The sequence below is a fragment of the Chanodichthys erythropterus genome, chromosome 7, assembly GCF_024489055.1.
Source record: "Chanodichthys erythropterus isolate Z2021 chromosome 7, ASM2448905v1, whole genome shotgun sequence".
NCBI lineage: Eukaryota > Metazoa > Chordata > Actinopteri > Cypriniformes > Xenocyprididae > Chanodichthys > Chanodichthys erythropterus.
In genome coordinates, this window is record NC_090227.1 from 2,777,656 (window position 1) to 2,835,202 (window position 57,547).

Consider the following 57,547-nt stretch of genomic DNA (forward strand, 5'->3'; position numbering starts at 1 on the left):
CTTTTTGTGCACCAAAAAGATAGATAGATAAATAAATAATGATTTTATTCAACAATTTCAAAAGATTTCAAAACACTGCTTCATGAAGCTTCGAAGCTGTACGAATCTTTTGTTTCAAATCAGTGGTTCAGAGTGTGTATCAAACCGCTAAATTCGCGTGATTTCAGTAAATGGGGCTTCATTACATCATAAGTGGTTCACATGACTTTAACTCAGTTTAATTCAATCCGAACCGTTAATGTGTATTCTCGTTTCTTCATAACGTTAAGGTTGAACCACTGTAGTCACATGAACTGTTTTAAATGTCTTTAGTAGCTTTCTGGGCATCTGAACATGTTTTTTTTTATTATCTTGCTGTCAATGGAGGCCTCACTAAGCCTTTGGATTTCATCAAAAATATCTTAATTTGTGTTCTGAAGATGAACAAAGGTCTTACGGGTGTGGAACAACATGTGAGTAATTAATGAATGACAGAATTTTTGTTTTTGGGTGAACCTTTAATAGTGAGAATTAGACCCTCATCCAAAGTGTATATATAAATATATACACACATATATATATATATATATATATATATATATATATATATATATATATATATATATATATATATAAGTCACAGATGTCTATTCAATGATAAACTCATCTATACAGTAAATCATCATTTAAACACACACATTGCATCCTGCATCATTGTTTTTTTTGGGCAGTTTAGTGTATTCCCCATGTACAAACAACAACAAAACCAGTATTCACTTATAAGTTTCTTTATTTATTTTATTTATGTAAATTGCCTGCATATAATATTATTCAGTGAAAATGACTTGTCATTGGTGAGATCCCTCTAAACGGCAAATGAACTCTCAGCAGGGGGTGAAGTCGTCTTTAAAATCCTGCACCATTGTCTCTGCTGTAAGTGGAGCTCTCCTCTCACCTTAATCCATAATTTAGTTGTACAATTTTTGTAGAAAGCTTTTGTGTTTTTCAAGTCTGCATGCCTTATAGAAAATACCCTGTTTAGAAAGTGTATAGAACTTGCTTTAGGGTTCATGCTTTGAAACAGTTCTTCTGACCGCTTGGAAATAGGACTGACAGTCTTACGCGTGTGGCCTCGAACTTGCACACAAATCAAATGTGATAAAGACAAAATATGAGTCCAGGAGTGCGGACAGGGCAAGACTGAACTCAGCAGGTCAACAGATCCTTCACAGAGACAACGCATGTGCAATATTTCCATTCGTTGCTGTTATTTTAGTGCGCTGCAGGTTTACATACTGTGCGTCTGCCACTGCAGCGGTTGTGCTTTTGATTGGTGCATCAGCAAACATTTCCCAGCCTCCATCTTGCCTCAAATTCAAGCCGTAACACATGCAATAATGCACTTCAATAAGAGTTAACGCCCGTTCACACCAAAGACGATAACTATTACAGAACTATAACGCTAATGTCACAGAAGAACACTATCGTTGGAGTATTTTTTTTTTTCTTTTCCCAGCTGATGATTGATACAAACATTGAGTTCATCCACTTGAGTTTAAATCAGCAAACAACAGAACAGAACATGGTGTGGATGCTAATATAGTTATCATTATAGTTATTTTTCTCGGTGTGAACGGGCCTTTAGGGGAAATTGATCATTATAATGCAGAATTATAATGCAGATAAAAACATACAATAGAATAGCTTAAAGAAACCAACACCGCTGGCCTTCGACCGTGGATAAATACGCAAGCGTCGTGTTTGGCTCCAGAAGAGTCTTTGCATCGGGATTCTATTAAAGCTGCTTTGCTATGATTAGATTAAGGAGTTTGACCTCTGGGTCATTCATTTGCGGTGGGACTGATGTGTACAATATATGGCTACTATTTCGTCCTTGAGGTACAGGGCGTTGATTGATACCATGAAAATCTGCACGACAAAGTTCATAAAGCTAAAATAGAGTATGCGTAGGCGCCAGTAACGTTATAAATATACGGATTTCTCATCTGTTTGTGCGTCTAACCTTGATCTACACGTCAGCTCGGCTCTCTAGAGGGATCGGGGGTCTTATTGCATGGATATTGCAAGGATATCTCTCCATGCAACGGGAAAGAAGCTTGCCAGTCACTACAAAGTCCTTGAGTCTGTTCGGAGCAGGGTTTCCCTCAAGGGTTCTCCTCCAAACGGTTGGCAGAGCCATTGTTTGTGTCTGCAGCCTTCTCAGCGTCCTTCTCCGTCTCTTCCCGTGTGGTTTGGGTGGAGAAGGGGTCTGTGTGCTGCCTGAGGTCGGGGCTGAGGAGCGGCAGGTGAGGGAGGAGCGGGCTCTCTTTTAATCGAGCGGACAGTTCTTTAGCGCTACAGGTGGGGGTGTTGGTCTCGTATATGTCGTGGAAGTTGTTGTAGTCGACTTCGTAGAAGCCCTTTTCCAGAGAAAGCACCGGGGTGAAGCGGTAGCCCCACAGCACTTCCGAGTCCAGGTAGGAGCTGCGCGCCTGACACGTCATGCCTGGATACGTGGAGAAAAATATGGGCGCAGACACGCACACATGCAGGTACGCACAAGAACACATGGTTATGTACACACACACACACACACACACACACACGCAAAGAGAAAAGGAGAAGGGGAGAGAGGGAGAGAAAGAAATTATTTATGAGACAGGCTCACAATGTTGACAGTGGCTGTACAGGTCAGATGATATTGGAGTTACAAGCTTTTGCGGTGAAATATGGGCCGTTCAGTTCCTGAGCTGACCTCTGAATTACAGTATGCTCCCATTTTAGATATGTTTCTCCAGCTCAGAAGGTCCGTAATGTCTATCACATCACAATACTGCTTTTGTTTTCTGTCTCTCAATCATTTTTATTCCAATGACACAATGTTTTGCTCTTTGTGTAATGAGATGCTGATAAAATGACATTCTGTGGATGTCAAATTCCATCAATGTATTCGCATGGGGGTAAGATGTGCCACATTTTACTTGGTTTATGTTGTCTTCTGGGCAAGAGGAAATGACATGGTGGTAAGATTAATTTAATTTAATTAATCTCAATTATATTTCAGGACATTTTAAAGGGTTAGTTCATCCAAAAATGAAAATCCTGTCATTAATTACTCACCCTCATGTTGTTCCACACCTGTAAGACCTTCGTTCATCTTCAGAACACAAATTAAGATATTTTTGATAAAAATCTGATGGCTCAGTGAGGCCTGGCCTTTCAGATGCCCAGAAAGACATGTTTAAATCAGTTCATGTGAGTACAGTGGTTCAACCTTAATGTTATGAAACGATGAATCGAATACTTTTTGTGCGCCAAAATAAACAAAATAACGACTTTATTCAACAATATCTAGTGATGGGCGATTTTAAAACACTGTTTCATGAAGCTTCGAAGCTTTACAAATCTTTTGTTTCAGTGGCTTGGAGCGTGTATCAAACTGCCAGAGTCACGTGATTTCAGTAAACGAGGCTTCGTTACATGATAAGTGTTTCAAAATTTTAATGATTCACCAATGGGGGCGTGACTTTGGCAGTTTGATACACGTCCCGAACCACTGATTCAAAACAAAAGATTCATCGCCCATCGCTAGATATTGTTGAATAAAGTCGTTATTTTATTTTATTTATTTATTTATTTATTTTTTGGCACACAAAAAGTATTCTCGCCGCTTCATAACATTAAGATTTAAATATGTATTTCGTAGCTTTCTGAACTTGTAAATTATCTTGCTGTCAATGCAGGCCTCACTGAGCCTTTGGATTTCTTCAAAAATATCTTAATTTGTAATTTGAAGATGAATGAAGGTCTTACGGGTGTGGAACGGCATGAGGGTGATGACAGAATTTTCATTTTTGGGTGAACTAACCCTTTAACTTAATTTGTATTACTTTATTTTAATAACAGGCATCCAGAAAATAAAATGCAGCAAAATAAGACTGGGGAAGTGGATTGTTAATTTTAACATTGTTTTTTCTCAAATTTTTTAATTTATGTATAATAAACAAAAAAGAAGGACATTCCACTGCGAAATAAAACAAAATTTAATAAATAGTAAATGAGTCAGTTTTGCACACCGCTGCTACGATTTTGTGAGTTTGTGCCAAAGGGAGAAGAAGTTTGTTTGTAAGGCTGGTTGTTTTACATTTCCTTTCCTCAACAGTTTTGGGTGTGACATAATGTAGCATGAGCTGAAAAGCCAAAGGCATTACAATGATCAAACGGCATGTTTCATTTACTATTTGGTGCAGTGTGTGTCTTCAGTTACAGTTATTCGAAACCTGCTTGCCACAGAATTGTTGCCACGTATCTCCAAGCTGTCATGTAAACCTGAGATAATGTGCTGTGCTTCCCACCTCCATATCCATCACGTCCATTTTTCATACACAGAAGACAGGATGCAAAAAAAAAAAAAACCCAAAAAACAACTCAAGATAATCATTATCTTCTCATGTGACCAAATGATGATACACATTCTCTAAAACAGCTAAAGGGTAAAAGGAACTTCCCTAAATTTGTATGCATGTCTCGTGTCTACATCAGTACAGCAATTAATGTTTTTATTATAGTGTAGACCTGTAATTACGGAAAAAGTCCTAGTTGTTAATCACTGCATTTATGTTTTAGCAAAACATAGGAACAATACCAGACTAAAACCTCATGCTTATAGGTATAATACTCACTGATGTCATATAACATAGATAAAACTGTAATTACAGATTATAGAGAATTAAACCACACCAGCAAATAAAGCCAAAAGCGTCACAATCTACGTCAGTGGTTCTCAACCCTGCGTCACTACCCAAAAACGGGGCGCAGTGAAAGGGTGAAAGGGTCAGTGAATGTTAATTGCAAAAAGTAATCAGCAATTAGTTATATAATTATGCACTAGTAGCAAAATAAATTGCTTAAAAGGTACTTCAAAAGATAGCAAAGAACCCCAAACAGATCTTTTAATGTTGATTGTCCAATTATGCTATTTTGGTGCAAATTTATCTGTATATATATATACACCAGTCAACAGTTTGCAAACATTATTATTTTTAATGTTTTTGAACGAAGTCTCTTATACTCATTAAGGCTGCATTTATTTCATAATAAATACAAAAAACAACAAAAAAAAACAACAATAATAATATTGTGTAATATTATTACAATCTAAAATTATGGTTTTCTATTTTAATATACTTTAAAATATAATTTATTTCTGTGATCAAAGCTGAATTTTCAGCATCATTACTCCAGTTTTCAGTGCCACATGATCCTTCAGAAATCATTCTGATATGATGATTTATTTTCAATGTTGGAAACTGCTTAATATTATTTTATAACCTGTGATACTTTTTCAGGATTCTTTGATGAAAAAAAAGTTAAATAGCAACATTTATTTAAAATAGAAATCTTGGACCCACTTTATATTAAGGGGCCTTAACTACTATGTACTTACATTTAAATTAATCATTTGATACAATGCACTTATTGTGTACATACATGTTTTTACATTGTACTTATATTTTAAAAACACCTGCATGTAATTACATCTGTAATTAATTTCTGTAATTACATTTATAATTACACTGTTGACTCATCCCTTACACCTTACCTCTACCTTTAAACCTACCCATACCACCAAACCTGTCCCTACCTGTACCCCACCTCAACAGCAGCAGAAGTGTTTCACAATGCAATATGAACCCAATAAGTACATTGTACTTATTTTTTGATGTAAGTACATAGTAGTTAAGGCCACTTAATATAAAGTGGGACCAAAATCTTTTGCAACAATATACACTACCGTTCAAAAGTTTGGGGTCAGTAATTTTTTTTCTTTCTTTATTTTGAAAGAAATTAATACTTTTATTCAGCACAGATGTGTTAAATTGGTAAAAAGTTATAGTAAAGATTTATATTGTTTAAAAATATTTATATTTTTGAATTTTCTTTTTAAACTTTTATGCATTAATGAATCCTGAAAAAAGTATCACAGGTTCCAAAGAAATATTAAGCAGCACAACTGTGTCCAACATTGATAATAACTGAGTATCAAGGATGATTTCTGAAGGATCATGTGACACTGAAGACTGGAGTAATGATGCTGAAAATTCAGCTTTGATCACAGAAATAAATGATATTTTAAAGTATATTAAAATAGAAAACAATAATTTTGAATTGTAATAATATTTCACAATATTATTGTTTTTTCTGTATTTATTATGAAATAAATGCAGCCTTAATGAGCAGAAGAGACTTCAAAAACATTAAAAATAGCAATGTTTCCAAACTTTTGACCGGTAGTGTATATATATAAATATATTTATTTATATACAAAAGTAAAAAAAAAAAATATATTTTTGACTACAATGCTTTTTTTTTTTTTGCTTACTTTTGTATAAACAACTTAGTACTTTGTTGAGTCACCACTTGATGTAAAATCTGGGTCGTGAAGCGAAACCAATTGAAAACCACTGATCTACATTATAGCATTGATTGAAACTGAAATGAACTCAACGCTCTGAGAGTCTTCCCCTGCTTTTACTTCACAGCAAGAGTGTGTGGGAGTGGGTGTAACACATTTAGATTTGTATTTTACTCTCTTTTTTCTTTGTGCGTGTGTGTTTGAGTGAATGAGAAAGACATGGAGAGGGTCGATCACCTAGCAAAGGCCGGTTTCATGCAAGGCTGCTTTTCAAATCTATAAATAAGGGCACAGCACCTCAAGGCCAGGGGTTCCTGAGTCTATTTGTGGAGAACAACGGTGACACTGAAAGCTACTGACACATATGAGTACTATCATTTCTCCTCTGATAAGAAGCACCAATATAGGAACTGCTGTTGTCATTGACATTTTCATCATTTAGCTTTAACATACTACATTCTGCATTATATTATAAGTCTTTGTGTGCATGGATTAGTGCACTTAATATCAAATTAAATGCTTGGGTAATTAAAGCTGTAAAAAAATAAATCTAGCACTTATGGTTCACGAGTGGCAAAGACATGAGAAGTGAAAATCACCGCCTTCAGAGGACGCCAGAATTCTCCACAGGTTTGTCTGAGCTTTAAATGAAAACCCAGCACTAATATTCAGTGTTAAAATTTAAACTGTTCAAGCACACATCAATAACCTTCAAACTGCCTCCACAGTTCCTCCCTTAATCAACACACCGCCTCATAAAGTCAGCCTTTAAAAATCTATATTAGTTATAGAACATTAATTCAAAGCAAGTTCTTATCTGTTTGAGACTCATTAATAGCAAAATGAATGGAAAGTTAATGGGTGCTACTTAAAACATAGACGGGCTTATCTTAATGCCACCGGACATATTTAGTAGATGCCTTTGGTTATGAGCACTCAATGGGCTGCTGTGTTTTAGGCATTTATCATGTTGACGAGAAGACAAGCATTCAATGCCAGGTTATTTTTCTCTAATAGGGGTGCAGATCTTTGATCACTAGACACAATTGATTTTAAATCCATATTGTTAGACGTTAGTGACCTGCTTCTAAATTATGCACTGCATAATAGCCAGTTCAGAAGCAATACCAATGACCAATTTTGAATGCTCCATGTAGACAGCAAGTCTGTGCATCATATACATTGGTCAAGGACCGACTGACAGTTTATTTAAAAAGAGTGTTGCTAACATTGCACATGCAAATATGTGGTAGAACATTTGCATCTTGCTAATCAAAATTTCATTGCAATGCTTTTGTCTTCTCAGCAAATAATGTATGCAATGCTTCTAAAAGAAGGCATCTTAAAAGGTAGCACAATCAAAGTGGCTTTGCTTCAGCAACATGTCTGTGATGCTTTAAACTGCTACCTATGTAGTCAAGCACACAAGGTTTTGGAACAGAGTGTCTCAAATACGTTTGCATGTCTTGTTCTGCAGTGTGATGAAGCTTTCATTAGGGAAAAGCTGCTGTTCCTGATCATATCATTCAGGATCAAGCACATTTCTAAAATGAAAACTGCTTATGTTGCAACAATTATACGATGCAAATTACATCTGACTAACCATCATTACAGTCTCATCACGTTCATGCAAATTACAAGCAGTACTCAAGAGACTCACTGTGGAACTCCTGACCCTCACTACTGGAAAAATAATAGACTGGACCACAGCGGCTATCCATCATCTCTGACACATGCCAGGGCTAAATTAAAGCATTGCTAAATTTGTCAAATCAGACACCAGGTTGTTTGTGACCTTATTGCACTCACCAGGTCATTAGCTCTCTGTACTGCACATCAAAAGAAAGCCATCATCCCTCATTAGCAAGTGGGAGTAGACTTCGATCTGGCCAGCGAGGCTATTTGTATAGGTTTATCCTGGCCAATAGCACCCTGATCTATACCTGGTGATCTGTCAAAGGCGTAATTTACACAGACTTCAGTAGATCAATGGCATCATAGCCCAGCTATTGGCATACGCTTACGTAGGCACATCTCTACAGTGGAAAGTGGAAAACATTTCAAAGTGACAGGAAGGTTGAGGAGACATATGTCATATGGCATCTAGGGCCCAGAGCAAGGTTAGTGTAAGATTAAATCCTTCCTATTAGGTCCTTGGATAATCCAGTCAATAAGAATTGCATGTTTGTGGTATAAAAACCTTCACACATTTTTGCATTATGAATGCACAAAATCATACATTGCTTGCTTTTCACCTTTTCTTTGTTGAATCCTCATTGGTATTCACTGCAAAACAAGCAAAAAATGGATGCTTTCACAGGAAAGCATGTATAATGAATTGGATTTAGATTAGCAGTGTAAGTTCTCTTTGGACAAACGCCCAATAAGTAATTTGAATTGCAAACATTCACCTGAGATATCTGATAAACCATGGGAAATGTTTCAGTCTGGGAATGAATCTGCAATTAGTGTAGACACGTTAGACAAGAGAAGCATCTTTATTCCCCAAACAGCCTCGAGAATAAGGAGATCTTCTCAGATCAATATTGCACACAGTTTTCTGCAAGGTCAACCAAAGAGTAGCCGAGAATGAGATCTCTAGATAATTCCATCCACATTCGTATATTCAGATTGCATATGTTTACTGCTAAAGCCCAGGTATTAAACAGGCATTGGTACACACTGTGCCTAAATTGATTACATTAAGTGGACTATGACTCATTTTTAAGGTAATGGACTGCTACAGTACCTCCCCATCAATAACATTATTAATAATCTGAATGCCACGAAATCCTGGGCTCTTTGTTGTGTTATGTATTGTGTATTAGTCTGATTTCGTAAGGTATAATACTGAACTGTGCTCTCAAAGACATTTTGAAAGCAGTTTCCTCATTGAACTGCCTGACCGTTATTGAGTTTCACTGACCTAAGAACTGGAACGATGCTAATTCAAATGAAGAGTGGAAAAAGAAACTTTTTTGCTCCAATAAACTTTCCAAAGGATCCCCTCCAGCAGAATGGAACAAACCCGGAGTACTTTCATCACCTTTCACCTCTTTCCACAACTCCAGCCTGGACAGGTTTGCAAGGACATGGCTAGCCAGACAGACCCACCCCAACTCATGTGTAGGAAATACAGCATCAATATTGAAACATTTATCTTCTTGTCAGTTCTTGAATGTTATTTCGTGTAGTCAGCATGCTTAGGGAAGGGATGACTCAGCACTGTCAGCAAATGAATAATGCCAGTGCAGTTTTGTGTATTTAAATGACTGACCTTTAAGTTTCTCACTTACCACAAAAAAAAAACAAAAAAAACATGGAAAATTAATTGAGGTCAACTGCTTGGCAGTTAATGCACAACTTGCTCCTTGAAGCCATTTCGAAAGACTGATACTATATAGGGTTAATGCAAAGCTTTATTTCTGTCATTTCTTATTCATGGAGACTATGACACTTTCAGGTCAAGAGTTGAGTTGCTTGATGTCAAGGACATACCTGTAGCTTCGACCATGCCCTCCAAGATGACGACTATCTCAAACTCTTCCTTCTCCATCTGTGCCCGGGACATCTCCCAGAAAGGACTCTTCTCATTGATCTCGTGTGAGATAATGAGAGGCGATACCAGGAAGAGGCGATCGTCTCCTGTGTCAAAGCCAATGTTGATATCCGTCTGGTTGAGCGGAATGAACTCGCCCTCCTTCGTCTGCTGTGAACGAATGAGTTTGGCACGGATTGACGCTTCCACAATGTGGGAATTCCGCAGGTCACCAACTCGGAACATCAGGCACATCTTGTTGTCCCTCACCGAGATCACAGCCTTGTGGGAGAACATCAACGTCTCTGCTCGGTTCTTGGGTTGCGAGATCTTTACGAACATGCAGCCCACCATCATGGCGTTGACAATGGACCCCAAGATGGCCTGCACAAGTAGAAGTATGATCCCTTCCGGGCACTTCTCCGTGATGACACGGTAGCCGTAGCCAATGGTGGTCTCAGTTTCAATGGAAAAGAGGAAAGCCGAGACAAAGCTGTTGAGGTTTTCCACACAAGGGGTCCAGCCCTCCTCATCGCCGTGTAGGAGATCTCCTCGTATGAGCGCAATAAGCCACCACAAAAACCCAAAGAACAGCCAGTTGACCACATAGACCAAGGTGAAAATGAAGAAACTGAGGCGCCAACGTAAGTCAACCAGTGTTGTGAAGAGGTCGCTGAGATAACGATATGTCTCTTGAACGTTTCCATGATGAACGTTGCACTTGCCGTCTTTCTGTACATAGCGCTGGCGGGGTTTCTTAACAGGATCGGAGATGAGGTGGGTGCGATCTGTAGGGATTTGTGATTCCCTCAGGTGCTTGGGGAGTTTCTTCACCTGCTGTAAGGAGGTAGAGAGAGAAAAGTAACAAATTCATTCTTGGGCAACAGGATTAATGACCCTGTTTCCACCTGCTATTAGGATGTGTTTTGGTTAATCAGATCACAAGTGGACGAGGGAGACACATACCCGTTTACACCTGGCGTTTTAATCTGTCTCTTTTGTCCACTTGCAACCACTTCTGTCCTGATTTATTCGAAGAGAGGGTCGGGTAAATGTATGTATTTTTTTTTCTTCCAGATCTATAATAAGCTAACGCAATTTACATATGACGGAAAAACACATGGAGAGCAGCAGCTTTGTTTCTGCTCTGACAGCTGGAAGACCACGCTGAATGTGGTGAGTGTGTGTTAGAAATCAAGAATGGTGAGAGAACATTGTGCTTGGTACATTTTTCATCTCCAAACCAAACTTGGGTCTTCAGCCGACAAAGTTTAAATCCCATCTGGCTAGTGCACTTTCCATAATGTTTACGTGTTAGGTCAGTAGGTGGAGAGCAGGTGTGCTGTTCGAACGCATAAGCGTTTCCACAATGAAAGCAATCCGGTCTAATGCGTTTTAGACTACTTCTGGAAGTGGTCGAAAGTGGACAAGCTCAAAACGTTTAACAACCCATTTTTACACCTGTACTGAGCGTTGTCCACTTGTGATCCAATTGACTAAAACACATCTTAAAACCAGGTGGAAACAGGGCCAATGTGACATAGGCTATGTTAAAGGGATAGTTCACCCAAAAATGAAAATTTGATGTTTATCTGCTTACCCCCAGTGCATCCAAGATGTAGGTGACTTTTTTTCTTCAGTCGAACGCAAATTATGATTTTTAACTGCAACCGCTGCCGTCTGTCAGTCAAATAATAGCAGTGGATGGGAACTTCAACTATAACAGTAAATAAAACTTGCTTAGACAAATCAAAATTAAAACCCGCGGCTCGTGACGACACATTCGTGTCCTAAGACACGAAACAATCAGTTTGTGCGAGAAACCGAACATTATTTATATAATTTTTACCTATAATACACCACTATGTCCAACTTCGTTGAGCTTCCTGTTAGTGAGGTCAAAAAATGCGTTGTGATGACGGAAGTGATGTCTCGCCCATATACTTCAATGAGCGCGAGACAGTACTTCCGTTGTCAGAGCGCGATCAGACCTCACTAGCCGGAAGCTGAACGAAGTTGGACATAGTGGTGTATTAGAGGTAAAAAATGATATAAATACTGTTCGGTTTCTCGCACAAACCAATCGTTTCGTGTCTTAGGACATCAATGTGTCGTCACGAGCCGCAGGGTTTAATTTGGATTTGTCTATGGAAGTTTTTTCGACTCTTATTGTTCAAGTTCCCAATCACTGCTATTATTTGACTGACAGACGGCAGCAGTTAAAAATCATAATTTGCCTTCGACTGAAGAAAAAAAGTCATCTACATCTTGGATGCACTGGGGGTAAGCAGATAAACATCAAATTTTCATTTTTGGGTGAACTATCCCTTTAAGACTGCAGGTAAATGTGGCCCAAATCTGATTTTTCTTTTGTTGTTGTTCAGTTGCGACTCTGTTTTTCTCATGACAGTGTGAACAGTACAAACCACGTGGAATCTGATCTTTTCAACTCCGATTTGTGCCACTTCCATATGTGGTCCTTAATCCGATACAGGTCTGATGTTTTTCAGTCATATCAGAATTCTTTTGAATTTTACATCACTCTAGAGCAAAATTCACCACAACTTTGAGATCATGGGAGTCACTTCAAAGATTTTACATACCTGGCATTATCAAGACAGTTGCGAAAGGAAGTCAGTAGAAGAACAGCATTTTCTAACTTTCTAACTCATAACTTATATGTATTACAGTGACAGCACTATAAACAAGAAAATTGTGAGGGCTCAAATCATAAATGTTTAAAAACTCTGCTCTCTTTTTCACATCCTCCTCTTTGTTTTTTTATACTGCCTGTACTTAAATTCGCTGGCTTCCGCGGCAGATGATGCTATAAATAAATGCGTAATCATTTAATTTAATATTTTCTTTGTTTAATTCCTGGTGCATGATGTCTTTTTATCGTTCTTTTGCGCATGCGAGTCATGTTCTGTTCACACTGGAATCTACTGGCCACATTTAAACAACAATGTGAAAATCAAATCTGAGCAATAAATCGGAATTGAGCACTAAGGCTTGCAGTGTGAACTTAGCCATAGAAATCTTTGCTGAGCTTTTTCTTCTGGAGTAAGGAACATATTCAAAATAATGACAATGTTAAAACGGGCAACAGTATCATCAAGTCTGAACCTGTAGTCCTATATTAAGCATCACTATTAGGGGGAGTTCCGCATGTATCTATAATACATGCAGGATGTGATGCTTCCTCCACATCCTATGGTGTTGCAATCTAGTCCCATCAGAATCATATAGCATATTTTACAAGCCAGGTCTTCAGTGAGCTGCTATAAACCAGGCAATGACAGTCGTGGATGACATTGTTGCCAACATCAAGCAGCGGTAGGTTCCCGCTGTTCCTTCCTAACAATGTAAGTGCTTTGATATCTTTGCTTCTGTCATGACATTGTCACAGTACGTCTCTGCACGTACAGCACATGCAGATTACTGCAACATAAAAGTACTGGTGGCTTTTTCCTTTTTTTATTGCTGCTCTTTTCTTTCCCTTGACTCTCTTTCGCTCTATCCTGGGCTATCTTGGCCCTAGTCCATTTCTGATTTCTTGTTCTACACCAGCTCCATGGGACACTTCCCCCATTACCTTCCTCTTCCCTATGGGACACTGGCAAGCCCAGATAAGAATCTTTGCCCCCTCCCAAGTCTACAACACAGTGTCCTCCACATGAGACAAGGATGCTTTGGCACATTGTCTCTCCATTTGTGGAAGATTGTGCTTGGTTGTTAATTGAAACGTGGTATCAAGTTAAGGTGGTGGCAGTCAATTATAGGCAAGCCTTAAAAAACTGGCACAAACAGAGACCTCCTGCTGCACACACACCTGCGGCCCTCTATTTTTTGTCAGATAAAGCCAGATCTTGGGCAAAAAACAAAACAAAAAAACAGACACTTTTTTAATCATTGCAAATCAAATATCTACAACAAGAGCCAATTTTCAGTATTTGGTGTGCCTCCAAATTTGTACTTCAAGATAGATATTATATTTAGTATTAAATTTAAAGTCATAAATGAAATATGCATTAAGTATATATTAAGTATATTTAAAACAATAATTTAAATTCATAACACATGAAATATTCACACAGCATATGAATATGAATGAAGTTTATGAATATATAATTTATATTCATATTTAGATGATTACACAGCTCTCTGAAATATATGATTGAGCATTGTGTATTATGTAGGTGTTTTATTTATTAACTATAACATCATATAATTACCAATATACAATGACCTGTCAACAAGAATGTAAGAACAGCACACACACACAAAAAAATTATTGCCTGAATTTTATAGTTAAAAACCCCACTGTTTTATTCTTGGCGTCTAACCTCCCACATTAATAATTGAAACAATTATTTATTTGAAGGCCATGGTAGTGAAATGCTATTTTGTTGTTGTATTATTGATTAAAATGAATGATATTGTTGAAATATTAATGATTAAAAGTTACTGAAAACATAAACAAATAAAATCCCTCTTATTTTTATTGTATAGTCTGCATAGTTGTGTTGTTTGCGTGCAAATGCTAAAGGATGGGTGATCTATTTCAGATGAACGTGATTTCACCAAATAGAACATGTTTGTTTGGAACAATATTCCAATCAACCAATCAGATTTGAGGGATAGGTCAAGTTTAGACTTACGAGTTAGGGGCTTCTACATCACAAATTCCCTTCTTCTACAAAATTCCCTCTGATTTTAGGGATAAGTTATGGGTAGGGTTAGGTTTAGGGGTAGGGATAGGGTAGGCCTATGCTTTTGGACAGGAATGTTGTTCGAGGATCAACAAAACATGTTGATCCAGGAACATGTCTTACTTGGCAAAATCACGGTGAGCTCTATTCCATGTTTACAGTAGAGGTTCATTCAACATAACTACTGAAGCTGAAAATGATATTGTGGACAGCTGACCTCTCTTGGAGTCACTCCTATCTCCATGTCGTGGTCCATGTGGACGCGAGAATCTCCTGCCATCCTCAGCTTCGACTGCAAACCTGGAACAAAGAGAAATAACTCAAAAGAATAAAACAACATAATTGCCCTTGCTCATTGTTTAGAAAATAACCATGCACACTATGTTTTAAATATGTTTTCTTATGTGTAAAACTTTTGGTAACACTTTAGTGCAACGTTACTTATAGCAAAGTCCCTTTAAGACAAGTCATTTCACTCGGCGGCCATCTTTGAAACGCCTCTTGGGCATCCTGGGCATCATGCAATCTCTTTGAATGGGGAAACATCAAATTCTCCAAAACGCCAACCTTACGATTAAATTTCATATTTAAAATCACCAAAGAAATCTATCAACAACCGGCTCATAAATTTAGTTTCTAAATGCTCGAATCATGACAAAAAACTGTATTTTTCAGGCTGGATCAAGCTAATGCGCATGCGCAGACTTAAATGCGCGTCTCTTTGGAGGCGTGCGTCTGACTGTTTCTATAGAAACCGGTGATTCTAACGGCCACTGAAGTGACGCGATGACTTTACCAGTCGATGTATGGGTAACATATGTATATATATATATATTTTTACCAACACCTAATGTTTTAAACACTATTATTTTATTATTTTTTTTAACTCTACGTTTGTGCAGTAAAATTATCTTTTAAGAAGATCTACATTTCTCATTTTCATTCATGGAGATAACATGGAAAATGTGCCATGCTTTAGTTGAGGATTTCTGTCACCTGGTGGAAAACAAACACTTTTAACATGAAAATGACATGAAATTACCAATATAACCAGCAGATGGCTGCAGAGGACCATTCATTAGCTCATTTGATATTTCCACTACTGTTTATATTTCTTTTCAAGTGTTTTGCTTTTGGATATATTATAAAATCAATATTATATATTTTTTTAGCAAAGTTAAAGCCTTTTAGATGAAAGGTATTGCATAAAATAATGGATAGGAAATTGTCTTGAATTGCTTCCGCATTATATCATGTAAACTGCATTTATGACTCAGAACTACACAAATGCAGATATCATAATTTATCAATAAATGCACACATGTTGTCCTCTGCTGTTGGCGCTGAACTGCTACGGATTGAAGAACATGCTGAATAACGCAGACTACAATACAGGTAGGAGCCGAAGCGTGCCGCCGGTTTCATATGAGTTTTAAAGGGGACTAATCATGAATTAGTGTACATATTAACACCCTCCTAAAATGGGCCTAGTGACGCCCCTGCTTATAGTCAACAGAATGTGTAATAGAGACCATCAAAATAAAGTGTAGCCAGACTTTTAATTAGAGGGAAAAATACTGAGTGCACCTTTAATGAAAGCTCAGTCAATGAACCTTGGGATTTACCAGTCTCAGCAAGGCTAAGCCTTGATACATTACCATTATCTCTTTTGGACGGACAAATGTCATTACACAGATTTATTGTGTCCTATAGGAATATTGAATGGTTAGTTTTAGGATTACCACTGTTTACAGATTCACATGAGCAAACAAGGCGCATTCAAAATCAGGGTTCATCTGATCAGCTAATGTCTCACTCACTGTCTCAATTAGGTGAGTAAACATATTTATCATGTCAAACACCATGGGAAAAGCTGTTCAACCATGGCTGTCTGACTCTCTAATGGGCAAACAGAAAAACTTAACCTGACTGCTTAGGTTCTCACATTAAATAGAGTGTCTTTTGAGATGTGACATGACATGACTGTGAGATGAACAAGACGCATGCACACGGAGACCTTTGGGGGAACATCTTCGATGGTTACTTGAAGGATTAAATCAAAGCTCACAAGGGAGATACATGTACTTTCTGAGTGTGCGGATTGAGTTTAATTTGTGCCTAAAACAGGCTGGCAGTCTCAGCTGTTCCATGCTCCCTAAAGACTAAATGCATCAGCACCGTCAAGCCATGAAAGCTGCTGCTGTCTCCATCATCCAGTCAAGCTCTCCCTCATACACACAGAAGTAACGCCAACCTGGGTGAGCACCTCTGCGTACTCCTCGCTCCCTCTGGCAGCTCGCTATCTCCATTCTGACACATTTAGTGTTCACCTGTCAAATCTATGGAGCTGTGCTCTGAGCAGATAGGGCCTGTACAGAAAGTACTGCTGTAGTGCAGGACAAAAAGATGATAGGTATAAAGGCTCCGTTTCAAAACCTAGCGAGTCTTCAGCATCCTAACTGAAATGTAACCGATTTAGAAAGCTCTTTTTAGCACAGCAACTCTGTGTGTCAAACAAATAGTCTCGACTAATAATTTCAACACAGTCTGCTTTTAGCATGTTGCTAAGCTAACAACATAATGCTACAAGCATAAACATAGACACAAAAATACTGAAACAGTGAGCTATTTTATTGATGTTTTTCTGCAGATAGAGATCTCGGGTCCATGCTAGTAGTTGAACAAACTCAAGGTTACATGATTAGTTGACAAAACAAACCAATGCAATCAGGCTTGATTGGTACCATGAGGCTGATCATCAACTTTCTCTGTCAACGCATGTTTTGAACCTGAGCTCATGGAGCATGTGTACATGAAAGTGTGATGTCAGTAGCGAACAGCCAATCACATGCCTCATGAGAGAACCGACAATATTTTCTCTCTTCTGCCAAAGATTAGGAGAGTGAAGAATATGAAGTACATAAATGCATTACAGCAAGAAGAAAATATCTTGTTATATCAGTGCAAGTGAAAGTTGGGAAGTTAGTTGATACTGTATAGTTAATGTACAGTATATGTATAGGTATATAGCTCAAGTGTAGTCATTTTTAAAGTTTTATCTACCGATTCCAAATCTTATTTTTATTACATAATATCTGTATATATTTATGTTCATTTAAACTAAATGTTCAATAATAATTGTTAAACTAAAATTGCTCATGTGAGAGTCTAATAATTATATGAATGAGATATAAATCATATAAAACAATTATAATAAATAATCATTGCTAAAAGCTATGCAGACAGCTTTCTAAAGTAATATTTTATGTAGTGAGTGACCTTTAATTCTGAGCAAGAGAAACTGGGGTAGTGACTTTATTGCGTCAGAGACGTGTCAACTTTGCTCATAGCTGACTGGTCCAATTTTGGTTTGAGATCTCTTAGCTAGAACATCCCCCGGAGCGGGTTAGCCACACAAGTGGCAGTGTGAATTATCAAAGACGCGATCTGAGAGAATCGATGTGTCACCCACACCCGTGAGATATATGGCATGCTAAATATCTGGACTTGTCTGCGATTCAAAATCCTGCTGTGTGAAATGTGTTCTGACTGAAAATGGTCATTGGCGATGACCTACAGCCAATGAGAAAGCAAGATACAGGGCAGCGGGAAGTTCAGGGAGGAGATATAGACCCATGTCTCTGCAAACATTTCCTACTCCATAATCTTTTTTTTTTTCTCCTTTTTGCTGCAAATAAGCACACAGACAATTTGGATCGCAAGCTTCTTGCGGGCTAACATTTTTAATAACAATTCCAGTCTTACGCAACAATGTGAAACCCCCTGTCGCCGATCCATCGTGCAATGTGCAAACAGAAGTGACCGATTGCTACCCCAGATACTCATGCAGTGTGAAAAGAACAGTGATCTGACGACTTTGAAAACCGTGCAGATTGAACTCGGCATTACTATGGCGATGAACACCGCTAAAAGCCGAGCCACTTACATGGTTGAACCCAGGGATGCGCAAACTAAACTGAAACATATCTGGCTATCCACCTAAACCAGCTTCATCGTATAGGCCCCTGGACATAATGAATAATAATAAAAATAAATAAATAAATAAAATAAAAACAATTAAGCAAAAGGAATTTCCAAGATGCCTAAACGGTCACCATGACCAAGTACGAAATGGTCCTGGATCAACATTTGAGTCCAAAAATTTAGTCCTAGTCCTATCCCTAACCCTAAACATAACCCTACACATAACTAAAACAAAAGGGAAATGATAGGTGAATAACACTGATGTAGAAGCATCTAATCCTGGCATAGACTGTAAACTTGTCCCTGCAAACTGATTGGTCGATTGGAATGTTGTTCCAGGAACATGTTGTACTTTGTAAAAATCACAGGGGTGTCCAGTCCTGTTCCTGGAGGCCCACTGTCCTGCAAAGTTCAGCTCCAAACCCAATTAAACACACCTAAACCAGCTAATCAAGGTCTTACTAGAAACGTCCAGGCAGGTGTGTTGAGACAAGTTGGAGCCCTCCAGGACCGAGTTTGGACACCCCTGCCTTAACAGGTTCTCTACGTTTACAAGGTTTTGGAGCAGAGCTTTAAGTTACATCTTACTGTACCTATGTTTTGTTTCCATTAACGGGTCTTTGTTATGGAAAACTGGATTTTGGTTAGTTTAACTTTCAGATGTTATGACAGGGTGCATTAAGCAATCATTCAGCTCCAGATCCTGGTCACTCCCATACTGCACCTGTGCTCCCATCGGTAATGTCATGCAGCTTTGTCTATGCTAATCGGTTACATAAGGTGCCTAATGACTGCAAAAAATTCCCATGATCCCCGACAGCCCATCTGCAAGTCATGCTAGCCATGATCACTCACTAAGTTTTCTGAAAGCTGCATATGTATATATATTTCCCCTGAAATATAGTGTAAAAAAGGAAGCGAGTGAGAACCAGAGGGAGAAAATACAGCCTCTATTTAGGGGGATATTTACAAATCCCCCATTGCTTTTTTCAAAAAAAGACCTTAAAATAGGTATTGATCAACTTGGAGAGTAAATCAATGTTGAGTAATCAGGTGAACCGATGAACCCCGGGAGCAAATTACCACAAATGCTGGTGCATATTTTTCTTCCGTGCCTTGTTATGGCCACACGCATTTCAAAGAAAATAACCCTCACGGTCGGGAATGAGATAATCAGCACTGCATAGAGCTAAACACATAGTGCTGTACTGGACAACAGCTGATCTCTGACTAATAAGTGCACCCTAGATAGAAAAGAGCTAAATTCAATTTGTACTTTTACACACAGTTTGTAATTTTACAGGAATTTGAAGGCAGGCCTCACTGGAGATTCACGTCCTTTGTTTGACCCTTGTTCTTATTTGTCTAATTCCACTCCACTGCAGTTACATCACTCATCCCTATTTGCACGGCCCTGCTTGCACGCAGATGGCACGTCAGAGCTGCCATCCACTCAGGAATACAGTGTTGACTGACAGGTCTGCAGTGAAAGGGCACACTGACGTGACCCGCATCCGAGATGCACATGGAGAATACATCACAGACAGACGGCAGGCCTCCGCAACATTCTCTCCTCTGCCATTTCCACATTTTATGACAAAATGGTCCCTGTGCAACTCCATGTGACTTTGATGGTTGCACGTCGGTGAAGAGAGCCAGGGCAGAGTCTGTTCCCTCCTGCTTATCTTGCTGTTCCGAGGAGGTAACAAACTCCTTATCAAGCTTTTAGAGTAGCATGCTTTTTGTGATTTTGGAATCTGGTTGCAAGCCAGATGGGGAACGCAGCAGAGAATGAGAGAGAGAGAAAAAGGCACAAGCTTATGTTCAATGGTTCTGATTCCATAGCCGTTCCATTACTGATTCTTTCAATACTTTCAAGAAATAAATATTTGAAGAAAAAAAAAAAAAAGGCATGATCACATAATTTCAACAATAAATGAATGCAAAACTGTTTTATACAGGATGGAATTAGAAACATACGTTCAGGAATAGGACTACACTGGTTGTGCTGTGTGTTTTTGAATAATTAAAATTAACCAAATGAACCATTTGTTCAAGAATCATACTTTTTCATGCTTTTTTTCTTTTTTTTTCTTTCATGCTTCTATACACATGTGAGAACTGTTAATGGAAACTTATTTTTGAGTGATATTTTAATGGTTGAGAATACAAGCTTCTTAAAAAAAATGTCAGCTCTTGTATGCTATATTACTTTCTGACCAGTGTTGAATTAGTTGACAAATAATTTTTGTCATGATTTTCGTCAACAACATTTTTCCACTGATGAAAAGGAGAAAATTACTAAATAAAAACAAGTTTTAAATGACAAAAACTGTGATGAAAATCCATTGATATTTTCACCAACGACTAAAAACAAGATGAAAATGTAAGAGAGGGAAGATTTTGGGAAGAGATCAAGCCAGATCTGATGTCCTGTGCAGTAGATGCGCACATTTGAATTGTAACATGCTGATCTACCTGGCAGGACATAAGCTGGCATACACTTGCTGCATGTCTTATAAAATGTTCAAAATTGTAAACATCTGGGAGAAAGAGAAGAGCAGACATATGGATAAATCTGAAAAAGTGTGACGACGCAAAAAAGAGCTCAATTCAGTCAGGTTTTCTCTGTCCACACAGAAAGCCGCATCTCAGACAGCGCACGCATAGTCTATTTGTCTGTTCAAGTATGAAAAGATGCGAAAGAGAGTTCAGTTCAACACAAAATTGTCAAAATGTCCCTTTTGGCAAGTATTCATGTAAACACAGTTGGTTATGTCTTAAGTGAACGTAAACAGATGGGAGAATATCGGATGTGTATCAGTGTATTGGATCAGTGCATTTGGCCTTAATGTGACAGCAGCCTAATAAACCTGCTGCTGTCAGTCTGAATCATTTCTTGACTGAATAACTCAAATATATAACATATGGATTAATCTACAGTCAAACCAGAATTTATTCAGACATCTTGAACATTTCATTCATTAATACAGTTTATTCACTATAGTTAAAAAAAAAAAAAAAAAAATATATATATATATATATATATATATATATATATATATATATATATATATATATATATATATATATATATATATATATATATATATGACAAGATCACAGAATTAAATTGTGTCAGAAAAAAATAATCTTAATTATGTCAGATAACACTTAAGCAAAAACATGGTCAATTTAAAGTGTCTGAATAATTATCAATTTTACTAGTAGTCCACTGTATGAATCATTTTTGTGTATAATATGTCACAGTTTACTTTATTTTGCTTACACAAATGAACTATAGTGTCCTGCACCCACTAGGAAAAATATATCAAACATTTTTGGTTTGACTGTGTATATAAATATATACAGTATGTGAGCTTGAAAGAATGAAGAATGTTGTATGCAAGTTGTTATAAAGAATGCATATCATTAATTAAAAAGACTATGTTCTTGTTTATTTATGAGAAGTGTTTTTATTTCATTTTAAGATAAATAAAGGCATGTTATATGTTACACATTAATATAATTCATATTAACAGGTTAATCGATGTTTTCTCCAGGAGTATATGAGTTTGAAAATTTGCTGTCAAAATCAACACTGTTTCTGACCGGCATCGATATCTCTAAGTGGCTTAAATTATGTTTGTACAGAAACAATTTTGGCTGTCAGACTGCTTTAATTGCACTGGAAAAATGCTGCTACATTATTAGTCTACATCAGCTTCTTTTAACACTGAAAGGTGATCTCTTTCCCGTGAGTAAGACACTCCAGGCGTGCACTTGTATCAATACTAATTAGTGTTTCAATGGTACGGTTTAGTGGAAGGATTCAGCTGCTGTCGGAGTTTTTCACACATGCTCTCACCCCTACATCATTGCCTCTTAGAGCAGATCAGCGCGGCACGCAGGGAGACACCTCATTCGCTAGGCCTGCAGATTTGTCATCTGCAGGGCTGTTAAAACACCCCTAAACAAATAGGACCTGCTGGTTTATCGCAACGAAATACTTTTCCTGCAACGTCTGGGGAATGACCCACATGTTTTGTTAACAACACACTGCGGTACCAGTGATGTCCAACAACCCGATCTACTCGAACACATGGGAGAGCAATGACTGCTGGGGGAGGAACCGAGCTCACGCTGCAGCAGTGCATTTTACAACTCAGATACGAGTCCATTCATCCATGTCCTGCAGTCAGGGTTTGCGGTTTTTGCTCTCTTCTCTTTTTCTTTTGCAGGAGTAAGCAATTCTGAGGAGTCATCAAAACAAACAGAACAAGCCAGACTTTTGATTGGTGGAGACATCATAGATCTTCCTCTTCAGACTTTCAACATAGCATTTCTGTAGCTGTTTTCCAATTCACACAGTCTCTATGCAATTTCACTGCTGCCTACACACTTAATAAGGACTTCTGTAGAAACTGAAGATTGAAAATTCATTGGAATGCCCTGCAACATCATAGTGAATTTATAATATGTACTGTATGTTTCTTTTGTATGCGTCTTTCTGGCTTATTCATTTCATTTTTGGTGTGAAAGCACCTTTATATTTGCTAAAAATAGAACTTTTGATACTTTTTACACCAGCCCAGATGAGAAAAAGTAATGCAAAAATAACCTAATGCATTACTTTCCATAAAAAAGTAGCTAAGTAACACAAGTAATTACTTAATTAGTTTTAGGGACTAATGCAATATTGTAATGCATTACTTTTAAAAGTAACTTTTCCCAATCTGAAGCTGTCAAGTTTAAAGGGGAGCTATAAAAATATTATAAAAGTTGTACATCTGATTTCTGTATTCCAAGTTTTCAGAAGCCAAATGATAGCTGTATATGGAAAAGATAGATTTTTCAGACCTCCAACTTCAAACCAAAGGGCTATTAGAAATTTTCCTGCATACACCGGCTACAGCGGCAACATGGCTGCCCAAGTGAAGAAGAAGACCCATAAATATAAGTATTTTTAGATTTTAATGACAAATAATCGTTTGTTTTATGTTATATTCAATATTATCTTCATCTTTTCTTCAAAGAAAAGCTATATAGTCCACAATAGTCCCACAACATATTTTCATGTCTGATACCAGTGACCTGACAGCATACCATGAAATAAAAGTCCAGCGGCAGGGAATTTGCTTATTTTTTACTTCACGTCTGGTATCAACTCATTGGTTTCTTGTGGTTACGTCCACGACTACAGGAATATGTAAACAAACAGTGTTTACAGTTTTGTGCTTATTGCCACAGGATCCACCAGTCTTGTATGTTCTTTATCAACCATGCCTGAGGAAACCCGAAGGCTGTAACCAAGCAATGTTTTCTGAAGTGTAAATGCAGTTGATGATGGCATCTTGGAAGATTGTGTTTAAATCGGTGCATCCCCTTTGACGATCATACAACGTATGACAACATTTAACAGTCTAATAGTAGTGTCTCATTTCGTAGGGGAATATTTTCACCCCTACTCCTTGCCACTCTGTTTCAAGGGGCAAGGAGTGGGGTTAGGGGTAAGGCGAAGGAGTATAAAATAGAATTGGGATTGGGCTCAAGTCATTATTGAAAAATGGGTAACGCTTTACAATAAGGTTCATTAGTTTAACATTAGTATTGATTAACATTAACCATGAGAAATACATTTGTTACTGTATCTACTAATCTTTGTTAATGTTAGTTAATGAAATACAGTTGTTCATTGTTAGTTCACAGTGCATTAACTAATGTTAACAAGATTTTAATAATGTATTAGTAAATGTTGAAATTAACATGAACAAAGATTAAAAAATGCTGTTCATTATTAGTTAATTTGAAGTAATGTATTTAACTAATGTTAACTAATGAATCTAATTGTAACGTACTTTATCACGTTTACAGTTAGTGCTGAATGCTGCAGCCAGACTACTGACACGAACACGAAGTTATTTAATCATATTACACCTGTTTTAGCTTCCTTACATTGGTTACCTGTTTATTTAAGAATTGATTTTAAGATTTTATTGCTGACATATAAAGCATTAAATTGGCACCTATATATTTAACTGAACTTCTGAGACCTTATGAAACAGGGAGATGTCTTAGATCTTCTTTTAAAAAACTGCTGGCTATGAAGAAAACGAGAAAGGAGATAGAGCATTTGCAGTGAGGGCTCTGTTGATATCAGATCTTCTGAATGTGTGTCTGTTTTTAAATGACGTTTAAAAACGTACTTGTATAGACGTGCTTTTAGTATTTTGTGATGTTTTTTTTGTGCTTTTGTGTTTGTGGAGGAAGGGGGTTGATATTTTATATTATATTTTGTTTTTTATATATTGTGTATAGCTCTTTATTATTGTATATCAATGATTGTGTTTTTATATTGTGTAAAGTACTTTGTGCTATATATATAAAATTTTACTTGCTAAAGTGTTACCGAAAAATGCAAGTATAGTACACATCATGGACAACTTTTATAATACTTTCTTTTTTGACGCCGATCAGCTCTAGTCCTCTTGCATTGAAATTGCATTAAAAAGACTCACAGAAGTGACATGAGGGTGAGTAAATAATGATAAAAAGTGGATTTTGGATGAACCATTCCTCTAAGATTAGGATTTCCCAAATGGAGGGAACTTCAGGGGGTTGGTAATAACTAAAACATAAAATATACATTTGAAATAGTTTAAATCAAAATAAAACACTTAGAAAAAAAAAAAAAAAAGTTTATTATTTGTTAACCTACAAGTAATGTTACCATTAACTGGCATCTGAGAACCATAAGCATGCAAAAGTGTTTTGAACATAACTGAAATAATTGAAATACTAAATACTTCATGTCAAAGGGGCCTAAAAACGAAGTCTAGTTTATAAGAGATTGGAACACACCCTGCGTTTGGACACTTCATCAATATCACCGTTACAGCATTGTCTTTGGTGTAAGTGCGAATGCGTGTGTGTACGTGCATGCATGCACAGCGGACGATGGCTCGGCTGTCTATATCTGAAACTGTTATGGCACTTTGAGGTTAGTCGGGGCAAATGAGTTAAAATGCCCCTGGAACGAACAGCATCCAGCGCGGCTCGCTGCCAGCTCTGCATTCACTTGCATGCGTGTGTGTTCAGCCGTGCAAGTGTGTATTAGCGTCCCTATCGCTCTGAATGACACCAAGCCTTCAAGCAGACATCCTGTCCACACTAAGGACAATTAGCCTAATGAAAGGAGTGCGTCTCGGAGAGAGTGTCCTATCAGTGACAGGAATAGCAGTGGCTGAAACTAAACCGGCCGCTCTCTTTGGAGCACTGGCGCCATGACAGCGACCTTCCTCGCAGTCCCACACCAACACAAGAGATGCTTCAGGAAGTTCACATAGGTGGCCAAATCACACCCACTCGAAAAGGCTTTATAGGGTGTGCATGAATGCATACATCCCCGGTCCAATGACACTCACTCAAGAGTGCTAACAAGGCCGTGCACTCTAGGCGGTGCTTACTGATGTGTATGTGTGTGTTTGTTGGGGGTGGGTTGTGTTAAGTAGAGAGCAGGCTCTTTAACACTCTCTCCTGTGTTTATCAGATGGCCTGTCAGCTCCCTGAAGTGATTTGCAGCATCAGGTCTGCCAAAACGAGCGCCGTGTCGAACTAGCCCTAATTAGCATTCCACAATCACTGAATCACTGCCTCAACGTGACCGCTTAAAACACCTTAAGTCGGACTCTGTCAATAAAGTGGTGCGCGAACAGAAAATGCTAAATCCTTTTCTGTTGGGAACACTTAAAATCCATGTGATAATGGACTTGGATCTCTGGGGAATCTCAGGGAAATGATCAAAATGTCAGAACACGGGAAATGATTGGTGTGGCGCATTCACTTACAGGCAGATCCTCCTGAAGGCAGACCATCTGTTCTGCACAAACACACTGTAAATCAGAGTTCACTCTACTGAAAATGAAAGCTCTTCTTCTCTATAATGAGCGAGGAGGATACCTATACGACGCGATATGTTTGCATTTCCATTCTCGGTTCGATACCAGATAAGTACGGAAGCTTGTTCCCGCCATGGAATAAAGAAAATGTAAAAGATAATTGTGACTTTTTATCTCTCGATTCAGACTTTTTTTCTAACAATTGTGAGATATAAACTCGCAATATTGTGAGTTATAAAGTCAGAATTGACTTGCAATTGTGTTTTTATCTCTTAATTCTGACTTTTCTTTATAAAGTCAGAATTACGATGCATAAACTCGCAATTGTGAGAAAAAAGACAGAATTGTAAAATATAAACTTGCAATTGTGAGTTATAAATTCTAATTTTGAGAAAAAATGACTTGAGTTCTCACAATTCTGACTTTATAACTTGCAAATGTGTTTTTATCTCTTAATTCTGACTTTTCTGTATAAAGTCAGAATTACGATGCATAAACTCGCAATTGTGAGAAAAAAGTCAGAATTGTAAAATATAAACTCGCGATTGCGAGTTATAAATTCTAATTTTGAGAAAAAAACGATGAGTTCTCACAATTCTGACTTTATAACTTGCAAATGTGTTAAATTCAGAATTGCAAGATTTTAACTCGCAATTCTGAGAAAAAGGAAGAATTGAAAGTTTTTGTTGCATATATGACAACACACAATTGCGACTTTATATCATGCAATTCTGACTATAACTTCAAATTGTAAGTTTATATCACACAATTGTGAGAAAAAAAGTCAGAATTGTGAGATGAAATGTTGCAATTACCGTTTTATTTTTTATTCAGTAGCGGAAATAAACACCTTGTAAAAAAAAAAAAAGTGATGTTTTAAAGCCAAAATTATTATTATTTTTTTTTTTGGGGGGGGTAAACCGGGTCACTTAACTATATATAACAAAAATGAATTATTGCTATTTTTTTCATTCATCAGTATCTTTACTAACATCTTTTAAAAAAAAAAAAAAAAAAAAAAAAAAAGGTGGTTTTTACACGCACCATGATTTTTAAAAAAATTTTTTTTTTGGGGGGGGGGGGGGGGAAAATCCAGTAATTTAACTAGGAATCCACATGATTGTAAATTTCAGGTGAAGGAAACTGAAAAAGGCCTGAATCTCTTCTGTCTTTGAAAGCATCACAGAACAAAAGTCTGACATTTCTAGTGTTGCAACAATGCCCTGACTATAAGGTGCTTCATCAATTTGACATTGATCACCTTCTTGACTTCTGAATGACTGATACAAACTCGTGCACTCACACACACACGAGCGTGCACACACACACACAGATGTTTGTATGACGTGAGGACATTGATCCTTGTGAGGACATTCATTAATATAATGCAATCCCTAACCCTTAACCCAACTGTAACCTTAAAGGATTAGTTCACTTTCAAATGAAAATTACCCCAAGCTTTACTCACCCTCAAGCCATCCTAGGTGAATATGACTTTTTCATTCTGATGAACACAATCTGAGTTATATTAATAAATATCCTGATGCATCCGAGCTTTATAATAGCAGTGAATGGGACCAACGAGTATAAAGCTCAAGAAAGTGCTTCCATCCATCATAAACGTACTCCACACGGCTCCGGGGGGATAATGAAGGCCTTCTGAAGCGATGCATTTGTGTAAGAAAAATATCCATATTTAACAAGTTATAATGTAAAATATGTAGCTTCTGCCAGACCACCTTCTGTATTCAATGTACGAAGAAAGTGTAAAACTCTTGCAGTTCAAAATGCTTACATCCAACACCTTCCCTCTTAAACTTATGGAAAAAGTGTAACTGATGCAACGTCAGTTGCGCTTTCTTCGTAAGTTGAATATGGAAGGCTGTCTGGCGGAAGCTAAATATTTTACTTCATAACTTGTTAAATATGTATATTTTTCTTACACAAACGCATTGCTTTGCTTCAGGAGAGCTTTATTAACCCTCTGGAGCCGTGTGGAGTACGTTTATGATGGATGGAGACACTTTCTTCAGCTCATCCTCGTTGGTCACGTTCACTGCCATTGTAAAGGTCGGATGCTTCATGATATTTATTAATATAATTCCCATTGTGTTCATCAGAAAGACGAAGGTCAAATAGATCTAGGATAGCTTGAGGGTGAGTAAATCTTGGAGTAATTTTCATTTCAAAGTGAACTAATCCTTTAAATCCTTAAACCAAGTCTTAACCCTCAAACAGCCCCTTAAAGGGGTGCCAGAAATTGTGAACCTAAAACTCAAACTGGTCCTCAAAGATAACTATACATACACACTGCAGTCTTTCACACTTCTTCGTGTCTCTTTGCTTCACAGTCAAAGATGTCCTATTTATTGCAGTGATGCAGCTAAAATAATGCGTCTGGAAAACTTTTGATTGTGTTTGTTGTAATATCTCTCCAAGCACATCTTTTCATGCTTATAAATCAATACCTGCTATTTTTAGCCAAGGCTTGAGCTTGTTTTCTTTCAGATAAACATCAGATGTTGTGATACATCTCTGATTTGTTTGCGTAAGTTTGCCGGTAGCATCATGTGCATGCATCTCAGTGCCTGAACGTAACTATAAATCTGCCATGTAGCCACGCCTTCTGTTCCTTCATCTTGCCTTTTCATTATCTATGTCATGTCGTTTTTTTATTGCACGCTTTCAGTTTCACACAGGCACACACAACCCGTAAGGCCTGCCGTGTTTATGAGGCAGAAGGTGAAGGAATGATTCTCTGTTACAGCATGGATTGTTTTACGAGTGCTGGTTTAAAGGATGTGGCCGTATTACTTCCCACTGTATTGCTGGTGTCAGCTCTATATGTCACAGAACTGGAGAAGATCTACATTCAAATGTGAGACTGCATCCACGTATTTCAGAATTACCATAACTCAGGGATTCTACGCTGAGCTGTTCGCATCCTCAGACTCAGAAATGATTTGTTTCTATGGCAACACTCGTAACACCGAAAGAGCTTCCAAATACTTAATCACTCAATTAATTCTCTGTAAATCATACCTTTATATTCTCTTGCAAACAAAAGTAAAAGTGGTTATAATACCTTTTAAATGTTGGAGTTGTTACATGAGGAAGCTTTCATACAAATCCAACTCGATATGTCTGACATGGATGTGAACTAAACTTGTAATTTTAGTAATTATCATTTGAATTAGGCAAAGTTACTTGCACAGTTTTATTTTGTTATGTCTTACAAGTCTAGTTCCTGTCTTTTATTTCCTTGTGTATCAAGTCTTTCATTGGTTTATTTATCTTTATAAGACTTGTTAGCTCATTATTCTCTGTGTATTAATTACAATTATGTATTTTCAAGAGAGTTTTTTATCATTCCCATAGAAACCTGAGACTCGTGCTTAGGTCTGTACATGCGCATTGGCCCATCTAGCCTGAATAATACATTTTTTTATCGCTATTTGAGAAGAAGAAACAACATTTATGGGACAGTTCATGTCAGATTTTTTTTGCTGATTCGAAATATGTTATTTAATTGTGAGCAGTTTTTGAGATTCGAATAGATAGGACTTGGTCTTGGATGCCCGAAATAGCTGCCTGGAGGTGTCGCAAATATGGCCGCCGAGTGAACAGACTTTCCTTAAAGAGGACTTTGTTATTTTGCTTAGAGTGTATGTCGCCATTTTTGCTGTGTGCTGAAATTCTTAGCAATATGTTATATGCAAAATACCATTTTGACAATATTGTTGGTATAATATGAAAGTATGTTTGTTATAAATGTAAAGGATATTTTGTCTTCAATATCAATTTCCATCCTTACCAAATATTATTTCCTCAATGTCATCATCTTTCAGGAAGTGACATCAGTTGATGGGAAAACAACAGCACAAACAAACATCAGTAAATGCAATGGATTAAATAAATTCTGTGACATTCCATGGAAAAACTGCAAAACATACTATTTTGCTTGATTAACAGAAATCAGTATGATCAAATCTATTACCGTTAACTTTAACTCTTTCTGTTTGACATCCTATTCATTTTCTCGCCATTCTTTAAATAATTAAGCTATAAAGTTTAATTACCTTGGTGAAGTTGAAAAAGTACAGCATGACACGAATGACCCAACATAAGATTTAATTTATAGACCTGTCCTTTAAACCTCTAGACATGTATAGGACTTTCAAAGCATACGGATCAATGCAGCAGGAAATAGAATTCCTCTCAAACTGCAGCTGACATGACAATATGCTTTATCTAATTATGAACAAGCAGATGGATTACGCTTGAGGACTTTTCTGCCCGGATCTTACCTAACACGATACAAATGGACCATGCACTTTGGGTACACAACTTACTTCTATTTGATGCACATCCACACAAACACAAAAATCAGTTCCTTTCAAGGTAACCCAGTATCAATGGGGATTTCCACAAATGTGTAAGATCACTCTGACTTTTCAAGAACAATTAGCCTGACCATGACTTCAGAGAAGCCTATTTCTGCTGCATGGCCAGGATTGCATATGTTTTCTGTGCTCACTGTGCTATAAAAAAAAACCCAGTACAAAAGGAATAGTTCACCCAAACATTTAAATTCTGTCATTATGTTCTCATCCTCATGCTATTCCAAATCTATACGACTTACTGTAATAAAGTCTGTACTGGTTGTTCTTGCCCATGCATTCATATATATATATATATATATATATGATGTTTGAAGCTTGAAACACACATATATATGTGTGTGTGTTTATATACACATTCTGTCAGCATATACTCATCCCATTCCAAATATGTAGGCTACAACATTGTTTTTATGGAAGTGCAACATTTTAAAAACTACAGGTTGCTGAGGCTTTCAAATTTCAAAAAGAACTGCATTATAAGTAACAGTCGATATGACGCACTATGCCATAAAATATTTGTGTGAAGAACAGAATGAAATGTCATTGCACATTAATTGAAAACAGAGACCAGTCTTTTGAATTTCTCCTTTTGCAATTCACAGACAAATCACGTCATTTGTATTTTGGCTCCCTTTAGTAATTCACACCGCTTTGTCATTTCTATTGCTCTGTGTGATAAAATTGGCAGGGTATAATTGAGTAAGGCCTTTGGTGTGACGCAGCTGTTTTGCTCAGAGTTAAGGGAATTCTCGTGAAGTTAAAGGGTCAAAGGTCACTCTATCAGAATCAACTGTGCCTTGGCGACCAGAGACTTTAACGATGCGCGTACTCTGGCAAACACTGACAATTCTGCAAATGGATTAGGCACTCTGTGTTTGCCTGCATTGAAGGTGTGTGTGTGGGTCAGGCTTTGTCTTGTAGGGAACAAATATCTCCACAGCCAACAATCGCCATGAGGAAAACAGCGTAATAAACATACTAAATAATGTCTTAAGGAAAATCTGAAAGAGTGACAGTTAAGTTTAAACATAAGGTTAGAGGATACAAAATATCATTAGGTCAGTATAGTGAATGCATTCGCATAATGTTTGTGTTTTAGTTACAACTTCATGTATATTTAAACACAACATGAGTGTAGGTAACGTCAAACCTTACAGCACAATATTCACATTTGCTATTATGTATGCAAGCTGCAAGCAAACTATATGAAAGATTTACAATCTCACACTCATTTCCCTCTCCATGAAACCAAGCTGGCTTTTATAATCTTCCCCCCTTTATCGAGCAGCCCCGCTTGTTCCCTGCTTTTCTACTGAGTTATCAGGAGACTCAAAGTGTGACAGGACCAGAGAGGCTAGATGGAGGAAAATCTCTCAGTTTGCCGTCGCAGCCCTAGGCAGGAGGACTAATACCTCTGTAACGAAGAATCAGAGAGAATCGATAAGACTCCCGGCGACAGGGATTTCACTAGGTGCTCCTCTCTGAAAGTGCAACCGATACAATTCTATCGCCGCAACACATTCGCACGTGAACGCACACGCAAGCGCACACGTGCATGCACTCACATGCAAGTTCTCCTGCAATGCAACTGGCAGGCTTGCGAAACTCCTGCAATGCACTAAAACATGTGCTCACTCTCTAACCCGGGAAGGCTGGCAAACACAGCACCTCGCATGCTGGAAGGCATTTTAGATCCATGGCAGCATTGTGGATAAGGAGCAGACGCTCGGCGTCTCAATGGGACAGGGGTCGCCGATGGGGTAATCCCGCGATCCCCGCCGGCTCTCTGTTCCTCTCAGCATGCACGCTCCTTCTCAAGAGGCACCGTGATATTAAGACACAATCGCACTCTTCTATCACTCATTCCCTCATTCCTCCCTCTCTTCAGACTTACCTTCATTCGAGCGCAGAGGTAGCTGTGCAGTGTCAGGGGAAGCATGTTAGGGCAGCTGCGCTCTGTTCTGACTCCAGCTCTGATGTGCTCATCTCAACTGCCTCACTGACTCGGTACACACACCACCTCCTTACCTCGCTCTCCTGGAGGATGCGAGCGAGCGAGAGAGAGGGAGGGATGTGAAAGTGAGCATGAGAGGATGTTTCCTCCCCCACAACCCCCCGCTCCTCCATCTCCCCTCGCAGGATTTGTCCTTTCATACTTGCGTGTGTGTGGAAGCATCCTAGTGCGTGATGAGTTGGATTCTGCAGGCTGAGGTTTACGCAACTGCGTGAAAACGAGACGAGGGAGAGGAGTCGTGCTAGATGTGCCGGATAATCAGTTTCTCTCATTTTTTAGCTTAAGAACAGCCTGGGGGTGAGATACACCACAGTGCTGTATGTACAGAAGCGGAGAGAAGGCACAGCGGGACTGATTGAGAGTGTGTTGCGAGTGATAAAGTTGGACATTTACTCTGCAAGGTCATCGGAATGGTGAGCAGATGTTTCGGGATGGCAAAGAGCACTACAGCAAGGTTAAACGTGAGGCCGTCTCCCCATAGACTTCCAACATGCGAACGGACTCTGATTTATGACTCTGCAGTCTCCTCACACGCAAACACACGACGTAATACACTTCATGTCCTGTCTCCGCCCAACGGCAGAAGATTCTGCAGCTTCTATTGGAAGTAAAATTGCACAATTAACCACAGTGTAATGTCAGGAATGGGCCCACGCACCAGCTGGATGCCCTTTACGCAACTGGCCACCATGATCCAATACTGGACTCTTTGGTTTTACATTCCCAGCCAACATTTCATGGTGGAGGCAATGTAGGCACGATATGGGCTTGAGGTTTGCGCCCCTAATGGGACTTCATGTTAATTCAGAATGAGCCAACATTGAACCTGTGAACAAGCCCATTTGGAGCCCAAACCTAAAGCCTAAATTGTACCTACAATTGTTCACCATCAGTGTATATATCGTTGATGAATAATTTTCATCTGAGACATTTTTTTCACTGACGAAAACAAGACGATAACTAAATAACTGTGATGAAAATCTATTGACATTTTCGTCAATGAATAAAAACGAGACTAAAATGTTAGGGAGTGATTATGTGGGAAGTGATCCAGTCAGAACTGATGTCCTGCGTGGTAGATGAGCACATTTGAATTGTAACATGCTTATCTACCCAGCAGGACATAAGTTGGCATACACCGTTTGCACGTCTCATAAAACGTTCAAAAATGTAAAAGTCTGGGAGAAAGAGAAGAGCAGACATATGGATAGATGTGAATTCACGAGTTCACACTTACAAATAATCAGATAGTAAATAGTATGCGTAGTATGCGTATTTGGCGTGCTGTCCGAGGAGAGGGCTCCGAGCTCTGTATTTTGGCCCGAACCCATGTAACCCCCCCCCCCCCCCTCTGGTTAGTATTCTGGAAAGTAACCAGTGCAAGTGTGAGGAGACAGGGTGGTGGAGGGATGCTGTCAAACTGTCGAGGAATATAGATGAGTTGACCATGTCTTATATATATGCTTCACTCGTGCTGATTGGGTAGATATGTTGATTACTGATTGCTGACAGTTGGCCGAGATGACGTGATGATTAGTCAGATTATTTATATATAGAACGTTGCTCCTCCCGAATTTTGTTAATAAAACATCATAAAGCGCAAAAACGCGAAGGATAGTTCAATTCAGTGTGGTTTTCTGTGCGCACACAGAAAGCTGCCTCTCAGACAGCGCATGAGTACTGAACTGTCCTATCTTTCATGTTTTTCACGCTTGAACAGACAAATACACAGATAATTGTCAAAATATCCATTTTGGCGAGTATTCACGTAAACACATTCGGTTATGTCTTAAGTGAACGTAAACAGAATCTTTGTATGTGACAGCAGCCTAATAAACCTACCGCTACTGTCAATTTAGTAGACTTTAGTAGACTACTGCTCACCATAAAATGCTACCTGGGAATATAACACCAATGCATTTCATGGTTTCCATATCGGGTTCCTTGTTGGCCCCAGTCCAGATAGATCCCACAAGGAACCCTTGGACAAACTCATTTGGGGCATCAAGCCCATATCATGCCTACATTGCCCCCACCATAAAATGTTGGCTGGGAATATAAAACCAATCAATCCAATTTTGGGTCACGGTGGCCATTGGTGTAAAGGGCATCCCATTGGTGCAGGGTGGGCCCATTTCTAACGCAATTTTACTTTGCATAGAAGCAGCAAATATTGTTTTCACACTTCTAAAACTAATGCTGCACAAGGTCTCATAAATGCATTTACACAGGAATCCAATTGCAGGAAACAATATATCATGTGCTCGAATGTTGTTTATTGATTTGTGTGCACAGCGGAACGAGTATACAATGTGCACCGATTGACATGACTGAGTGGCAGTATAAAAGAGCCTGTGATGTGAAGGAACATTTGTAATGTCCCTTGTGAAAAAGAAGCACACTTTAAAAAGAGTACATATTTTGGAAAAAATATATACTTTAAAAGAATATATACACAATTGCAAACTGAATGTCATGTTTTTGGACACAGTGTTTTTTTATTTTTTATTTTTTATTTATATATATATATAGTAAGCTGTTGAGATATCAAGTTCTGGTCCCACTATATTAAGGGGCCTTAACTACTATATACTTACATTTAAATTAATAATTTGATACAATGCACTTATTGTGTACATACATGTTTTTACATTGTTCTTATATTTTAAAAACACCTACATGTAATTACATTTATAATTACACTTGCCTCACCCTTAAACCTACCCATACCACCAAACCTGTCACTAACCTTACCCGTATCCACATCAATAGCAGCAAAAGTGTTTTGCAATTCAATATGAACCCAATAAGTACATTGTAACTTTTTTTTTTTTTATGTAAATACACAGTAGATAAGGCCACTTAATTTAAAGTGGGAGCCAAGTTCTTAAGTAAGCACACCTGCAATATATTGTGTCTGAGTCTTTAAGAGATTTCTAAACTCAAAAGTTTACTGTTTTGATCAGTAGTTATGCTTTGAGAACAAACTGTGAATGTGTGCTTCATTTACTCTCTATATGTCTCTTTTTAATGTGTGATAAAGCATTGTGTGATGCTGCATCAGTCAGCCAACCCTGTAATTGCAAAATCAATAAACATTTTCAATGGGTTATCAATCCTCTAAGTGTAATCAAGGGCTTGGTCCTTTATTACTCCAAGATTGTTATTTATTTTTTTATTTTTTTCCACTGAATCACTCGAGTGTTGAGAGGAAGGTTATATGGATGTGAGACCAGTGGAAGGAAAGGAAAGATAGTATGTCAATACAGTATGTCTTAAATCTTTCATTTTTAATTTAATCTGTTTAGATGAGGCCAGTTTTAATCAATGCAGGCTGTATCAGTGTGTAAATTATGTTTTAAAAAAGTTAAACCATTCCATAATATGTAGAACTGAAACTATTTAGCTGCTGTAATTTTCAAGACTGTACCAGCATTTACTTTATTTCACATTCTTACCTGTTTCTGAATGAATTGAAACTGCCAGTGCAGATCTGATGTGTTTGAACTGAAATATTGTGACCTGGAATGTATTGACAAAACAATAGGAGAGATAATACAATAAAAAGGTAAAGCATTCCAAGGGAAGCAAGAACAATCAGGACAGGATGATAGAGAGAATGAAAAGGAAGATGAAAAAGCCGTGTCTTGTAGCATTCTGTCGGAAATTTGTTTTGCTCCGATCAATGATTGAGAAAAAAATTGCCTATGAACATTTGTTTTCAGAGGATATCTTTATTTAGCACAACTTTTGCATTTTATATTCATACATTTAAAACTCTATGAGAACATAGCTAAATCACCACCTCTACCCAGTAAATCTGATAAAACTTCCCTATGATGAGCCGACGTTCTGACGGAGAACCTGGAAGTGCTGCACTGTGTTGAACTACATGAACAGTGTAGGAGAAAAAAAAAAGTTGAATAAAGTCATTATTTTTGTTTTGTTTTTGCACACAAAAAGTATTCTTGTTGCTTAATAAAATTAAATTTGAACCATTGCAGTCACATTGACTATTTTAACTATTTTGAAAGTGGTAATTAAATTGTTGTCTATGGAGCAGTGACAAATCTCTCATATTTCATAAAAAATATCGCAATTTGTGTTCCGAGGATGAACAAAGGTTTGGAACGACGTGAGGGTGAGTCATTAATGACAGAATTTTCATTTTTGGGTGAACTAACCCTTTAAGCTAGTTCTAAAAGCAAAAGGTCCAACACAGTACTAGCAAGGTGTACCTAATAAAGTGGCCGGTGATAAGAAGCAACAGTAACAGTATATATATATATATATATATATATATATATATATATATATATATATATATATATATATATATATATATATATATATATATATATATATATATATATATATGTATACTGTTACTGTTGCTTACATATGTGCAAAGAGAGAAAAAGAATATAAAATAACAAATGCACATATGCATTTTAGGTTAATTGTGTGTCGCTGTGGGGATTTGGCTCCCCAGGTTTTCAATTAGCTGTGAACATAAGGCTATGAGTGAAACAGGAGAATGAAAATTATTTAAGATTTCCTGCTGGGGTAAATATAGTCAGTTATCATTAGGGATTGTACTGTGTGTGCATTTGCTCCTCATGAATGAATGGGAGTAGTGCAAGGAGACGAGCAAGTCCAGAAAAAGATTTTTCTGAAGGGTTTTCACAGAGCACTATGTAGGCTGCCTGCAGAGAGGGAGAGATATTGTTCACAGTGCTGATGATGTGAAGTAGAAAATGTGGACAAAACAAAGCCTTCGGCCAATGGGGTCAGTTAACTCCTTGGATACAACATAGTGAATCACAGCATTGGTTAAATGCCTGGTTTGATTTTATTTCGGTGTTTCAAGGCACTGAGGAACAGATGAAGTGCACAGCATGTGTACCATGAATATCAATAGGGCCATCAAGATTGTTGATGCTATTTTTATGTTTTTAAATCTAAAGAAATCAATAGTACTTCCGACAAATGCTTAAAAGAGTGTACACAATAAATGAAGGCTTCAGACTGGGAAAATCTAAAAAATTATCCAATCTCAAATTGTCACGGTGGTTGCCAATTAAATGTCTAGCCTGTTTGGCAATTTGACTGATTTAATTCACACATCAAACTTTGACATTTTCCAGAAAATTTCTTAAACAGAGTCCTTATTATGTAAATAATATACTTTAAAAGACGATTCTTCAGTGTGAACTGAATGTAATGTTTTTGGGACACTTTGCTGCATGTTAATTGCAATTAAATGATAATGTTTTAATAAATACAGTTAAGTCGGACTGAAGTACATCTTTATAATTGCTTCTATTGTCTTTAAAATATGACTAAAGTGTACTGCTGAATGTACTGTCTTTTATCCATCCATTTTCTGGGAATCAAGCCCATGACTCCGGCATTGCTAACTCTATTCTCTACTCTTTGAGCTAAAGGAACGCAACAGGAGCGAGAGCATGTGGGGTGAGTGATGTTTTATTTTTTATTTATGTTTGATAATAAGTAGCTTCCGTAGCAAAGAGGAGTTGCAAAGCTGCCAGAAAAAGGTTAAATTTAATATTTGTTTGCTGAAGGAAAAAAAAAAAGAAAGAAAAGATTTTAAGTAGGGCTGCAACAATAAATTGATGCTTCTTGTGGATAGATTCTGAGATTTTTTGAATGCATGGAATCGATTCTGAGCTTACTTTAACAACAGATGGTGCTCTAGACTAGTTTTTAACCGCATGCTCAAATGCTCAAGAAGAAGAGCACTCGTGCGTTCGGCTGAGTCTGAGAATGTACTTGCACCTCATAATGCTTTTATGATGCAAAATTAATGTAAACAGCCCACTGCAAACAACCTTGTAATTTACTTTATGAAAAAAAAAAAAATTGTGATGCATCGATTTATTTTCCCATCCCTAATTTTAAGGCGTCCTTGTTACAGACCAATTATACATTTAAGTAAAAAAATATTATTTAGTAAACATGTACTTGCTATAGGGTTAAGATTGGGATGTGGTTAAGGATAAGTTGCATGTAAATTATGCATCATTAATAGTTATTACTATAGTTAACTTACTACATGTAATGTGCAACAATGACACTGTAGAATAAAGTGTTACCAAAATGTAAATTTGGTAACACTTTATTTCACACTTTATTTTACAGTTCTGTCCCCAGTGCATAATTGGAGGTTCCAGTTAAGAGCTTAACATTGAGGAATATCTGAGCCTCTGAGCTTCTAATAAATTCTAGTAAATGTCTTAACATAAAAAGATTCAACAACTTGGACATTAAAGTATTAGTTCAATTCAGAATTAAAATTCCCTGATAATTTGCTCTCCATCATGACATTCAAGATGTTTTTTTTTTCTTCGGTCGAAAAGAAATTAAGGTTTCCTGCAGGATTTTTCTCCTTATAGTGGACTTCATTCAACGGGTTGGAAGTCCAAATGTCAGATTCAGTGCCATGTCATGATCAGTGTCATGATCCCAGACGAGGAATAAGGGTCTTATAGTGAAACGATTGGTCATTTTCCAACACAAATGACTGTGAGATGTTACTCCTCTCTTCCACCAAGGCACATCATTCTAACACACGTCTGGGGAGGCATATGGATACACATGGTTTGGCACAGCAAGGACAATCAGCTGTCCTTCTTGTCTCCCTGTAGCACTGTCTCAGGCGTCTTACATTACAGAGATTGCAGTTTATTGCCCTGTTCACATCTGCAGTCCTCATACCTCCAGCAGCAGATGTATGGCACATTCACCCAAGTGATCAGAGACCCTCGGCATATTTCTCCTGGTGTAAAAACACATCTTTAGTGTCCTAAGTTATCGGAACTGTAAAGCTTATTTAGATTTTACAAAATGCAGAATCCTAAAAAAACAAGTTTTAAATGAGTATAGATGTTTAGTAGGGGAGTTTCTGGTTTCCAAGTTGAGTCAGTGGAAATCAAGTGCAGATATGTTGAATATTCAGCAGCTGAGTGTGCAAAAGCAGAGAAAATTTATATTAGGAGCTTAAGAGGGAGAAGTGATAACGGAAAATTTAACTGTTGAAGCAGAAGAACGATACATTTCCACTAAAATATTCAACTTATTGACTGAATGGTATGGAGACACATCTGCAGGTTTTTTTAAATTGCAACCAGGATGTCTGGTAGATCATTTTGAGTTGTTTCCCAGCAGGAGTTTGTCTGAAGGAATACCATTGAAATACTGTTTAAATGCAGAAAATGGAGTGCAAATGCAAGGAGTCTGTGGGGAACCTCAGATATAAGTGCTTGAAAGTGCTCACTTCGAAGGAATCTCATTTTTCTATGTATAAAGTATCCCAGGCATCAAGAACTGCTTGTTAGTTAAGTAGTGGTTTTAAGCAGAAGGACTGAAGACTGAAGCAAAGAAATCAATAATGACAGCCTGCTCATTTAAATGGTATACTGTATATTGTGTGGGTTGGTTGTCTATTTTTTAAGACATTTGTGTCCTTGTTATTCCGTACATAGATGGGTAGAAGTGTTGCTCGTGGTCAGGATCTTGTCATTTACTCCCACACACTACATAAGGAAAAACAGCACCTTATTTGTGTAGTAGATATGCAAACAGTATTAATATATCAAATTACATGAATAGTTAGTTAAAAATGTAATGCATGATTGATGCATGTAGAATATTACAGTGTTGTGATTTTGACATGCTGGTAAACATCCAGTTAATCTGCCCTCAGTGTGTACTGGTCATTTCTCCAAGTGTTTCAAGTAGACGATGAGCATACATTTCTCTAGCGTTTTTCTGTGATCGCAAAGAGCGCTTTATTAAGAAGATGATGCATGGTATTAAACTCTGAACCTAATACAGTCTTTTTAGACACTTGTTGAACTAGGAAAGCCTTTAAAAAGCCTTTATGAAATTAATTTCAAATAAAAAAAAAAAAAAATTCACACTTTTAAAAGAAGTAAAGAATGTGTTTTCCTTTAGTTAGATAAATAAAAAAGTACACATGCATGCACCTAATTTTGCAACTGGAGCGGGGTGATAGGTGAAAATTACAGTATTTTAGAATAGTTTATCTGAGAAAGATAAAAAAACTAATGGAAAATTAAACTGCAAAATGTGATTTCAAAAAATGGATTGTCTATCTTTGTAATTCAGCAGTGCATTATAAGATGACAGGCTTGCTAACTATTCTGTTTCATTTGTTTTCAAACTTTAAGTGAGTTTCTCTCAATACCAAATACTTATACTATCATATTTAATATTTTCTGCACAGTTAATGAAGCTAAATATATGTTTTATAGCTCAGTTAATGTAATATGTAATGTGTTAATGTGTAGGCACACACACACACACACATATAGGGTAGATAATTTTTACTTTTGTTTTTTGTTATTTTACTATATATTTTTAGTTATTTTAGTATGTCAAGCTAAATTAAAAGAAAATGAGAAATGTTGCTTTAGCTACTTTTTTCCATGCATCATTGCTAGGAAAGTTTGCTTCATATTTGATGTTATAACATACTCTTTTGGGTCATGCTAAATATATATATGTATATTTTCTTTTTTCTTCCTCAAAAGGCAAATATCATATTTGTTGCTATAACATGCCCTTCAAACCCTATTGTTTAGTATTTCCGTTAGCGCACCCAAGCACTCTTCATGTTTATTGCAATATTTACCATTTTCTTTCTGACGCTTTTTTTCTTTTTCTTTCTTTTTTGCTGTGGAATAAAAATAGCACAGCTTATCCCGCAGTGCATCATTGGTGGTTCTGGAACATTTCTAAAGGTCCTTCATAAGGTCCTCAGTGAAACACACTTTTGGCAAAGTTGGTTGGATTTACCTCAGGTTGAGCGACTGTAGGTTTGCCAAAAAATTAATTTGTTATGGGGCTGTTAGATGTCCCTATACATATACACATATATACAATACTGTTCAAAAGTTTGAAATCAGAAAGTATTTTTATTTATTTATTTATTTTTTTTAATACTAAATTGTACTAAATATACTAAATTATATACCAAATTGTTAAAAAAAATGTGTTTAATTTTGCTTTGGTCATGTCTTATTGGATCTGGGGCAGCAAGTGAGTGTTATTTGTCAGTTTATTTTTTTATTTATTTTTTATTTTTTTGCATTTTTGTCACTACCCTATTTCATTATGAAAAAGTTAATTATAACATTAACATTAAATTAATAAAGACTAGTTTATACTGAATAATTTAACATTTAACAACACATAAAAAAACAAAGAGAACAGATTAAATTCTAATTGACCCTATTTACTGTTTACTATTTACTTTTATGCACTTTCCTGGTCTTATTTTGAATGATTCACCAGTGTATGATATTCCAAAGAAAAACAATTAACAAATTGTGCAACAGGTCATTGTTGCTACATTTCAGTGACATCAAAAGTATTTGTTCCCCCTGGCAAACAGATATAAAAACAATACGTCAGAAGAAAAATGAAATGGCGATTAAAGTAAACACTGAAAAATAATTCATCACTAAACATAGTCTGCAGGCAACAACCCTTGACACAAGAGTTTCAAAGGTTTGACATCAACTATGATGCACATTTTCCTATTGAGGTGCACGAAGGGAAAAATAAATAAATAACACGGCCCTGGGGAATGTTATAACATCAAATATATAACGTGCATTTTCCTATTGACAATGTAAGGCATTAACTAGCAAAGTTATATACATCAAAAAAAAAAAAAAGTGCTAGTGATGCTGAGGTCATGGTTTTGAAACTTAGGAAATAGCCAAGTCATGTCACCTTTATTTATATAGAGTTTTATACAATAAAGAATGTTACAAAGCAGCTTTACAGTGTTAAACAGGTAAATAATGATGATCAATGATGCAAACAATTCATTTCTGCTGTAAAGCAGCTCCAAAAAGAAAACCGTAAACAGCCATTATTCAGTTGAAATCAGTTCAGTGTCTTCGCAGGGGATTGTTCTAGTAGACAAGGTCTCTGCTGACATTCAGGGCGGTGATGAGGTTGCGTCTAGGTGTTACTAGTCATCTGTTTTTTGTTTTTTTTTAATATAGATCAACATTCTGTTAATTTTGTGAAGTGGTATGTTTCATCAGGGCATGAAGAAATATAGAGCTGAGTATCATCAGTGTAACAGTAAAAACTAAGGCCATGCTTCCTTGCTACCCTCCCAAAGGTTGCATGCACAGGAAAAAAGCAACGGTCCCAGTACTGAGCCTTGCGGTACTCCACAATGAACTTGTGATCGACATGACACCTCTTCATTTACTGCTACAATTTGGTAATGGTCTGATAAGTATGATTTAAACCATGCCAATATAATTCCGCTAATGCCAACATAATTTCGAGTCTATTCAAAAGAACGTTGTGGTCGATAGTATCAAATGCAGCACTAAGATCCAGTAACCTTGACTGGATGATAGAAGCAAATCTTTGTAACTCTAATGAAAGCAGTCTCAGTACTATGATATGGTCTGACTGGAAATCCTCTCAGATACCAATTCTTTCTAAAAAGGAACAGAGTTGTGAGGATACTGCCTGTTCTAGTAGTTTTGACAGAAAATGGAGATTCGAGATAGGTCTTTAATTAACTAATTCTCTAGAATCAAGTTGTGTGAGAGGTTTAATAACAGCCAGCTTAAAAGTTTTTTGATATGTATTCTAATGACAATAAGGAATTAATAGTATTAAAGAATACATAAACTGATAAATGTCTACCTTGAATGCAAGCATTTTTTCTTTGTTTTTGAAAAGTTTGGATTACAGACGACAATGCTGTAAAAACAATCCCTGTTCACACGGATCAGTAAATGACTAAAAACGCTGTGTTATTCATGCCAGTCCAGAATCTGGCGATGTCAATTTGTAAAGAAACACTACGCACCTATCTGAACAAATAATATGCATGCGCATAATGTTACCGTTTTCAACGATAATGGTATCGTTTTCAAAAACTTTCACTTGCAAAATAGTCTGCATTTTCAGGCCCTCAAAACGCTGTTGTTGTGTAAATGAACGGCATAAAGGTTTTCAGTTTTTAGGTGTTGTGTAAACACCCCCTAAAACATACTGTCAAAGCTACACTTGAGTGGTTTATAACCAACAACCTGTCTCAGAATAGCCTAGTCAAAAACTAGATCTGACTGAGAACCTGTGGCAAGTCTTGAAAATTAGCGTTCACTAATGGTCCCTATGTGAACCGACAGAGCCTGAGCAATTTATTTCCTGAGCAACTTTAATTAAATTGCAGTTTTGCCAAGAGGAATGGGTAAAAAATGCAGGATTCAGACATGTAAAACTGACATATCCCCCCAAAAAACTGCAGTTGTAATTGCAGCCCAAGGTGGTTCTACCAAATATTGACTTATGGGGATGAATACTTACTCTTTTTTGGCTGTTGTTTAATTATCTCGTGTTACAATTAATTCGCAAACGCCACAGTTAGCAGTGCTTGAGGCCCGGTACACAGGCTCGGTTTCATTTGTGGTCCGGGTGTTAAGTAAGTGTTATTGTCACATGAGTGTCATGAGATATTTTTTCTCTTTTAATCTCTTAACAGGAAAAATGTGCATCATAGTTGATGTAACAACAAAACCTTGTGGGTTGGGTGGTTTTTGTCCTATTTACGCATCATATTTTATGTTATAACATGCCCTTGAAATTCTGTTGTTTTGTGTTCACTGCAGCAGTCTTTTGTATTGAGCTAGTTTTCAGTGTTTATTGTAATTTCTCTACCATTTCACCTGGTTTACAATTAATTAATTAATTAATTTGCTGTTCTTTGAAAACAAACAATGTTAAACACAGGTTTATCTCTAGTGCATCATTTGGTGTTTTCAGTATGTTCCCTGTAGTAACTATTGAGGTGGATAATGCTGCTTTCAGACTGTCGGAACTGTCATAATTGAGTTGCAAACTTTGAAGTTGCACCTTAGCAGCCCTTCAAATGATAATTAAAACTGGGAACTTCAGGAATAATTTTGCATATAAATATGCATTGCCATCATTAAATATGCATTCCTCTGTATAGCATCTTTTGCTAAACATAGAAATGTTCTGTTATACAGTCAATACTTTATTCTCTGTATTTTGCTTTGTTAAGAGACAATTATTTAAAATAAGGATAATCATATTGACTTTGAATGCCTTGTGTGAACCGGGATTTTAAAGGATAGTTCACCCAAAGGATAGTGTTGTTTTAGTTATTTTTATTTTATGTTTTGGTTAAAATTTTAATTATAGATCAATGTTGACTGTTTTTGACATTATTGTTATTATTTTGAAATGTTTAGATGTTATTAACTTTTTCGTTTATTTAGCCTACTTTAGCTTGAAGGGGCTATATATGTAAGAATTTTCATGTATTAATCTTTTTTCTTTTTTTTTTTTTTTTTTTAATTTTTTTATTGCCAATGTGTGAACAGCTTGTAACAAAACTTAAACAAGACCTTCCCAGACTTCCTAGGCTGCCTATAAAGCCTGTAGACTGATTTTTATGTGATATTTCTGCCAGGAAATTCAAAAGGAAGTTCAGGATTAGGCTAAAAGAGCAATTCTGTACTGTAATGTTAATGTGTCATGCAAATAAAAGGGATTACTTCAAGCTATAGTCTCATATAGCCAGACCGAGGCCCCTGAACCACCACGGCCGCCCGGGACTCCTGACCCGCCATGACTGCCCAAGCTCCTAGGCCCGCCCTGGAGACCTCCGTACCCGTCTGCACCTCCCCCCGCACCTGCGTGTAGGTCTTGGACTCTGAACTCTGTTATCCTGAACTCTGTTTCCCAAGATCCTCCCAGTTCCACACCTGAACTCACTTCCTCATCATCTCTCCTGCTCTCCCTGGATTTCCTGCACCCGTTCTTCATCACCAGCACACCCTTTATGTTAGACTCACTCCTTGCACTCCTTGTCCGTTCTTGTTGTTCGTATGGTTGTTAGATGTGTTCGCTGTTCTGTTGCCTTGGATAAATAAATACCTGCGTTTGTAGAAGTCTGTTTTTGCCTAATCCCCGCTGCAGCAACACAATTGTAACAACGGCCACCGGTGTCACTAGTAACATGGGTTTCTGAATACTATGTATAGCCTCTTTAAACTAAATGAAAATGAAAAATGTTGCCTTGGCAGCTAGCTGAAATAATATATATATATATATATATTTTTTAATATATTTTATTTCAGTGAATGTTTGTTTTATTTCAAGTAATGAAAATGTAACCATGGCTCACCCTCATGTCATTCCAAACCTGTAGGAGTTTCCTCCATGGAACACGGAAGAAATATTCTGTGTAGGAGTATATTTTGTTAACTTTTTTTCCTGTCTAGACAATAGAAGTCAATGTTACCAAAACCGTTTGGTCATACAGCTCTGAAACAACATGAGGTTGAGTAAATGATGACAGAATTCTCATTTTTCTCTTCACTTTACTGTAGGTGACAGCATTACTAATGAATGAATACGGCCAGGCTATATATGTAGTGTTCAATAGTTCAATGCACTTTACTCACCCTCTGAGCTGAGTTTTATAATAAATCACACTGGACTGTTTCATTTAAGCTTTACATTTTAGCAACCCAGTGGCCACTGCAAAGCATAAGCCACCATTTAAGATGGCCGCTGCCACGCCAGAGCCACCGAACGAAGGGGACCCATCATTGACTTTTGGACTGAGCCTGCCACTCCAAGTTTCCAAGAGCCAGCTACAGTCCTCTATGAACCCGCTATTAGTCTCCACGATCTTGCTCCTAGTCTCCACAAACTTGCTCCAGCCTTCCACAAGCCCTCTCCAGCCTTCCGCGAGCCCGCTCCAGCTTTCCATGAGCAAGCTTCAGCCTTCCATGAGCCCGCTCCAGCCTTCCACGAGCAATCTTTAGTCCTCCACGAGCCAACTCCAGCCTTCCTCAAGCCCGCTCCAGCCTTCCATGAGCAAGCTTCAGCCTTCCATGTGCCAGAGCCACCGAATGAAGGAGACCCATGACTCATTGACTTTTGGACTGAGCCTGCCGATCCAAGTCTCCAAGAGCCAGCTCCAGTCCTCTATGAACCCGCTCTTAGTCTCCACGAACTTGCTCCCCGTCTCCATGATCTTGCTCCAGCCTTCTACAAGCCCACTCCATCCTTCCACGAGCCCGCTCCAGCCTTCCACGAGCCCGCTCCAGCCTTCCACGAGTCCTCTCCAGCCTTCCATGAGCAAGCTTCAGCCTTCCATGAGCCCGCTCCAGTCGTCCACGAGCCCGTTCCATCCCCCCACGAGCCCGCTCCATCCCCACAAGAGCCCGCTCCAGCCCATGAGCCCGCTCCATTCCATGAGCCCTTCCTGACCCCCACCCCCCCAACCCAATCCCCCCCCAACCCCAACCCCAACACTACCCCAATTTTTTTTTTATGGGGGGGGGGGGTTATGTACCCGTGGGTGGGGAATATGTGAGTTGGACACATGTGTGTGGGGCTCAGGAACTGCCATGGCCGCCGGAGACTCCTGATCTGCCATGGCCACCCACGGCCTCTGATCTGCCATGGCGTCCCACGTCTACTGACCCGCCAATACCAGCGTTTGTAGAAGTCCGTTTTTGCCTAATCCCCGCTGCAACAACACAATTGTAACAACGGCCACCGGTGTCACTAATAACAAGGGTTTCTGAATACTTCTTATAGCCTCTTTAAACTAAATGAAAATGAGAAATGTTGCCTTGGCAGCTAGCTGAAATAAAATATATATATTTTTTATATATTTTATTTCAGTGAATGTTTGTTTTATTTCAAGTAATGAAAATGTAACCATGGCTCACCTTCATGTCATTCCAAACCTGTAGGAGTTTCCTCCATGGAACACGGAAGAAATATTCTGTGTAAGAGTATATTTTGTTAACTTTTTTTCCTGTCTAGACAATAGAAGTCAATGTTACCAAAACTGTTTGGTCATACAGCTCTGAAACAACATGAGGTTGAGTAAATGATGACAGAATTCTCATTTTTCTCTTCACTTTACTGTAGGTAACAGCATTACTAATGAATGTATACGGCCAGGCTATATATGTAGTGTTCAATAGTTCAATGCACTTTACTCACCCTCTGAGCTGAGTTTTATAATAAATCACACTGGACAGTTTCATTTTAGATTTTCATTTTAGCAACCCAGTGGCCACTGCAAAGCATAAGCCACCATTTAAGATGGCCGCTGCCGCGCCAGAGCCACCGAACGAAGGGGACCCATCATTGACTTTTGGACTGAGCCTGCCACTCCAAGTTTCCAAGAGCCAGCTACAGTCCTCTATGAACCCGCTATTAGTCTCCACGAATGCGCTCCTAGTCTCCACGTTCTTGCTCCTAGTCTCCACAAACTTGCTCCAGCTTTCCATGAGCAAGCTTCAGCCTTCCATGAGCCCGCTCCATCCCCACATGAGCCCACTCCAGCACACGAGTCTGCTCCATTCCACGAACCACATGGGGTTATGTACCTGTGAGTGGGGAACATGTGGGTGGGACACATGTAGGTGGAGCTCAGGAACAGCCATGGCCGCCCACGGCCTCTGATCCGCCATGGCATCCCACGGCTCTGGACCCGTCATGGCATCCCACGTCTCCTGACCCGCCATGGCCGACCAAGGCCCCTGAATCACCAAAGCCGCCCGGGACTCCTGACCCGCCATGACTGCCCAAGCTCCTAGGCCCGCCCTGGAGACCTCCATACCCGTCTGCACCTCCCCCGCACCTGCGTGTAGGTTTTGAACTCTGAACTCTGTTTCCCTGAACTCTGTTTCCCATGATCCTCCCAGTTCCACACCTGAACTCACTTCCTCATCATATCTCCCGCTCTCCCTGGATTTCCTGCACCCGTTCTTCATCACAAGCACACCCTTTATGTTGGACCGTTCTTGTTGTTCGTAGTTGTGCTGTTCTGTTGCCTTGGATAAATAAATACCTGCGTTTGTAGAAGTCAGTTTTTGCCTAATCCCCGCTGCAGCAACACAATTGTAACAACGGCCACCGGTGTCACTAGTAACATGGGTTTCTGAATACTACGTATAGCCTCTTTAAACTAAATGAAAATGAGAAATGTTGCCTTGGCAGCTAGCTGAAATAAAATATATATATTTTTTAATATATTTTATTTCAGTGAATGTTTGTTTTATTTCAAGTAATGAAAATGTAACCATGGCTCACCCTCATGTCATTCCAAACCTGTAGGAGTTTCCTCCATGGAACACGGAAGAAATATTCTGTGTAAGAGTATATTTTGTTAACTTTTTTCCTGTCTAGACAATAGAAGTCAATGTTACCAAAACTGTTTGGTCATACAGCTCTGAAACAACATGAGGTTGAGTAAATGATGACAGAATTCTCATTTTTCTCTTCACTTTACTGTAGGTGACAGCATTACTAATGAATGTATACGGCCAGGCTATATATGTAGTGTTCAATAGTTCAATGCACTTTACTCACCCTCTGAGCTGAGTTTTATAATAAATCACACTGGACTGTTTCATTTTAGCTTTTCATTTTAGCAACCCAGTGGCCACTGCAAAGCATAAGCCACCATTTAAGATGGCCGCTGCCGCGCCAGAGCCACTGAACGAAGGGGACCCATCATTGACTTTTGGACTGAGCCTGCCCCTCCAAGTATCCAAGAGCCAGCTACAGTCCTCTATGAACGCGCTATTAGTCTCCAAGAATGCGCTCCTAGTCTCCACGATGTTGCTCCTAGTCTCCACAAACTTGCTCCAGCCTTCCACAAGCCCTCTCCAGCCTTCCGCGAGCCCGCTCCAGCTTTCCATGAGCAAGCTTCAGCCTTCCATGAGCCCACTCCAGCCTTCCACGAGCAATCTTTAGCCTTCCACGAGCCAACTCCAGCCTTCCCTCGAGCCCACTCCAGCCTTCCATGAGCAAGCTTCAGCCTTCCATGTGCCAGAGCCACCGAAAGAAGGAGACCCATGACTCATTGACTTTTGGACTGAGCCTGCCGCTCCAAGTCTCCAAGAGCCAGCTCCAGTCCTCTATGAACCCGCTCTTAGTCTCCACAAACTTGCTCCCCATCTCCATGATCTTGCTCCAGCCTTCTACAAGCCCACTCCATCCTTCCACGAGCCCGCTCCAGCCTTCCACGAGCCCGCTCCAGCCTTCCACGAGTCCTCTCCAGCCTTCCATGAGCAAGCTTCAGCCTTCCATGAGCCCGCTCCAGTCGTCCACGAGCCCGTTCCATCCCCCCACGAGCCCGCTCCATCCCCACAAGAGCCCGCTCCAGCCCATGAGCCCGCTCCATTCCATGAGCCCTTCCTGACCCCCACCCCCCCAACCCAATCCCCCCCCAACCCAATCCCCCCCCAACCCCAACCCCAACACTACCCCAATTTTTTTTTTATGGGGGGGGGTTATGTACCCGTGGGTGGGGAATATGTGAGTTGGACACATGTGGGTGGGGCTCAGGAACTGCCATGGCCGCCGGAGACTCCTGATCTGCCATGGCCACCCACGGCCTCTGATCTGCCATGGCGTCCCACGTCTCCTGACCCGCCAATACCAGCGTTTGTAGAAGTCCGTTTTTGCCTAATCCCCGCTGCAACAACACAATTGTAACAACGGCCACCGGTGTCACTAATAACAAGGGTTTCTGAATACTTCTTATAGCCTCTTTAAACTAAATGAAAATGAGAAATGTTGCCTTGGCAGCTAGCTGAAATAGAATATATATTTTTTATATATTTTATTTCAGTGAATGTTTGTTTTATTTCAAGTAATGAAAATGTAACCATGGCTCACCTTCATGTCATTCCAAACCTGTAGGAGTTTCCTCCATGGAACACGGAAGAAATATTCTGTGTAAGAGTATATTTTGTTAACTTTTTTTCCTGTCTAGACAATAGAAGTCAATGTTACCAAAACTGTTTGGTCATACAGCTCTGAAACAACATGAGGTTGAGTAAATGATGACAGAATTCTCATTTTTCTCTTCACTTTACTGTAGGTAACAGCATTACTAATGAATGTATACGGCCAGGCTATATATGTAGTGTTCAATAGTTCAATGCACTTTACTCACCCTCTGAGCTGAGTTTTATAATAAATCACACTGGACAGTTTCATTTTAGATTTTCATTTTAGCAACCCAGTGGCCACTGCAAAGCATAAGCCACCATTTAAGATGGCCGCTGCCGCGCCAGAGCCACCGAACGAAGGGGACCCATCATTGACTTTTGGACTGAGCCTGCCACTCCAAGTTTCCAAGAGCCAGCTACAGTCCTCTATGAACCCGCTATTAGTCTCCACGAATGCGCTCCTAGTCTCCACGTTCTTGCTCCTAGTCTCCACAAACTTGCTCCAGCTTTCCATGAGCAAGCTTCAGCCTTCCATGAGCCCGCTCCATCCCCACATGAGCCCACTCCAGCACACGAGTCTGCTCCATTCCACGAACCACATGGGGTTATGTACCTGTGAGTGGGGAACATGTGGGTGGGACACATGTAGGTGGAGCTCAGGAACAGCCATGGCCGCCCACGGCCTCTGATCCGCCATGGCATCCCACGGCTCTGGACCCGTCATGGCATCCCACGTCTCCTGACCCGCCATGGCCGACCAAGGCCCCTGAATCACCAAAGCCGCCCGGGACTCCTGACCCGCCATGACTGCCCAAGCTCCTAGGCCCGCCCTGGAGACCTCCATACCCGTCTGCACCTCCCCCCGCACCTGCGTGTAGGTTTTGAACTCTGAACTCTGTTTCCCTGAACTCTGTTTCCCATGATCCTCCCAGTTCCACACCTGAACTCACTTCCTCATCATATCTCCCGCTCTCCCTGGATTTCCTGCACCCGTTCTTCATCACAAGCACACCCTTTATGTTGGACCGTTCTTGTTGTTCGTAGTTGTGCTGTTCTGTTGCCTTGGATAAATAAATACCTGCGTTTGTAGAAGTCTGTTTTTGCCTAATCCCCGCTGCAGCAACACAATTGTAACAACGGCCACCGGTGTCACTAGTAACATGGGTTTCTGAATACTACGTATAGCCTCTTTAAACTAAATGAAAATGAGAAATGTTGCCTTGGCAGCTAGCTGAAATAAAATATATATATTTTTTAATATATTTTATTTCAGTGAATGTTTGTTTTATTTCAAGTAATGAAAATGTAACCATGGCTCACCCTCATGTCATTCCAAACCTGTAGGAGTTTCCTCCATGGAACACGGAAGAAATATTCTGTGTAAGAGTATATTTTGTTAACTTTTTTTCCTGTCTAGACAATAGAAGTCAATGTTACCAAAACTGTTTGGTCATACAGCTCTGAAACAACATGAGGTTGAGTAAATGATGACAGAATTCTCATTTTTCTCTTCACTTTACTGTAGGTGACAGCATTACTAATGAATGTATACGGCCAGGCTATATATGTAGTGTTCAATAGTTCAATGCACTTTACTCACCCTCTGAGCTGAGTTTTATAATAAATCACACTGGACTGTTTCATTTTAGCTTTTCATTTTAGCAACCCAGTGGCCACTGCAAAGCATAAGCCACCATTTAAGATGGCCGCTGCCGCGCCAGAGCCACTGAACGAAGGGGACCCATCATTGACTTTTGGACTGAGCCTGCCCCTCCAAGTATCCAAGAGCCAGCTACAGTCCTCTATGAACGCGCTATTAGTCTCCAAGAATGCGCTCCTAGTCTCCACGATGTTGCTCCTAGTCTCCACAAACTTGCTCCAGCCTTCCACAAGCCCTCTCCAGCCTTCCGCGAGCCCGCTCCAGCTTTCCATGAGCAAGCTTCAGCCTTCCATGAGCCCACTCCAGCCTTCCACGAGCAATCTTTAGCCTTCCACGAGCCAACTCCAGCCTTCCCTCGAGCCCACTCCAGCCTTCCATGAGCAAGCTTCAGCCTTCCATGTGCCAGAGCCACCGAAAGAAGGAGACCCATGACTCATTGACTTTTGGACTGAGCCTGCCGCTCCAAGTCTCCAAGAGCCAGCTCCAGTCCTCTATGAACCCGCTCTTAGTCTCCACAAACTTGCTCCCCATCTCCATGATCTTGCTCCAGCCTTCTACAAGCCCACTCCATCCTTCCACGAGCCCGCTCCAGCCTTCCACGAGCCCGCTCCAGCCTTCCACGAGTCCTCTCCAGCCTTCCATGAGCAAGCTTCAGCCTTCCATGAGCCCGCTCCAGTCGTCCACGAGCCCGTTCCATCCCCCCACGAGCCCGCTCCATCCCCACAAGAGCCCGCTCCAGCCCATGAGCCCGCTCCATTCCATGAGCCCTTCCTGACCCCCACCCCCCCAACCCAATCCCCCCCCAACCCAATCCCCCCCCAACCCCAACCCCAACACTACCCCAATTTTTTTTTATGGGGGGGGGCTTATGTACCCGTGGGTGGGGAATATGTGAGTTGGACACATGTGGGTGGGGCTCAGGAACTGCCATGGCCGCCGGAGACTCCTGATCTGCCATGGCCACCCACGGCCTCTGATCTGCCATGGCGTCCCACGTCTCCTGACCCGCCAATACCAGCGTTTGTAGAAGTCCGTTTTTGCCTAATCCCCGCTGCAACAACACAATTGTAACAACGGCCACCGGTGTCACTAATAACAAGGGTTTCTGAATACTTCTTATAGCCTCTTTAAACTAAATGAAAATGAGAAATGTTGCCTTGGCAGCTAGCTGAAATAGAATATATATTTTTTATATATTTTATTTCAGTGAATGTTTGTTTTATTTCAAGTAATGAAAATGTAACCATGGCTCACCTTCATGTCATTCCAAACCTGTAGGAGTTTCCTCCATGGAACACGGAAGAAATATTCTGTGTAAGAGTATATTTTGTTAACTTTTTTTCCTGTCTAGACAATAGAAGTCAATGTTACCAAAACTGTTTGGTCATACAGCTCTGAAACAACATGAGGTTGAGTAAATGATGACAGAATTTTCATTTTTGCCTTTAAGATGTTTCTCTTCACTTTACTGTAGGTGACAGCATTACTAATGAATGAATACGGCCAGGCTATATATGTAGTGTTCAATAGTTCAATGCACTTTACTCACCCTCTGAGCTGAGTTTTATAATAAATCACACTGTACAGTTTCATTTTAGCTTTTCATTTTAGCAACCCAGTGGCCACTGCAAAGCATAAGCCACCATTTAAGATGGCCGCTGCCGCGCCAGAGCCACCGAACGAAGGGGACCCATCATTGACTTTTGGACTGAGCCTGCCCCTCCAAGTTTCCAAGAGCCAGCTACAGTCCTCTATGAACCCGCTATTAGTCTCCACTAGTCTCCACGATCTTGCTCCTAGTCTCCACAAACTTGCTCCAGCCTTCCATGAGCAAGCTTCAGCCTTCCATGAGCCCGCTCCATCCCCACATGAGCCCACTCCAGCACACGAGTCTGCCCCATTCCACGAGCCCTTCCTGCCCCCCCCTAAAACCCCCCAAAAAAAAAAAAAAAAAAAAAAAAAAAAAATTGGGGGGGTGGGGGTGGGGTGGCTTTATGTACCTGTGGGTGGGGAACATGTGGGTGGGACACATGTAGGTGGAGCTCAGGAACAGCCATGGCCGCTCACGGCCTCTGATCCACCATGGCATCCCACGGCTCTGGACCCGTCATGGCATCCCACGTCTCCTGACCTGCCATGGCCGACCAAGGCACCTGAATCACCAAAGCCGCCCGGGACTCCTGACCCGCCATGACTGCCCGAGCTCCTAGGCCCGCCCTGGAGACCTCCATACCCGTCTGCACCTCCCCCGCACCTGCGTGTAGGTTTTGAACTCTGAACTCTGTTTCCCTGAACTCTGTTTCCCATGATCCTCCCAGTTCCACACCTGAACTCACTTCCTCATCATATCTCCCGCTCTCCCTGGATTTCCTGCACCCGTTCTTCATCACAAGCACACCCTTTATGTTGGACCGTTCTTGTTGTTCGTAGTTGTGCTGTTCTGTTGCCTTGGATAAATAAATACCTGCGTTTGTAGAAGTCTGTTTTTGCCTAATCCCCGCTGCAGCAACACAATTGTAACAACGGCCACCGGTGTCACTAGTAACATGGGTTTCTGAATACTACGTATAGCCACTTTAAACTAAATGAAAATGAGAAATGTTGCCTTGGCAGCTAGCTGAAATAAAATATATATATTTTTTAATATATTTTATTTCAGTGAATGTTTGTTTTATTTCAAGTAATGAAAATGTAACCATGGCTCACCCTCATGTCATTCCAAACCTGTAGGAGTTTCCTCCATGAAACACGGAAGAAATATTCTGTGTAAGAGTACATTTTGTTAACTTTTTTTCCTGTCTAGACAATAGAAGTCAATGTTACCAAAACTGTTTGGTCATACAGCTCTGAAACAACATGAGGTTGAGTAAATGATGACAGAATTCTCATTTTTGCCTTTAAGATGTTTCTCTTCACTTTACTGTAGGTGACAGCATTACTAATGAATGTATACGGCCAGGCTATATATGTAGCGTTCTATAGTTCAATACACTTTACTCACCCTCTGAGCTGAGTTTTATAATAAATCACACTGGACTGTTTCATTTTAACTTTTCATTTTAGCAACCCAGTGGCCACTGCAAAGCATAAGCCACCATTTAAGATGGCCGCTGCCGCGCCAGAGCCACCGAACGAAGGGGACCCATCATTGACTTTTGGACTGAGCCTGCCACTCCAAGTTTCCAAGAGCCAGCTACAGTCCTCTATGAACGCGCTATTAGTCTCCAAGAATGCGCTCCTAGTCTCCACGATGTTGCTCCTAGTCTCCACAAACTTGCTCCAGCCTTCCACAAGCCCTCTCCAGCCTTCCGCGAGCCCACTCCAGCTTTCCATGAGCAAGCTTCAGCCTTCCATGAGCCCACTCCAGCCTTCCACGAGCAATCTTTAGCCTTCCACGAGCCAACTCCAGCCTTCCCTCGAGCCCGCTCCAGCCTTCCATGAGCAAGTTTCAGCCTTCCATGTGCCAGAGCCACCGAAAGAAGGAGACCCATGACTCATTGACTTTTGGACTGAGCCTGCCGCTCCAAGTCTCCAAGAGCCAGCTCCAGTCCTCTATGAACCCGCTCTTAGTCTCCACAAACTTGCTCCCCATCTCCATGATCTTGCTCCAGCCTTCTACAAGCCCACTCCATCCTTCCACGAGCCCGCTCCAGCCTTCCATGAGCAAGCTTCAGCCTTCCACGAGCCTGCTCCAGCCTTCCATGAGCAAGCTTCAGCCTTCCATGAGCCCGCTCCAGTCGTCCACGAGCCCGCTCCATCCCCACAAGAGCCCGCTCCAGCACATGAGCCCGCTCCATTCCATGAGCCCTTCCTGCTCCCCCATATATATATATATATTTTATATATTTTATTTCAGTGAATGTTTGTTTTATTTTAAGTAACGAAAATGTAACCATGGCTCACCCTCATGTCATTCCAAACCTGTAGGAGTTTCCTCCATGGAACACGGAAGAAATATTCTGTGTAAGAGTATATTTTGTTAACTTTTTTTCCTGTCTAGACAATAGAAGTCAATGTTACCAAAACTGTTTGGTCATACAGCTCTGAAACAACATGAGGTTGAGTAAATGATGACAGAATTTTCATTTTTGCCTTTAAGATGTTTCTCTTCACTTTACTGTAGGTGACAGCATTACTAATGAATGAATACGGCCAGGCTATATATGTAGTGTTCAATAGTTCAATGCACTTTACTCACCCTCTGAGCTGAGTTTTATAATAAATCACACTGGACTGTTTCATTTAAGCTTTACATTTTAGCAACCCAGTGGCCACTGCAAAGCATAAGCCACCATTTAAGATGGCCGCTGCCGCGCCAGAGCCACCGAACGAAGGGGACCCATCATTGACTTTTGGACTGAGCCTGCCACTCCAAGTTTCCAAGAGCCAGCTACAGTCCTCTATGAACGCGCTATTAGTCTCCACGAATGCACTCCTAGTCTCCACAAACTTGCTCCAGCCTTCCACAAGCCCTCTCCAGCCTTCCGCGAGCCCACTCCAGCTTTCCATGAGCCCACTCCAGCACACGAGTCTGCCCCATTCCACGAGCCCTTCCTGCCCCCCCCTAAAACTCCCGAAAAAAAAAAAAAAAAAAAAAAAAAAAAAAAATTGGGGGGTGGGGGTGGGGTGGCTTTATGTACCTGTGGGTGGGGAACATGTGGGTGGGACACATGTAGGTGGAGCTCAGGAACAGCCATGGCCGCTCACGGCCTCTGATCCACCATGGCATCCCACGGCTCTGGACCCGTCATGGCATCCCACGTCTCCTGACCTGCCATGGCCGACCGAGGCACCTGAACCACCACGGCCGCCCGGGACTCCTGACCCGCCATGACTGCCCGAGCTCCTAGGCCCGCCCTGGAGACCTCCGTACCCGTCTGCACCTCCCCCCGCAACTGCGTGTAGGTCTTGAACTCTGAACTCTGTTTCCCTGAACTCTGTTTCCCATGATCCTCCCAGTTCCACACCTGAACTCACTTCCTCATCATATCTCCCGCTCTCCCTGGATTTCCTGCACCCGTTCTTCATCACAAGCACACCCTTTATGTTGGACCGTTCTTGTTGTTCGTAGTTGTGCTGTTCTGTTGCCTTGGATAAATAAATACCTGCGTTTGTAGAAGTC

The 57,547-nt window shown here is 39.5% G+C and overlaps 1 protein-coding gene across 2 annotated transcripts; it reads right to left on the reverse strand.

Annotated features, from left to right (window-relative positions):
* Positions 1-758: 758 nt before the first annotated feature.
* Positions 759-32,927, reverse strand: kcnj5 (potassium inwardly rectifying channel subfamily J member 5). 2 transcript variants are annotated; one of them, XM_067389610.1, is made up of 5 exons: positions 32,824-32,899; positions 30,341-30,367; positions 14,862-14,944; positions 9,893-10,769; positions 759-2,485 (listed from the first exon to the last, which is right to left on the reverse strand). In XM_067389610.1, exons 3-5 carry the CDS (start codon positions 14,922-14,924, stop codon positions 2,145-2,147), a joined length of 1,281 nt encoding a protein of 426 aa, XP_067245711.1. In that variant the 5' UTR covers positions 14,925-14,944; positions 30,341-30,367; positions 32,824-32,899; the 3' UTR covers positions 759-2,144. The 2 variants fall into 2 exon arrangements, with proteins under 2 accessions (XP_067245711.1, XP_067245710.1); XM_067389609.1 differs by lacking the exon at positions 30,341-30,367 and having other exon boundaries at positions 32,824-32,927.
* Between the last annotated feature and the right edge of the window lie 24,620 nt (positions 32,928-57,547).

Coding starts and splice junctions, on each gene's coding strand:
- kcnj5 (XM_067389609.1), bottom strand. CDS start 14,924: ATGGCAGGAGATTCTCGCGTCCACATGGACCACGACATGGAGATAGGA. Junction 10,770..14,861: donor TAGGAGTGACTCCAAGAGAG/GTCAGCTGTCCA, acceptor ACCTCCTTACAG/CAGGTGAAGAAACTCCCCAA. Junction 2,486..9,892: donor GGGCATGGTCGAAGCTACAG/GTATGTCCTTGA, acceptor CCACGTATCCAG/GCATGACGTGTCAGGCGCGC.